The sequence below is a fragment of the Triticum urartu genome, chromosome 1A (assembly GCF_056163025.1).
Source record: "Triticum urartu cultivar PI428250 chromosome 1A, HENAU_Tu73, whole genome shotgun sequence".
Taxonomy (NCBI): Eukaryota; Viridiplantae; Streptophyta; class Magnoliopsida; order Poales; family Poaceae; genus Triticum; species Triticum urartu.
Genome location: NC_141873.1, coordinates 485,283,136 through 485,352,795, shown reverse-complemented (window position 1 = coordinate 485,352,795; position 69,660 = coordinate 485,283,136). Strand labels below are relative to the sequence as shown.

The 69,660-nt window shown below is 47.1% G+C and overlaps 5 protein-coding genes across 10 annotated transcripts; 3 read left to right on the top strand and 2 right to left on the bottom strand.

Annotated features, from left to right (window-relative positions):
• The first annotated feature begins 30,992 nt into the window (after positions 1–30,992).
• Positions 30,993–34,724, top strand: LOC125520997 (nuclear transcription factor Y subunit B). Of its 3 annotated transcripts, XM_087526486.1 has the most exons (7): positions 30,993–31,149; positions 31,274–31,524; positions 31,613–32,504; positions 33,214–33,309; positions 33,380–33,430; positions 34,258–34,323; positions 34,404–34,724. In XM_087526486.1, exons 2-3 carry the CDS (start codon positions 31,286–31,288, stop codon positions 31,779–31,781), a joined length of 408 nt encoding a protein of 135 aa, XP_087382612.1. In that variant the 5' UTR covers positions 30,993–31,149; positions 31,274–31,285; the 3' UTR covers positions 31,782–32,504; positions 33,214–33,309; positions 33,380–33,430; positions 34,258–34,323; positions 34,404–34,724. The 3 variants fall into 3 exon arrangements, with proteins under 3 accessions (XP_087382612.1, XP_087382613.1, XP_087382614.1); XM_087526487.1 differs by lacking the exon at positions 33,380–33,430; XM_087526488.1 differs by lacking the exon at positions 30,993–31,149 and having other exon boundaries at positions 31,278–31,524.
• A 1,931-nt stretch (positions 34,725–36,655) lies between these two features.
• LOC125520987 (uncharacterized) lies at positions 36,656–41,270 on the bottom strand. Of its 2 annotated transcripts, XR_015605243.1 has the most exons (5): positions 41,112–41,270; positions 40,492–40,970; positions 38,418–40,394; positions 37,054–38,322; positions 36,656–36,895 (listed from the first exon to the last, which is right to left on the bottom strand). XR_015605243.1 is itself a non-coding variant. In XM_048686028.2 (4 exons), exons 2-4 carry the CDS (start codon positions 40,922–40,924, stop codon positions 37,133–37,135), a joined length of 3,600 nt encoding a protein of 1,199 aa, XP_048541985.1. In that variant the 5' UTR covers positions 40,925–40,970; positions 41,112–41,270; the 3' UTR covers positions 36,656–37,132. The 2 variants fall into 2 exon arrangements, 1 of the variants encoding a protein (XP_048541985.1); XM_048686028.2 differs by having other exon boundaries at positions 36,656–38,322.
• Positions 41,271–44,329: 3,059 nt separating this feature from the next.
• LOC125535968 (uncharacterized) lies at positions 44,330–49,201 on the top strand. 2 transcript variants are annotated; one of them, XM_048699066.2, is made up of 12 exons: positions 44,330–44,606; positions 44,701–44,943; positions 45,440–45,515; positions 45,841–45,937; positions 46,359–46,461; positions 46,566–46,696; positions 46,926–47,103; positions 47,201–47,358; positions 47,613–47,822; positions 47,975–48,322; positions 48,528–48,654; positions 48,737–49,201. In XM_048699066.2, the coding sequence occupies exons 2-12, from the start codon at positions 44,751–44,753 to the stop codon at positions 48,886–48,888; spliced, it is 1,773 nt and encodes a 590-aa protein (XP_048555023.1). In that variant the 5' UTR covers positions 44,330–44,606; positions 44,701–44,750; the 3' UTR covers positions 48,889–49,201. The 2 variants fall into 2 exon arrangements, with proteins under 2 accessions (XP_048555023.1, XP_048555010.1); XM_048699053.2 differs by having other exon boundaries at positions 44,701–44,955.
• Positions 49,202–50,310: 1,109 nt separating this feature from the next.
• Positions 50,311–53,587, bottom strand: LOC125520979 (PWWP domain-containing protein 5). The gene is made up of 4 exons (XM_048686020.2): positions 53,411–53,587; positions 53,016–53,313; positions 51,345–52,898; positions 50,311–51,147 (listed from the first exon to the last, which is right to left on the bottom strand). Exons 2-4 carry the CDS (start codon positions 53,275–53,277, stop codon positions 50,684–50,686), a joined length of 2,280 nt encoding a protein of 759 aa, XP_048541977.1. The 5' UTR covers positions 53,278–53,313; positions 53,411–53,587; the 3' UTR covers positions 50,311–50,683.
• Positions 53,588–53,705: 118 nt separating this feature from the next.
• On the top strand, positions 53,706–56,343 carry LOC125535959 (protein IQ-DOMAIN 2-like). Of its 2 annotated transcripts, none has more exons than XM_048699042.2 (6): positions 53,706–53,934; positions 54,080–54,187; positions 54,280–54,594; positions 54,671–54,874; positions 55,044–55,163; positions 55,246–56,343. In XM_048699042.2, exons 2-6 carry the CDS (start codon positions 54,101–54,103, stop codon positions 56,080–56,082), a joined length of 1,563 nt encoding a protein of 520 aa, XP_048554999.1. In that variant the 5' UTR covers positions 53,706–53,934; positions 54,080–54,100; the 3' UTR covers positions 56,083–56,343. The 2 variants fall into 2 exon arrangements, with proteins under 2 accessions (XP_048554999.1, XP_087382611.1); XM_087526485.1 differs by having other exon boundaries at positions 54,277–54,594.
• Positions 56,344–69,660: the final 13,317 nt, after the last annotated feature.

Sequence of the window (69,660 nt, the reverse complement as noted above, 5' to 3'; positions counted from 1 at the left end):
GGGGCCATAAGTGGAAACCTTGGCCGGACTCCCTTCGGATGGAACCTGAATAGGCGATAAACCTGGACTAGAGACTTGTGTGGTTAGTCAGGTTGTGGTCTACACCAACGTCGGCTTTCGCTTGAAGTCTGCCGAACACATGTCGTGTGCAGACACTAAGTGGTGGAAACATGTGTGAAGAAGTACACCCATGCAGGGTTATAAATGATCTATTCGAATAGCCGCGTCCGCGGTAAAGGACCTTTGGGTTGCCTATACAGTTCATAGACAAGTGAAAGTGGATACTCTAAAATGCGCAAGATAAGCTGAGTGCTATGGATGGCATTCTCGTAGGGAGATGGGAGCGGATCCATAGTGGTGTATTGATTGGTGAATATGTGGACTCGTGTGCGCCACCTCAAAAGAGTTACTTGCAGTTGTATTTTAGGATAGCCACTAAGTCAAAGCTGGCTTACTACAATTAAACCCCACCATCCTTTCGTTGATACTGATGCATATGTAGATAGTTCTGATGTAAGTCTTGTTGGGTACATCTATACTCACGTTTGCTTAATTTATGTTTTGGAGAGAGACTTCAATCTCGCTAGTAGTCCCGCGTGGACTTCGGCGTTTAGCTTGTTACCTCAGCTACGATCTTGTGCCCTCTGGAGGGTCTTGTAGATAGTCAGGCTTCTCAGCCCTTTTCATTTGTAGTTGTCTATACTCAGACATGTTAAGCTTCCGCATGTGCTTGTTGCTTGTATGACTTGAATGCTGGTTCCTCAGACCCGTGTTTGTAATATTTGGCTCTTTGGAGCCTAATGAATAAATACCTTGAGTTGTAGAGTTTTGTTGTGATGCCATGTTGTATTTACACATATCGGGCATATTGTGTGTACGATTGAAATGCCTGGTATGTGTGGGATCCGACAACCTAGTTGTCTGTCCTTGGTAGCCTCTCTTATGGGGAAATGTAGTCTTGTGCTTCCACTGAGACATGGTAGTCTGCTACAACCCGGTTTACCGGAGTCCTGCTAGCCCAGTTACTACTGCTCCGAAACACTTAGACTGGCCAGCATGTGATCCACTTTGTTCCTATGTCTGTCCCTTTGGGGAAATGTCACGCGGTGACTTCCGGAGTCCTGCTAGCCTGCTATAGCCCGGGTCCCCGGAGTCCTGTTAGCCCAGTTGCTAAAATCCGGATTCACATGCTGATGACCGCACGTTCGATGCTGGTTCATGTATGCCTGTCCCCGTAAGTTAGCGCCACTTTGGGTTCATGACTAGTCATGTTGGCCCGGATTCTCTGTCATATGGATACTAGCGACACTATCATATACATGAGCCAAAAGGCGCAAACGGTCCCGGGCCAGGTAAGGTGGCACCCGTGGGAATACCGTGCGTGAGGCCGCAAAGTGATATGATGTGTTACATGCTAGATCGGTGTGACTTAGAATCGGGGTCCTGACATATCAAAAGGACAACGCAAGATTGAACCCAAAGCTAAGCACTTCTCCCATTGCAAGAAGGATCAATCTAGTAGGCCAAACTAAACTGATAATTCAAAGAGACTTGCAAAGATATCAAATCATGCATATAAGAATTCAGAGAAGAACCAAATATTGTTCATAGATAATCTTGATCATAAACCCACAATTCATCGGATCTCGGCAAACACACCGCAAAAAGTATTACATCGAATAGATCTCCAAGAACATCGAGGAGAACTTTGTATTGAAGATCAAAGAGAGAGAAGAAGCCACCTAGCTAATAACTATGGACCCGAAGGTCTGTGGTAAACTACTCACACATCATCGGAGAGGCTATGGTGTTGATGTAGAAGCCCTCCGTGATCGAATCCCCCTCCGGAAGATCACCGGAAAAGACCCCAGATGGGATCTCACGGGTACAAAAGGTTTCGGCGGTGGAAAAGTGGTTTTGTGGCTCCCCTGGATGTTTTCAGGGTATAGGAGTATATATAGGCAAAAGAAGTAGGTCGGTTGAGCTCTAGGGGGCCCACGAGGGTGGGGGATGCGCCCACCCCCTGGGCACGGCCCCCTGCCTCATGGAAGCTTCACGTACTTCCAGACTTTTACTCCAAGTCTCCTAGGTGACGTTTGTTCCAAGAAAGATCCTCGCGAAGGTTTCGTTCCGTTTGGATTCCGTTTGATATTCCTTTTCCGTGAAACACTGAAATAGGCAAAAAATAGCAATTTGCATTGGGCCTTCGGTTAATAGGTTAGTCCCAAAAATAATATAAAAATGCATATGAAAGCCCATTAAACATCCAAAACAGATAATATAATAGCATGGGACAATCAAAAATTATAGATACGTTGGAGACGTATGGACATGTGTTGTCATTTGATGAACGGGATCACATCATTAGAGAATGATGTGATGGACAAGACCCATCCGTTAGCTTAGCACTATGATCGTTTAGTTTATTGTTATTGCTTTCTTCATAACTTATACATGTTCCTCTGACTATGAGATTATGCAACTCCCGAATACCGGAGGAACACCTTGTGTGCTATCAAACGTCACAACGTAACTGGGTGATTATAAAGATGCTCTATAGGTGTCTCCGAAGGTATTTGTTGAGTTGGCATAGACCGAGATTAGGATTTGTCACTTTGATTGTCGGAGAGGTATCTCTGGGCCCTCTCGGTAATGCACATCACTATAAGCCTTGCAAGCAATGTGACTAATAAGTTAGTTGCGGGATGTTGCATTACAGAACGAGTAAAGAGACTTGCCGGTAACGAGAATGAACTAGGTATGATGATACCGACGATCGAATCTCGGGCAAGTAACATAGCGATGACAAAGGGAACAAAGTATGTTGTTATGCGGTTCGACCGATAAAGATCTTCGTAGAATATGTAGGAGCCAATATGGGCATCCAGGTTCCGCTATTGGTTATTGACCAGAGAGGTGTCTCGGTCATGTCTACATAATTCTCGTTTTTGCTTGTTGGTTAACTTCTTCAATGATATATGGTCCTTCCCATTTGGAAAGAAGTTTTCCTGCAAAAAATCTAAAACAAGAATTGTACAATAGAACATATTCACCAACTTTGAATTCCCGCTTTTGGATTCTTTTGTCATGCCATCTTTTGACTTTTTCTTTGAATAGTTTGGCATTTTCATAAGCTTGGGTTCTCCATTCATCTAGTGAGCTGATATCAAATAACCTCTTTTCATCGGCAAGTTTGAAATCATAGTTGAGTTCTTTGATATCCCAATATGCTTTATGTTCTAACTCAAGAGGCAAATGACAAGCCTTTCCATGAACCATTTTATATGGAGACATACCCATATGATTTTTATAAGCTGGTCTACATGCCCAGAGTGCATCATCTAGTTTCTTAGACCAATTCTTTTGGGACCTATTGACATTTTTTTAATATTAATTTTATTTCTATATTGCTAAGTTTAACTTGGCCACTAGATTGAGGATGATAGGGTGATGCAATTCTATGGTTAACATCATATTTAGCAAGCAATTTACGGAAAGCACCATGAATAAAGTGTGAACCACCGTCAGTCATTAAATATCTAGGGACCCCAAACCTCGGGAAGATAATTTCTTTAAGCATTTTAATGGAGGTGTTACGATCAACACTACTAGTTGGAATAGCTTCTACCCACTTATTGACATAATCAACAGCAACCAAAATATGTGTATACCCATTAGAGGAAGGAAAAGGTCCCATATAATCAAAGCACCAAACATCAAATGGTTCAATGACAAGTGAAGAATTCATAGGCATTTCCTAATGCTTACCAATATTACCAATTCTTTGGCATTCATCACAAGACAAACTTATGAGCATCCTTGAAAAGAGTAGGCCAATAAAAACCAGATTGTAATACCTTGTGTGTAGTTCTATGTCCCGCATGATGCCCTCCATAGGCTTCGGAGTGACATTTTCGTAGGATTTGTTCATGTTCATGCTCAGGTATACAACATCTAATGATACCATATACTCCTTCTTTATAGAGATGTGGGTCATCCCAAAAGTAATGTCTTCAGTTATAGAAGATTTTTTTTCTTTTGTTGGTATGTGAAACTAGGTGGTATAAATTTAGCAACAATATAATTAGCATAGTTAGCATACCAAGGAGTATTATGAGAAGCATTTATGACAACTAGTTGTTCATCTGGAGAGCTATCATCAATAGGTAATGGGTCATCAAGAATATTTTCTAACCTAGACAAGTTATCAGCTACGGAGTTCTCAGCTCCCTTCCTATCAGTAATATGCAAGTCAAATTCTTGGAGCAAGAGAACCCAGCTAATGAGTCTAGGTTTAGCATCTTTCTTTTCCATAAGATATTTTATAGCAACATGATCGGTGTGAAAAATTACTTTGGAATCAACAATGTAAGATCTGAATTTATCACAAGCAAACATAACTACTAAAAATTCTTTCTCAATAGTAGCATAATTTCTTTGGGCACTATCTAGAGTTTTACTAGCATAATGAATAACATTTAATTTCTTACCAACTCTTTTTCCTAGAACAGCACCAACAACATAATCACTAGCATCACACATAATTTCAAAAGGTAAGTTCCAATCAGGTGGTTGAACTATATGTGCAGAAGTTTACGCTTTCTTTAGTGTTTCAAAGGCTTCTACATAATCATCATAAAAACAAATGGAATATCCTTTTGCAAAAGATTAGTAAGAGGCCTAGAAGTTTTAGAGAAATCTTTAATAAACCTCCTATAGAAACCGACATGACCAAGGAAACTATGAATACCTTTAATGTCTTTAGGACATGGCATTTTCTCAATTGCATCAACTTTAGCTTTATCCACCTCAATACCTCGTTTAGAAATTTTATGCCCCAAGACAATACCTTCATTTACCATAAACTGGCACTTCTCCCAGTTCAAGACAAGATTAGTTTGTTCACATCTCTGCAAAACTCAATCAAGGTTGCTTAAGCAATCATCAAAATAAGTTCGATAAACGGAAAAATCATCCATGAAAACCTCAACAATCTTTTCACAAAAATTAGAGAATATAGCAGTCATACATCTTTGAAAGGTAGTAGGTGCATTACATAAACCAAAGGGAATACGCCTGTAAGCATAAGTTTCAAAAGGACAAGTAAAGGTGGTTTTCTCTTGATCGGGTTGTGATACAAGTATTTGAGAGAAACTGGAATATCCATCAAGAAAACAAAAGTGTGTGTGCTTTGACAATCTTTCTAACATTTGATCAATGAAAGGCAGATGGTAATGATATTTTCTAGTAGCTTTATTTAATTTTCTAAAATCAAATACCATTCTATAGCCACTCACTATTCTTTGTGGAATGAGTTCATTTTTATCATTAGGAACAACAGTGATACCTCCTTTCTTAGGGACACAATGAACATGACTTACCCATCTACTATCAGCTATGGGATAGATTATACCTGCTTCCAGAAGCTTTAGTATTTCGGTTCTTACCACTTCTTTCATCTTAGGATTCAACCGCCATTGGTGATCAACAACAGATTTAGCATCAGGTTCCATATTAATCTTGTGCTGACAGAGAGTGGGACTAATGCCCTTAAGATCATCAAGAGTATATCCAATAGCAGCACGGTGCTTCCTCAGAATTTTTAATAACCTATCTTCTTCGTGTTCTGTTAGCACTAATAATAACAGGATATATCTTTTTCTCATCTAGATAATCCTACTTCAGAGTGTCAGGCAATTGCTTTAATTCAAACACAGGATAACCTTTAGGCGGAGGAGGACCTCCTAGAGTTTCAATAGGCAAATTGTGTTTAAGGATAGGTTGTTGTTCAAAGAATATTTTATCTATTTCATTTCTTTCACGCAAGTGCATATCATTTTCATGGTCTAGCAAAAAAATTATAGTGGATCAGTAGGAGGTACAACAATAGAAGCAAGACCAATTATTTCATCCGTGCAGGTAATTCTTTATCATGTGGTTGTCTATGAAACTTAGAGAAAATTAAACTCATGAGACACATCACCAAAATTGACACTGACTGTTTCTTTATGGCAATCTATCTTAGCATTGACAGTGTTCAAGAAAGGTCTACCAAAAATTATGGGACAAAAGTCATCTTGAGAGGATCCAAGAACTAGAAAATTAGTAGGGTATTTCATTTTTCCAGACAAGACTTCAACATCTCTAACAATCCCAAGTAGTGTGATGGTATCTCTATTGGCAAGTTCAATAGTGACATATATGTCTTCTATTTCAATGGGTGCTATGTCATTCATAATTTCTTGGTATAAGGTAAAAGGGATAGCACTCACACTAGCACCTAAATCACATAAACCATGATAGCAATGATCTCCTATTTTAACTAAGACAACAGGCATGCCAAAAACAGGCTTGTTCTTATCTTTAGTATCGGGTTTGGCAATTCTAGCTGCTTCATCACAAAAATAAATAACATGTCCATCAATATTATTGACTAAGAGAACCTTGACCATAGCAACACTAGGTTCTAAATTAATTTGCTCTGAGGGGTTAGGTTCTTCAATATTACTTTTGCGAACCACCCTTGATACCTTAGCATGTTCCTTTATCCTAACAGGGAAAGGTGGTTTTTCAATATAAGCAGTAGACACAACTAGATCAACATTGTAAATGATAGTTTCATCTTTAACTATAACCGGTTCTTTAATTTCTTCTTTAATGGGGGGATGATATTTAAACCACTTCTCCTTAGGGAGATCAACATGAGTAGCAAATGATTCACAAAAAGAGGCTATTATCTCAGAGTCAAGTCCATATTTAGTGCTAAAATTGTGAAAAGCATCGGCACTCATAAAAGATCTAACACAATCAATCTCAAGCTTAATACCTGACTCTTTACCTTCATCGAGTTCCCAATCTTCAGAGTTGTGTTTAATTCTTTCTAAAAGATCCCACCTGAATTCAATAGTCTTCTTCATAAAAGAACCAGCACAAGAAGTATCGAGCATGGATTGATCATTATGAGAAAGCCGAGCATAAAAATTCTGAATGATAATTTATCTTGAGAGCTCATAATTGGGGCATGAATATAACATTGACTTAAGCCTCCCCCAAGATAGAGCGATACTTTCTCCTTCACGAGGCCAAAATTATATATGTAATTCCGAACACAATGAACTAGATGCATATGATAAAACTTTTGGTGAAATTCCAATTTCAGTTGATTCCAATTCCAAGATTCAATATCATCGCATAGCCTATACCATGTAAATGGCCCCCCTGTGATGGCCTGGCTTATTAGGGATGATAGACTACTCATATCAATAAGGAATTCCTTCTTTTCGGGAAGCTCATTCGGACAGAACTCTAAAGTTAAGCATGCTCAGTTTGGAGTAATTTCAGGATGGGTGACCGACCGGGAAGTTGTTCCCGGGTGCGCACGAGTGAGGACAAAGTGCGCAGAAAAGACTAGTATTGATCTGTGGGGCCAGTCTAGATCCCGCCAGGAGTAGCGACCACCGGCGGGTGTGTCCGGGGCGTTACAAGTTGGTATCAGAGCCGACCCTCGCGGTTACACGGATGTTTGCGGACAGGTGCGCGGTCATGTTGTTCATGACGTTTGTGACCCGTCGTGGCACACGGCATGGTACATGTACCTGACTGGATGCACACACGTATGTGCCAAGAGGGAACATTCCTGTGGCCCGATGAGGACATCAGTTCCTCTGAGTGGGGGTGTATGTGATGGCCTGGCTTATTAGGGATGATAGACTACTCATATCAATAAGGAATTCCTTATTTTTCGAAAGCCCATTCGGACAGAACTCCAAAGTTAAGCGTGTTCAGCTTGGAGTAATTTCAGTATGGGTGACCGACCGGGAAGTTGCTCCCGGGTGCGCAGAAAAGACTAGTATTGATCTGTGGGGGCAGTCTAGATCCCGCCAGGAGTAACGACCACCGGCGGGTGTGTCCGGGGCGTTACACCCCCCCCCCCCAAATGAAGGGAAAACCTTCTTCTTAACTTCATCTCCGAGTAAACTTGCAAGCTTAGACAATCCACAAATTTCATCCGAATGTATCAAATGCATATCAGGATGCTTCGTTCCGTCTCCTGCATAAGGATTAGCTAGCAGTTGCTCTATCATACCCGAAGGAATTTCATAACTAATATTTTCAGTAGGTGAAGTAGGTTGAGGGGCAAATCTTTGTGCTTCCGGTCGAGGTGAACATACCTTGAACAAACCCCTCAAAGGATTGTTTTCCATAGTAACAAGTAACAGTAAATTTCAGCATGTCATATAAATTTTTCCTTACCAAGAGCGCTTCACTCCCCGGCAATGGCGCCAAAAAGAGTCTTGATGACCCACAAGTATAGGGGATCAATCGTGGTCCTTTTGATAAGTAAGAGTGCCGAACCCAACGAGGAGCGGAAGGAAATGACAATCGGTTTTCAGCAAGGTAATTTCTGCAAACACCAAAATTGTCGGCAACAGGTAGTTTGATAGCAAGATAATTTGTAATGAGCAAGTAACGGTAATGGTAACAAAAGTGTAGCAAGGTAGGCCAATGCTTTTTATAGCAAAGGATAGGCCGAAACAGTCTCATATAATAAGCAAAGCGTTCTTGAGGGCACACGGGAATTTCATCTAGTCACTTTCATCATGTTGGTTTAATTCGCGTCCGCTACTTTGATAATTTGATATGTGGGTGGACCGGTGCTTGGGTGATGTTCTTACTTGAACAAACCTCCCACTTATGATTAACCCCCTCGCAAGCATCTGCAACTATGAAAGAAGAATTAAGATAACAATCTAACCATAACATTAAACATATGGATCCAAATCACCCCCTACGGAATAGCGCATAAACTAGGGTTTAAGCTTCTGTCACTCTAGAAACCCATCATCTAATAACTACTCCACAATGCATTCCTTTAGGCACAAAGATGGTGAAGTGTCATGTAGTCGACGTTCACATAACACCACTAAGGGAATCACAACATACATATCATCAAAATATTGAACGAATATCAAATTCACATGATTACTTGCAACATGACTTCTCCCGTGGCCTCAAGAGCAAGTGCAACTACTCACAAATAATATTCATGCTCAAGATCAGAGGGATATTAAATAGCATAATGGATCTGAACATATAATCTTCCACCAAATAAACCATATAGCATCAACTATGAGATGTAATCAACACTACTAGTCACCCACACGTACCAACCTGAGGTTTTGATATAAAGATTGAACACAAGAGATGAACTAGGGTTTCATATGAGATGGTGATGTTGAAGATGTTGATGAAGATTGGCCTCCAAGATGAGAGGGTTGTTGGTGATGATGATGGCTTCAGTTTCGCCCTCCCGGAGGGAATCCCCCCCCCCCCCCCCCCCCCCCCCGCGCGCGGAATCGCTCCCCCGGAGGGAAAAAGTGCTCCTTCCCAAGTTCCGCCTTGAGATGGCAGCGCTCCATCCCGAAAGTCCTCTCCTTATTTTTTTCTAGGTCAAAAGACCTTATCTACCAGAAGATGGGCACCCGAGGTGGGCCGAGGAGCCCACTACCCACCAGGGCGCGCTAGGGGGGCTGGCGCACCCTAGTGCCTTGGGCAGCTGGGTGGCCCCCTGTAACGCCCGGGTAATTAAGCTACAGTGAACCTTTGCTAATGATGCCACGTCACCTCGATTACTGTTCCTAGACTCGTGTTAGTTCGAAACTGATTCAAATTAAATTTCAAAATCAACCAAAGAATAAAAGTTTTCAAATATTAAAACAAAAATGTTCGGGGGTTGTCAAATATTACAAGGTTAATTATGGTGGGGTGCACACATTTTTATAAAGTGTCTGAATATTATAAAATGAAATAAAACAGAAGAGAAAATAAATTAAGAAAAGAAAAATAAAACAAAGGAGAAGGAAACCCCCCCTGGCCAAACTGGGCCAAGCCCACCTGGCCCAGCCGGCCAGCCCCTGGCCCGGCCCACCCCCCTCACTCCCATAACCCCCCCCCCCGGTCGGCGGAAACCCTAGCCGACACCCCATTCCCCCCCGATCCCCTTCTCCTCCCTCCCCCGCCGATCTGGATCGGGATCCGCCCGATCCCGTCGCCCCCGACGCCGGCGCCCCACCCCACCGGCGCTCGTCCTCCTCCCCTCCTCCCCGACCGGCCACGCAGGACGCCCGAACCCCCCCTCGTCGCCTCGGGACCGTCCCCGACTCCCACCTCACCGGATCCGCATCGCCGGACGGCCGCCGCCTCGACCTCCTCCCCGCCGGACGCCCCCGACCGCCCCCGAGCCCGCTTCCGAGACCCCACGCGTTCCCCCCCGTGAGCTCTTCCCTCCCCTGCTTCGCTCTGTAGCCGTGGGGGTCGACCCCCGCGCTCGGTCGCCATGGCCGGAGCTCGCTCCGGCGCCGCGCTCGTCGCGCTCCGGCTCGCGCCGGCTCACCGCGCCCCACGTACCCCCCCTCCCCTCGCGCCTCCTCCGCTCGGTCGAGGCCCCCCTCCTCTTCCCCCTCGTTCCCCTCCGTACCCGAGCGCCCCCGTCGCGGATCTCGTCGCCGGCGCCCTTCCGGTGACCAAATGGTCACGGGGCCGAGCCCCTTGTGCTCAGCGCGTCGCGCAGCCCCCCCTGGCCTTCCCGTTAGCCCCGTAGCGCGATCCCGACGCGGTCCCGAATCCCACCGCCGCCTCCGCCGCTCACCGGCGTCGTTTCCGGCCAAGTCCGGTCGTGCCTCTGCCACCGTTGGACGCGGCATCCTCTCCACGTTCGAACGCACCCGCCCGCGGCCATTTTTGCCGCCGGACGGCGAATCCCGGCGAGGTCCGGCGCCCCTCCGCCGCGGGAACGCTCCCCGGAGCTCCCCAACGCCGGCCGCCGACGTGACCGACCTGGGGCCACCCCTGGGTCACTGACCCGTGGGCCCTAGGGGCCCGGCCGGCCTGTTGACCCGGTCAGCCTTGCTGACTGGACCGGCCATGCCACTGACACGGGGGCCCCATGGCCCCAGAACGTTTTATAAAAAAAAAGAGGAATTAAAATAAAAATAAGAATAAAATAAATATAATTAATAGAAATAAAAAAATGATTTAATAAAATTATTCATTAATTAATTAATTAAGAAATTAATTAAGTTAATTAATCCGGTTTAATTAATTTAATTAACTAGTTAAGTTTAATTAAACTGTAATTAGATTAACCTAAACCCTAATTAACCTAATTAGAGGATGACAGGTGGGTCCCCCCCCTGGACCCACATGTCAGGCTGACTAAGTCAACCCTGTTGACTGCTGATGTCAGCATGACATCATGCTGATGTCATTAAATCATTTTCGAATTAATTAAATAATTAATTAAATTTCAGAAATTAATAAAATCTTTAGAAAATCATATCTTTTAATCCGTAACTCGGATTAAAATATTTTCAACATGAAAGTTGCTCAGAACGACGAGACGAATTTGAATACGCAGCCCGTTTATCCGCCACGCATCCCTAGCATAGCGAACACGCAGCTTTCCCCCTCTGTTTCATCTGTCCAAAAACGCGAAACACCGGGGATACTTTCCCGGATGTTTTCCCCCCTTCACCGGTATCACCTCATACCGCGATAGGGCACCCCTAGCACCGATACTTGTCATGTCATGCATCGCTATGCATCTGTTTGCTTAAATATTTATTGTTTCTCCCCCCTCTTCTCTCGCTAGACACCGGGACCGACGCCGCTGCTACCCAGTACGACTACGGAGTTGACGATCCCTCTCTCTTGCCAGAGCAACCAGGCAAGCCCCCCCCCCTTACTTGTGGCGCCCCCGATTTGATCGTACACTAATCATACACGCAAACGTGTACGATCAAGATCAGGGACTCACGGGAAGATATCACAACACAACTCTACAAATAAAATAAGTCATACAAGCATCATATTACAAGCCTGGGGCCTCGAGGGCTCGAATACAAGAGCTCGATCATAGACGAGTCAGCGGAAGCAACAATATCTGAGTACAGACATAAGTTAAACAAGTTTTCCTTAAGAAGGCTAGCACAAACTGGGATACAGATCGAAAGAGGCGCAGGCCTCCTGCCTGGGATCCTCCTAACTACTCCTCGTCGTCAGCGGGCACCACGTAGTAGTAGGCACCTCCGGTGTAGTAGGAGTCGTCGTCGACGGTGGCGTCTGGCTCCTGGACTCCAGCATCTGGTTGCGACAACCAGAATGAAAGGAAAGGGGGAAAAGGGGGAGAAAGCAACCGTGAGTACTCATCCAAAGTACTCGCAAGCAAGGAGCTACACTACATATGCATGGGTATCAAATGGAGTAAGGGTATCATATGTGGACTGAACTGCAGAGAGCCGGAATAAGAGGGGGATAGCTAGTCCTTTCGAAGACTACGCTTCTGGCAGCCTCCGTCTTGCAGCATGTAGAAGAGAGTAGACTGAAGACCTCCAAGTAGCATCGTGTAGCATAATCCTAACCGATGATCCTCCCCTCGTCGCCCTGTGAGAGAGCGATCACCGGTTGTATCTGGCACTTGGAAGGGTGTGTTTTATTAAGTATCCGGTTCTAGTTGTCATAAGGTCAAGATACAACTCCAAGTCGTCCTGTTACCGAAGATCACGGCTATTCGAATAGATTAACTTCCCTGCAGGGGTGCACCACATACCCCAACACGCTCGATCCCATTTGGCCGGACACACTTTCCTGGGTCATGCCCGGCCTCGGAAGATCAACACGTCGCAGCCCCACCTAGACCAACAGAGAGGTCAGCACGCCGGTCTAAACCTAAGCGCCCAGGGGTCTGGGCCCATCGCCCTTAGCACACCTGCACGCTGCGTGGGCGGCCGGAAGCAGACCTAGCCTAGTGGCGTTCCAGTCCAATCCAGCGCGCGCCGCTCCGTCGCTGACGTCAAGAAGGCTTCGGCTGATACCACGACGCTGGGATACCCATAACTACTCCCGCGTAGATGGTTAGTGCATATAGACCAAATGGTCAAACTCAGATCAAATACCCAGATCTCGTTAAGCGTGTTAAGTATCCGCGAACGCCGACCAGGGCCAGGCCCACCTCTCTCCTAGGTGGTCGGAACCTGCCCTGTCGCTCCGCCTCAAAGATCCACACAGAGGGCCGTTGGGACAAAGGTCCTTTCAGCCCCCAATCCGTGAATCACTCGCGGGTGCTCCACAAGCCGACCCGTCTTTAGTCACCACATGTATCATGTATAAAGCATATAGTATATACCCGTGATCACCTCCCGAGTGATCACGGCCCAGTAGTATAGCATGGCAGACGGACAAGAGTGTAGGGCCACTGATGGAACACTAGCATTCTATACTAAGCAGTAGGATAGCAGGTAATGGTAACAACAGTAGTAACAAGGACAGGCTATGCATCCACACGGGTTAGTTCCTAGACTCCACACGGATTTTTGTAACGCCCGGGTAATTAAGCTACAGTGAACCTCTGCTAATGATGCCACGTCACCTCGATTACTGTTCCTAGACTCGTGTTAGTTCGAAACTGATTCAAATTAAATTTCAAAATCAACCAAAGAATAAAAGTTTTCAAATATTAAAACAAAAATGTTCGGGGGTTGTCAAATATTACAAGGTTAATTATGGTGGGGTGCACACATTTTTATAAAGTGTCTGAATATTATAAAATGAAATAAAACAGAAGAGAAAATAAATTAAGAAAAGAAAAATAAAACAAAGGAGAAGGAAACCCCCCCTGGCCAAACTGGGCCAAGCCCACCTGGCCCAGCCGGCCAGCCCCTGGCCCGGCCCACCCCCCTCACTCCCATAACCCCCCCCCCCCCCGGTCGGCGGAAACCCTAGCCGACACCCCATTCCCCCCCGATCCCCTTCTCCTCCCTCCCCCGCCGATCTGGATCGGGATCCGCCCGATCCCGTCGCCCCCGACGCCGGCGCCCCACCGCACCGGCGCTCGTCCTCCTCCCCTCCTCCCCGACCGGCCGTGCAGGACGCCCGAACCCCCCTCGTCGCCTCGGGACCGTCCCCGACTCCCACCTCGCCGGATCCGCATCGCCGGACGGCCGCCGCCTCGACCTCCTCCCCGCCGGACGCCCCCGACCGCCCCCGAGCCCGCTTCCGAGACCCCACGCGTTCCCCCCCGTGAGCTCTTCCCTCCCCTGCTTCGCTCTGTAGCCGTGGGGGTCGACCCCCGCGCTCGGTCGCCATGGCCGGAGCTCGCTCCGGCGGCGCGCTCGTCGCGCTCCGGCTCGCGCCAGCTCACCGCGCCCCACGTACCCCCTCCCCTCGCGCCTCCTCCGCTCGGTCGAGGCCCCCCTCCTCTTCCCCCTCGTTCCCCTCCGTACCCGAGCGCCCCCGTCGCGGATCTCGTCGCCGGCGCCCTTCCGGTGACCAAATGGTCACGGGGCCGAGCCCCTTGTGCTCAGCGCGTCGCGCAGCCCCCCCTGGCCTTCCCGTTAGCCCCGTAGCGCGATCCCGACGCGGTCCCGAATCCCACCGCCGCCTCCGCCGCTCGCCGGCGTCGTTTCCGGCCAAGTCCGGCCGTGCCTCTGCCACCGTTGGACGCGGCATCCTCTCCACGTTCGAACGCACCCGCCCGCGGCCATTTTTGCCGCCGGAAGGCGAATCCCGGCGAGGTCTGGCGCCCCTCCGCCGCGGGAACGCTCCCCGGAGCTCCCCAACGCCGGCCGCCGACGTGACCGACCTGGGGCCACCCCTGGGTCACTGACCCGTGGGCCCTAGGGGCCCGGCCGGCCTGTTGACCCGGTCAGCCTTGCTGACTGGACCGGCCATGCCACTGACACGGGGGCCCCATGGCCCCAGAACGTTTTATAAAAAAAAGAGGAATTAAAATAAAAATAAGAATAAAATAAATATAATTAATAGAAATAAAAAAATGATTTAATAAAATTAATTATTAATTAATTAATTAATTAAGAAATTAATTAAGTTAATTAATCCGGTTTAATTAATTTAATTAACTAGTTAAGTTTAATTAAACTGTAATTAGATTAACCTAAACCCTAATTAACCTAATTAGAGGATGACAGGTGGGTCCCCCCTGGACCCACATGTCAGGCTGACTAAGTCAACCCTGTTGACTGCTGATGTCAGCATGACATCATGCTGATGTCATTAAATCATTTTCGAATTAATTAAATAATTAATTAAATTTCAGAAATTAATAAAATCTTTAGAAAATCATATCTTTTAATCCGTAACTCGGATTAAAATATTTTCAACATGAAAGTTGCTCAGAACGACGAGACGAATTTGAATACGCAGCCCGTTTATCCGCCACGCATCCCTAGCATAGCGAACACGCAGCTTTCCCCCTTTGTTTCATCTGTCCGAAAACGCGAAACACCGGGGATACTTTCCCGGATGTTTTCCCCCCTTCACCGGTATCACCTCATACCGCGATAGGGCACCCCTAGCACCGATACTTGTCATATCATGCATCGCTATGCATCTGTTTGCTTAAATATTTATTGTTTCTCTCCCCTCTTCTCTCGCTAGACACCGGGACCGACGCCGCTGCTACCCAGTACGACTACGGAGTTGACGATCCCTCTCTCTTGCCAGAGCAACCAGGCAAGCCCCCCCCCCTTTGATCACCAGATATCGCCTACTCTTCTCTATACTGCTTGCATTAGAATAGTGTAGCATGTTACTGCTTTCCATTATTCCCATCCTGATGCATAGCCTGTCCTTGTTACTACTGTTGTTACCATTACCTGCTATCCTACTGCTTAGTATAGAATGCTAGAGTTCCATCAGTGGCCCTACACTCTTGTCCGTCTGCCATGCTATACTACTAGGCCGTGATCACTCGGGAGGTGATCACGGGTATATACTATATGCTTTATACATGATACATGTGGTGACTAAAGACGGGTCGGCTTGTGGAGCACCCGCGAGTGATTCACGGATTGGGGGCTGAAAGGACCTTTGTCCCAACGGCCCTCTGTGTGGATCTTTGAGGCGGAGCGACAGGGCAGGTTCCGACCACCTAGGAGAGAGGTGGGCCTGGCCCTGGTCGGCGTTCGCGGATACTTAACACGCTTAACGAGATCTGGGTATTTGATCTGAGTTTGACCATTTGGTCTATACGCACTAACCATCTACGCGGGAGTAGTTATGGGTATCCCGGCGTCGTGGTATCAGCCGAAGCCTTCTTGACGTCAGCGACGGAGCGGCGCGCGCTGGATTGGACTGGAACGCCACTAGGCTAGGTCTGCTTCCGGCCGCCCACGCAACGTGCAGGTGTGCTAAGGGCGATGGGCCCAAACCCCTGGGCGCTTAGGTTTAGACCGGCGTGCTGACCTCTCTGTTGGTCTAGGTGGGGCTACGACGTGTTGATCTTCCGAGGCCGGGCATGACCCAGGAAAGTGTGTCCGGCCAAATGGGATCGAGCGTGTTGGGGTATGTGGTGCACCCCTGCAGGGAAGTTAATCTATTCGAATAGCCGTGATCTTCGGTAACAGGACGACTTGGAGTTGTATCTTGACCTTATGACAACTAGAACCGGATACTTAATAAAACACACCCTTCCAAGTGCCAGATACAACCGGTGATCGCTCTCTCACAGGGCGACGAGGGGAGGATCATCGGTTAGGATTATGCTACACGATGCTACTTGGAGGTCTTCAGTCTACTCTCTTCTACATGCTGCAAGACGGAGGCTGCCAGAAGCATAGTCTTCGAAAGGACTAGCTATCCCCCTCTTATTCCGGCTCTCTGCAGTTCGGTCCACATATGATACCCTTACTCCATTTGATACCCATGCATATGTAGTGTAGCTCCTTGCTTGCGAGTACTTTGGATGAGTACTCACGGTTGCTTTCTCCCCCTTTTCCCCCTTTCCTTTCATTCTGGTTGTCGCAACCAGATGCTGGAGTCCAGGAGCCAGACGCCACCGTCGACGACGACTCCTACTACACCGGAGGTGCCTACTACTACGTGGTGCCCGCTGACGACGACCAGGAGTAGTTAGGAGGATCCCAGGCAGGAGGCCTGCGCCTCTTTCGATCTGTATCCCAGTTTGTGCTAGCCTTCTTAAGGAAAACTTGTTTAACTTATGTCTGTACTCAGATATTGTTGCTTCCGCTGACTCGTCTATGATCGAGCTCTTGTATTCGAGCCCTCGAGGCCCCAGGCTTGTAATATGATGCTTGTATGACTTATTTTATTTGTAGAGTTGTGTTGTGATATCTTCCCGTGAGTCCCTGATCTTGATCGTACACGTTTGCGTGTATGATTAGTGTACGATCAAATCGGGGGCGCCACAAGTTGGTATCAGAGCCGACTGCCTGTAGGAACCCCCCTTCCACACTCCTTGGCCGAAGTCGAGTCTAGACATTGCAAAAACTTTTACTAACTTGGCTGTGTGCCTTACGGGCCCACGTCGCCATCGGGTGGTACTAGGATCTTTTACTCCTCGACCTTTACTCTGGGACTCTGAACTCTCTTCTACTCGGGTTAAACGAATTTACTAACTCTGACACTAGGGTCCCGTTACGACATTCACCCCAAAGTTGGATAAGCCCTAGTTGTTCTTTAGAGTGGTAATTGAACATTATCCACATTGTCATTTGACTCCTGTGAAAACATCTTTGTTTTCAGATGGAACCCACGAGGCAGGTCGTGCGCCACACGACGGCCATTGGTGCCTCAGGATCACCTGCTGTGTTGGTTGAGATGATGACCTATCTGGGTTATCGCTGGCACCCTGAATACACCGTCTATGAGGAGTACCAGGACTTCAACCAGGAGCAGTACTGTGCCATCGTCCACCTCTACTCTCGAGAGTATGACACCACTACCGTGCTGCACACTGCTCATGGTGTTGGAGTGACTATCGATATGGCGGTCCACGATGCTGCTTATGCTGCTCTGACACGTCTCCGTGGAGAGTATCAGGAGTTGGACACCTCCCCCTTCAGGCACATTGCTATTGCATCCGATGTTGGTGTGGAGGGTTACTACACTGCTGCCTACTCCACTGTCACCCGAGAGCCATTCTACCATCAGAACCTGGTTCTGCATGCTGATGGGCTGGATAGAGCTAACCGAGCTCTTCGCCACGAGTTGTACACCACCCGTCAACACCTGTATCGTGCTCTGACGCTGTTACACCCCTCTGTCCACTCTGGTGACCTGTCGCGTTCTGCGATCTACCCTGCCCGGACCGTGATGCCCCAGGGCGTCGGCTGGCCAGATGTGGGAGGCTACTCTCCTGCATTGGGCCCTCTCCTGCCACCTGCGCATCGGGTTCCGCACCAGAGTATCCGCGGACCCCAGGCTACTCGCGTGGAGGTCTTCCCTTCGCGTCACTACCAGCTGTCGGGCTACACCTACCTCCGCAGTACCGCATGGGACTGACGTAGACTTGCGTATTAGTGTTAGATGCATTCGCCGCGAGCCTGTGTGCCGCCTATGATGTCTTAGTATATGTACCGAACTCCGTGTAACGAACTCTGTGCTGATCTCTTTTGTAAGATATGCCGACTACTATGTAGTATCTATCGTGCTGCTTTCGTTGTGCATGTTTCATCATGAGTGATTCTCGTCTTTGCACATTTCTCAATACTGAACTACCCCTGCTATATATTAGCGGGATGGTTAGACCAGGTGGTCGTGGTCGTGGTCGTGGTGGCAACGCCCCACCACCGCCTGAGTACATGGCTGGTATGATCCAACAGCTTGAGATGAATCGCCAGTTCATGGAGAATATGATGGCTTAGTTTCCTCGCCCCAATATGAACCAGCAGCCAACCCAAGTGACTCTGCAGGATTTCATGCGCCTGAACCCAACTGTGTATCGCAGCTCAACTCAGCCTCTGGATGCTGATGACTGGCTCCGTGACATCACCTATGAGATGGAGTCTGCTGATGTAGCCCCTGCCAGCTATGTCACCTTTGCTTCCTTCTTCCTGAAGGGACCCGCAGCTCAATGGTGGGACAGCCACAGGCGTACTCTGCCAGCTGGAACAATCATCACCTGGCCAGACTTCCAAGCTGCCTTCCGTGCTCGCTTCATTCCTCAGGGAGTTATGGACCGGAAGAAGCGTGAGTTCCGCAACCTCACCCAAGGCAACAGAACTGTGGAAGCTTATCAGCGGGAGTTTCTGGACTTGTCCCGCTATGCTGAAGAGGACATTGCAACTGATGCACGCAGACAGGAGAAGTTCCGGGATGGCCTTCAAGCTGACATCAAGCTCGCACTTCTAGTGCATGACTTTGCTGATTTCGCCACTCTGGTGAACAAAGCCATCAATGTCGAAACTGGTCTGCAGGAATACCAGAGCTCTCACAAGCGCAGCCGTGACACGGGCTCATCTTCGGGCCCGTCCTCGCAGAAGCGCAAGATATGGATTCCCAATAGCTTGTACCAGCCGGATGCACCTACCCCAAGGCAGACCTATGCTGCACCTCGTCTGCCTACTCCTCCGACTAGGCGGCCAAGACTCCCAGCTCCACCACCACAAGCTCCTGTTCCCACTCCCAATAATGGATTGTGCTTCAGGTGTGGACAACCAGGGCATCGTGCTAGGGAATGCAACCAGAACCCGAATCAACTGGCCCTTCCAACAACTGGCCGTGGAAGCAACCAGCCCCGCAGCAACAATGCCAAGTCTTATGGTCGTGTTCATGCCAACCACGTTGATTTGAGCGAAGCTCAAGACCAGCCTGCTACTGTGATGGGTACCCTCCTCGTAAATTCAGTACCAGCATCCGTTTTATTTGATACAGGTGCATCGCATTCATTCATGTCAGAAGGTTTTGCATGCTTGCACGACATTAAATGTGAGAACATGGATGCTTCACTATTAGTACACACCCCTGCGGGCCAATGTCGAACCTCCATGATTTGCAACGACGTCCCTGTAGAAATCGAAGGACTGGAATTCCTTGTCTCTCCCATCGTACTGAAGTCCTGTAGCATTGATCTCATTCTGGGAATGAATTGGTTAAAAGCGCATACTGCTTCTATAGTTTGCGCCACTAAGGTCGTCCATCTGCTACACCCTTCTGATGAAATAATAGCTTACCAAGCTCATCTAGTTCAGAACGCCGAGGCACGACTTTATGCCTTGAATGCGCTGAACGCTGCACCACTCGAGGGCATTGAAAACGTTCCCGTCGTTCGTGAATTCCAAGATGTATTCCCAGAAGAACTTCCAGGGATTCCCCCTGCTAGAGCTGTCGAATTCATCATCGACTTGAAACCCGGCACTACCCCTATAGCTAAACGACCCTACAAGATGCCGCCGCATGAACTCCTTGAGCTTAAGGAGGAAATCGACAAATCTCTTGTCAAAGGTTTCATTCGTCCAAGTTGCTCTCCTTGGGGAGCACCTTCTCTCTTTGTTAAGAAGAAGGATGGGACAAACCGATTAGTCCAAGACTACCGTCCTATAAACCAAGCTACCATTCAGAATAAATACCCTCTTCCTCGGATCAATGATCTTTATGATCAACTGGCTGGCTCATCAGTGTTCTCCAAACTCGACTTGAGGTTGGGTTACCACCAGATTCGTGTTCGTGAAGAGGACATCCCAAAAACCGCCTTCGTGACTCGGTATGGGTCATATGAGTACACCGTCATGTCATTCGGCTTAACGAATGCTCCCGCCACCTTCTCTCGTCTGATGAATTATATATTCATGGATTACCTCGACAAGTTCGTCGTGGTTTATCTGGACGATATCCTTGTATTTTCCAAGAACGAGGGAGAACATGCTGGGCATCTGCGTCTTGTGCTAGAGAAGCTTCGAGAACATCAGCTGTATGCTAAGTATTCCAAGTGTGAATTCTGGCTTCCCGAAGTAACCTATCTTGGGCATGTCATCTCCAAAGATGGTATTGCCGTCAACCCTGAACGAGTTCAGGCTATTCTCGATTGGACTCCTCCGAAGAATGTGAAGCAAGTCTGAAGTTTTCTCGGTCTCGCCAGCTATTGCCGTCGATTCGTCGAGAACTTCTCCAAGATTGCCAGGCCTCTGACTAATTTGTTGCATAAGGGTGTCAAGTTCGACTGAACAGACAAGTGTCAGGAAAGTTTCCAGGCGCTCAAAGACAAGTTGACTTCTGCCCCCGTGCTTGCACCACCTGATACTAAGAAGGACTTCGTCATTTACTGCGACGCTTCCCGCCAAGGATTAGGCTGTGTCCTAATGCAGGAGCGCAGAGTGATTGCTTATGCCTCTCATCAATTGCGCCCTCACGAAGAAAACTACCCGGTTCACGACCTCGAGCTTGCTGCTGTCATTCATGCACTGAAGCAGTGGCGACATTACCTTCTCGGTAATCGTTGCGAGATCTTCACCGACCATCAAAGTCTGAAGTATCTGTTTACTCAGCCAGATTTGAATCTACGTCAGCAAAGATGGATGGAGACTGTTGCAGACTTTGACGTGGATATATCATATACCCCCAGCAAGGCTAATGTAATGGCTGATGCCCTGAGCCGCAAGTCTTACTGCAACCACCTCCAGGTCCAGAAAGTTCAGCCCTCGCTTACCGAAGAATTTAGAAGGCTGAACCTTCATATTGTTCCCCCGGGATCACTCGCTCCCCCTCCCGAAGGTTTCCCCAAACAGAACCTCCATGTTGTTTCCAAGGGTTCTCTCAATACCCTGGTTGCGAAACCAGATCTCGTGGACACCATCAAATGGATACAGAAATGTGACGATGAAGTCCTCAAGATTAAGCGCGACCTAAAAAAAAAGAAAGCCCTCATTCTTCACGATCGCCGACGATGGCGCCTTGTATTTCAAAGGCCGCCTAGTGGTACCATGTTCGAAGAAAAACCTGGATAAGACTAAGAGGGTTATGCAAGAAGCTCATGATACGCCTCTGTCCATCCATCCTGGTAGTACAAAGATGTACCAGGATATTCGTCAAAGATTCTGGTGGTCTAATATGAAGCAGGACATTGCTCGTTATGTTGCTGAGTGTGATGTTTGTCGCCGAATCAAAGCAGAGCATCAAAGGCCTGCTGGAACTCTGCAACCTATCTCTATTCCTGAATGGAAATGGGACCATGTTGAAATGGACTTCGTCACTGGATTTCCCAAATCGCAGAAAGGTAATGATGCTATTCTTGTCGTCATTGACCGGCTTTCCAAAGTTGCCCATTTTCTGGCGGTCAAAGAGACAATCACTGCTAGTCAGCTTGCTACTCTCTACATGGCCAGAATTGTTTCACTTCACGGTATCCCACTGGTTATCAGCTCAGACCGTGGCAGCTTATTCACTTCAAGGTTTTGGGCAAGTTTCCAAGAAGCTATGGGAACTCATCTGTCGTTCAGTACTGCGTTTCATCCGCAGTCACAAGGGCAAGTTGAACGTGTCAACCAAGTTCTCGAACACATGCTTCGAGCTTGTGTAATCTCATTCGGCAAGAAATGGGAGGAATCTCTTCCATATGCCGAGTTCTCTTATAATAATAGCTATCAAGCTAGTCTGAAGATGTCCCCCTTCGAAGTGCTATATGGACGAAAGTGTCGAACCCCTCTGAACTGGTCAGAAACTGGGGAACGTCCACTCTTCGGTCCGGATATTATCCAACAGGCCGAAGAACAAGTTCGCATTATTCGCGAGAATCTCAAGACTGCTCAGTCACGTCAGAAAAGTCAGTATGACCGTCATCACCAAGACATGGTCTATCAACCTGGCGAAAAGGCTTATCTTCGAGTTACACCAATGAAGGGTGCTCACCGCTTCGGGATCAAGGGAAAGCTAGCTCCCCGCTATATTGGTCCTTTCACTATTCTCGAAAGGCATGGTAAAGTGGCATATCAACTGGAGCTTCCGCCGAACCTTTCTCAGGTTCACGATGTGTTCCATGTGTCACAACTGCGCCGTTGCTTCAAGGATCCAATCCGAGCGGTGGATCATGAAGTGCTCGAATTGCAACAGGACCTCTCTTATAAAGAACATCCGGTCCGCATTCTTGACCAAGCTGAATGCCGCACACGTTAGAAGGCGATCAAATTCCTCAAAGTCCAGTGGTCGAATCACTCTGAAGACGAAGCCACTTGGGAACGCGAGGATCGCCTGCGTGCTGAATACCCCGCGTTGTTTCCTTCTACCTCCTAAATCTCGGGACGAGATTTCTTGTAGTGGAGGAGTTTTGTAACGCCCGGGTAATTAAGCTACAGTGAACCTCTGCTAATGATGCCACGTCACCTCGATTACTGTTCCTAGACTCGTGTTAGTTCGAAACTGATTCAAATTAAATTTCAAAATCAACCAAAGAATAAAAGTTTTCAAATATTAAAACAAAAATGTTCGGGGGTTGTCAAATATTACAAGGTTAATTATGGTGGGGTGCACACATTTTTATAAAGTGTCTGAATATTATAAAATGAAATAAAACAGAAGAGAAAATAAATTAAGAAAAGAAAAATAAAACAAAGGAGAAGGAAACCCCCCCCTGGCCAAACTGGGCCAAGCCCACCTGGCCCAGCCGGCCAGCCCCTGGCCCGGCCCACCCCCCTCACTCCCATAACCCCCCCCCCCCCCCGGTCGGCGGAAACCCTAGCCGACACCCCATTCCCCCCCCCCCCGATCCCCTTCTCCTCCCTCCCCCGCCGATCTGGATCGGGATCCGCCCGATCCCGTCGCCCCCGACGCCGGCGCCCCACCCCACCGGCGCTCGCCCTCCTCCCCTCCTCCCCGACCGGCCGCGCAGGACGCCCGAACCCCCCCTCGTCGCCTCGGGACCGTCCCCGACTCCCACCTCGCCGGATCCGCATCGCCGGACGGCCGCCGCCTCGACCTCCTCCCCGCCGGACGCCCCCGACCGCCCCCGAGCCCGCTTCCGAGACCCCACGCGTTCCCCCCCGTGAGCTCTTCCCTCCCCTGCTTCGCTCTGTAGCCGTGGGGGTCGACCCCCGCGCTCGGTCGCCATGGCCGGAGCTCGCTCCGGCGCCGCGCTCGTCGCGCTCCGGCTCGCGCCGGCTCACCGCGCCCCACGTACCCCCCCTCCCCTCGCGCCTCCTCCGCTCGGTCGAGGCCCCCCTCCTCTTCCCCCTCGTTCCCCTCCGTACCCGAGCGCCCCCGTCGCGGATCTCGTCGCCGGCGCCCTTCCGGTGACCAAATGGTCACGGGGCCGAGCCCCTTGTGCTCAGCGCGTCGCGCAGCCCCCCTGGCCTTCCCGTTAGCCCCGTAGCGCGATCCCGACGCGGTCCCGAATCCCACCGCCGCCTCCGCCGCTCGCCGGCGTCGTTTCCGGCCAAGTCCGGTCGTGCCTCTGCCACCGTTGGACGCGGCATCCTCTCCACGTTCGAACGCACCCGCCCGCGGCCATTTTTGCCGCCGGACGGCGAATCCCGGCGAGGTCCGGCGCCCCTCCGCCGCGGGAATGCTCCCCGGAGCTCCCCAACGCCGGCCGCCGACGTGACCGACCTGGGGCCACCCCTGGGTCACTGACCCGTGGGCCCTAGGGGCCCGGCCGGCCTGTTGACCCGGTCAGCCTTGCTGACTGGACCGGCCATGCCACTGACACGGGGGCCCCATGGCCCCAGAACGTTTTATAAAAAAAAGAGGAATTAAAATAAAAATAAGAATAAAATAAATATAATTAATAGAAATAAAAAAATGATTTAATAAAATTATTCATTAATTAATTAATTAAGAAATTAATTAAGTTAATTAATCCGGTTTAATTAATTTAATTAACTAGTTAAGTTTAATTAAACTGTAATTAGATTAACCTAAACCCTAATTAACCTAATTAGAGGATGACAGGTGGGTCCCCCCCTGGACCCACATGTCAGGCTGACTAAGTCAACCCTGTTGACTGCTGATGTCAGCATGACATCATGCTGATGTCATTAAATCATTTTCGAATTAATTAAATAATTAATTAAATTTCAGAAATTAATAAAATCTTTAGAAAATCATATCTTTTAATCCGTAACTCGGATTAAAATATTTTCAACATGAAAGTTGCTCAGAACGACGAGACGAATTTGAATACGCAGCCCGTTTATCCGCCACGCATCCCTAGCATAGCGAACACGCAGCTTTCCCCCTCTGTTTCATCTGTCCAAAAACGCGAAACACCGGGGATACTTTCCCGGATGTTTTCCCCCCTTCACCGGTATCACCTCATACCGCGATAGGGCACCCCTAGCACCGATACTTGTCATGTCATGCATCGCTATGCATCTGTTTGCTTAAATATTTATTGTTTCTCCCCCCTCTTCTCTCGCTAGACACCGGGACCGACGCCGCTGCTACCCAGTACGACTACGGAGTTGACGATCCCTCTCTCTTGCCAGAGCAACCAGGCAAGCCCCCCCCCTTTGATCACCAGATATCGCCTACTCTTCTCTATACTGCTTGCATTAGAATAGTGTAGCATGTTACTGCTTTCCATTATTCCCATCCTGATGCATAGCCTGTCCTTGTTACTACTGTTGTTACCATTACCTGCTATCCTACTGCTTAGTATAGAATGCTAGTGTTCCATCAATGGCCCTACACTCTTGTCCGTCTGCCATGCTATACTACTAGGCCGTGATCACTCGGGAGGTGATCACGGGTATATACTATATGCTTTATACATGATACATGTGGTGACTAAAGACGGGTCGGCTTGTGGAGCACCCGCGAGTGATTCATGGATTGGGGGCTGAAAGGACCTTTGTCCCAACGGCCCTCTGTGTGGATCTTTGAGGCGGAGCGACAGGGCAGGTTCCGACCACCTAGGAGAGAGGTGGGCCTGGCCCTGGTCGGCGTTCGCGGATACTTAACACGCTTAACGAGATCTGAGTATTTGATCTGAGTTTGACCATTTGGTCTATACGCACTAACCATCTACGCGGGAGTAGTTATGGGTATCCCGGCGTCGTGGTATCAGCCGAAGCCTTCTTGACGTTAGCGACGGAGCGACGCGCGCTGGATTGGACTGGAACGCCACTAGGCTAGGTCTGCTTCCGGCCGCCCACGCAACGTGCAGGTGTCCTAAGGGCGATGGGCCCAGACCCCTGGGCGCTTAGGTTTAGACCGGCGTGCTGACCTCTCTGTTGGTCTAGGTGGGGCTGCGACGTGTTGATCTTCCGAGGCCGGGCATGACCCAGGAAAGTGTGTCCGGCCAAATGGGATCGAGCGTGTTGGGGTATGTGGTGCACCCCTGCAGGGAAGTTAATCTATTCGAATAGCCGTGATCTTCGGTAACAGGACGACTTGGAGTTGTATCTTGACCTTATGACAACTAGAACCGGATACTTAATAAAACACACCCTTCCAAGTGCCAGATACAACCGGTGATCGCTCTCTCATAGGGCGACGAGGGGAGGATCATCGGTTAGGATTATGCTACACGATGCTACTTGGAGGTCTTCAGTCTACTCTCTTCTACATGCTGCAAGACGGAGGCTTCCAGAAGCGTAGTCTTCGAAAGGACTAGCTATCCCCCTCTTATTCCGGCTCTCTGCAGTTCAGTCCACATATGATACCCTTACTCCATTTGATACCCATGCATATGTAGTGTAGCTCCTTGCTTGCGAGTACTTTGGATGAGTACTCACGGTTGCTTTCTCCCCCTTTTCCCCCTTTCCTTTCATTCTGGTTGTCGCAACCAGATGCTGGAGTCCAGGAGCCAGACGCCACCGTCGACGACGACTCCTACTACACCGGAGGTGCCTACTACTACGTGGTGCCCGCTGACGACGACCAGGAGTAGTTAGGAGGATCCCAGGCAGGAGGCCTGCGCCTCTTTCGATCTGTATCCCAGTTTGTGCTAGCCTTCTTAAGGAAAACTTGTTTAACTTATGTCTGTACTTAGATATTGTTGCTTCCGCTGACTCGTCTATGATCGAGCTCTTGTATTCGAGCCCTCGAGGCCCCAGGCTTGTAATATGATGCTTGTATGACTTATTTTATTTGTAGAGTTGTGTTGTGATATCTTCCCGTGAGTCCCTGATCTTGATCGTACACGTTTGCGTGTATGATTAGTGTACGATCAAATCGGGGGCGCCACACCCCCTCTGGAGTTCTTTTCTCCAATATTTATTATATATTCCAAAATAAATGTCTGTAAAATTTCAGCTCATTTGGAGATGTGTAGAATAGGTATCTCTGACATAGCTTTTTCGGGTCCAGAATTCTAGCTGCCAGTATTCTCCCTCTTTGTATAAACCTTGCATATTATGGGAGAAAAAGCACTAGAATTACTCCATAAATTGTTCTAATGCATAAAAACACTATAATAACAGTAGGAAAACATGATGAAAAATGGATGTATCAGATGCCTCTAGCATAACTAAGGATTCTAGTCCATCCACACCTATTGCTTTGAACCTTGATCAACATACTTTTATTTCATTTAAAATCTAAGTTTTATTTATGTCCCTTGCAATCATTACTTCCAAACACAAGCTTCATTAATACTTGCAATTAGTGACGCTAATAAGACTGACAATCTTACTAGTTTCGTTGGGGCCGAGGCAAATTTTGTAAATGTGTGTGCACGTACTAATCATCGGTAGTTTTGCAACACTCATATTGGTTGGGCATCGCAGGACGAAATTGTTAGTTGCTACAGACCTCTACACTTGGGCCCCCAACACCTTCCTAGATTAGAGGAAGCAGTCACCGCTTGCACGCGATGGCATAGGGTTTGCTACCTTTGCGTTGGATTCTTCGACAACAGGAGGGACAAGGTAACAACCTAGTGGTGGTGTCCGGTTGTCGGGGTCGTAGCAATCTTTGAAAGCGACAGGTCCGCCTTCAAATGGATGCAATCGAACATGGGGTTGAGGCACCTCCAATCCATCGTCGACGGGGACTGGAGACGCCCAAAATGGGCTGAAAACATATTCACTCCCTTTTGGTTTTGGTAATTCACGTCAACATACATATTGTTGGACTAATGTTTTCCTTGCGTATATTTTAGGAGGAGTTCAACTTAGGCAAGTACATGAATGGAGATGTGGACCCCTCAAGCTACTAAGGAACAATGTTAGCAAAGCTTCAAGACTCTACATTTTTGGTTAAGTGATCCCAGATCACATTGAGTCCATAAGAAAGCCAATACTATTAAAAGGGAATGAGGTTTTGATCATAGTCTAAATACTCAAGTGCTTAGAAATATTGCTAAAACTGCTAGTCACACTCTCACATTCATCTATGTCCAAAACCCTAAACTCAATCTCGGTCCCACCGAAACACATACAGCCAGACCTAGTGAGATACACTTGACGTAGCCATTGCCTAAACCATAGCAACTTGGTCTCAACGAGATGACCCTTTGGTCCCACCGAAGAGCAGTTGCCAACCTTCCGTAACCAATTGATTTCATCTCAAAATTTTTGAGTGGTTTCGATCGGTCTCACCAAAGTGTGGAAAGTGATTAGGTCACCACCCATCGGTCTCACCGAGCTATTCCATACGGTCTCACCAAAAAGCGTAAAATTCAAACATTTTGTACAAATCAGTCTCACCGAGTGTTTTCACCTGATCCCACTAAGTAGTGCATAAAGGTGTGCAATGGTTAGATTTTTGGTGTTGCCTATATATACCCACCCATTCCACCAGCTCTCAGAGAGCAACGAGGACGAAGCCACCACTGCCCATATCCAATTTCTGAGAGAGAACCACCTACACTCATGCTGAAATCAAGGGGATTCCTCCCCAACCTTTGATACTTGATTTCTAGCCTCGCCAAATTGTTTTCCACTCAATTCCTCTCCTACCACATAGCCAAAATCTACGAGAGGTAATTTGGGTGTTGAGGAGACTATCTTTTGAAGCACAAGAGCAAGGAGTTCATCATCAACAACAACATCTATTACCTTTTGTAGAGCGGTGTCTCCTAGATTGATATTGTGTCACTTGGGAGCCTCCAATCTTATGGAGTTGAACCGAGGATTTTGTACGAGCAAGGAGATCTCCTACTTCGTGAAGATCTACCCCTAGCGAGGCTAGTCCTTCATGGGCGTAAGCCATGATGGCATAGACAAGGTTGCTTCTTCGCGGACCTTTGTGGGTGGAGACCTTCATAAACTCACGCAGTCGTTACCCTCAGTGGGTTGAAATCAATCTCCATCAACATGGATGTACGATAGCACCACCTATCGGAACCACGCCAAAAATCACCGTGTCTTCATTGCGTTTGATCTTCCCAAAACTCTACCCCTTCACTTTCTTGCACTTGCATGTCATTTACTTTCCGTTGCCCATACTCTAGATATGCATGTGTAGATTGTATTGCTTGCCACCTAACTTGTGCTAAAATCTGCCTAAATACCAAGTAGATTAAAAATTGCATATTTTGCCTTGTTAGTGTCTATTCACCCCCTCTAGACCTATCCTTTCGATACCTCAGGGGTCAAAGGCGGCGCTACAACTAGGGAAGGGAGGCGGTGACATGGTTGGGAAGAGCATCGAGAGGGGAAAATCTCACTCGTGCCAAACCAATTTCCAGATGGAGTGCACTCCAAATATCCTTCACAACCACCAAATATGGAGGCTCACGGGCTCGTTTTGGAGCGCCCTCGAAAAATGGTGATTGAGGGCATGATGACGACTCTCCTAGAACAGCCTTTTCGGTCAAAATCGTCATAATGAAACTATTATGGTGATTGAGCCGATACGATGACTCTGCTAGAGTTGCTATAGTGTATGGTAGTTTAGTTTAGATTGTAGAAAACCAACATGGTGCAAACAATAGTTTTATTTTATTTCAGAAAAAGAGAGTGAAGGTGAAAGGACCACAAATCATTCATAAAGTACCTCTCAAGTCTCAACACATGGGGAACACCATGTGCAAAGTGTAACCCGGCAAATAGGCGCCAAAAACCTGAACATCAACGCCGCAACGACACCATCCTACACTAGGTCATGTTGCGGCGGCCATTCCACACCCTCTTCCCCATGGGCTATTTATATCGCTATGGCTAATGACATGGATAGTGTTTCTCACCGTCAAAGCGTTTTGCACCGTTGCAACATGGACGATGTTGCGGTCACAACAAAAACTCATCTGTTGTTGGTCTGCGTCCAGACAGAGTTGTGCCGAGCATGTTGCAAACGCACCATGGACCATGTTGCGTTCATCTCTAGCTTGGTAACATCCCTCCTGATGTTCACATCGCAGCGTCAATGATGTTTGAGAAACTTTGGCCAAGTCCACACCGCCCATTGGAACTGGCATTAAACGGCGGCTACCCCTTGCAACACCGGCCACAATCCCTTGCATCACTAGTGGTGGGCAACAAAACACTAGCGAGCGCGGGCAAGCAGTCTTGCAGCGTGTGATGTCCCCCGTCTCCCCTTGCAATAGCGATGCCCGGCGGCGTGTCTCCAATTTGGTTCCCCCTATTCACAGCAAGGGCTATGAGATTGGGATGTGGCGACGTGCCCGTGGAGATGGAAGAACGAGGAGAGAGCAAAAGGGAACGAGCAGGGAAACAAGACGCGTGGCCGAGAAATTTCTAGAGGAAAAGAAATGTGCGGGAAGAAGCAATGTGTGGACCCCAAGGATGCGTGGCGTGCGACTCGAGGCGGCGGGCGCGTCACGCGTGACGTGCTTTCCCACAAATCATACATAAACCCTCAACGAAATAAAGAATGACACCACCTCTCAACACGTGGAAAACACCATGTGCCAAGTGCAAACCAGGCACTAGGGCACCGCAGCGGCACCGTCCTAGACCGGGTCCACGGTGCGTCGACGGAGATGGAAGATAGGGGAGAGAGCAAAGGGATCGACCGGGGGAAACAAGACGTGTGGCCGAGAAATTTCTAGAGGATAAGGGAGAAACAAGGGGCGGCGGGTTGAAGCGGTGTGCAGGCCACGAGGGCACGCGCGACACGTTTTCAGCCGGTTGAGTGTACGCGTTTTCTCACAAATCATACATAAACCCTTATAGCAAATAAAGAATCACACCACCTCTCACCACACGGAAAAAACCACGTGCCAAAGTGCAAACCGGGCGCTAGGCGCCAAAAAGGCAGCGCCGCGGGGGCACACCGTCCTGCACCGGGTCCACGGTGCGCCGGCCATTCCGCTCCGGGTGGCTATTTATAGCGCTCCGACGAACGGCCCGGATAGTGGACGCCCCGCCCCCAAACGAATCGCACCCGCCTGCGCCGCCTTCTCTTCTCCAGCGTCGGATCTCCCCCCACTCGCCGCCCTCACCGCACCTCCATTCCCCTCCACCACCTTCCCTCCCTCCACGCGCTCCTCTATATAAGGTACGCCTCCCTCCTTCTCCCCTCTCCTCTCTCCCCCCGCTCCCGCGCTTCCGGCCGACGGGGGGCTAGGGTTTGGTGCGCTGATGGATCTGGTGGGGTCGCCGCCGGGGCTGCTGTGCTGCAGGAGGAGGGCCGGATGTCGGACGCGGCGGCGAGCCCCCCGGGCGGCGGCGGCGGAGGAGGAGGCGGCGGCAGCGACGACGGCGGCGGCGGCGGCGGCTTTGGCGGCGTCAGGGAGCAGGACAGGTTCCTGCCCATCGCCAACATCAGCCGCATCATGAAGAAGGCCATCCCGGCCAACGGCAAGATCGCCAAGGACGCCAAGGAGACCGTGCAGGAGTGCGTCTCCGAGTTCATCTCCTTCATCACCAGCGAGTAGGTGCCCCTCCCCTGTTTTGCCTGCCTTAAAAGTGTGGTCTTGTGCTGACCTGTCGCCGTTTTGTTTTGTCTGTCTGTGCTGCAGGGCGAGCGACAAGTGCCAGAGGGAGAAGCGCAAGACCATCAACGGCGACGACCTGCTCTGGGCGATGGCCACGCTGGGCTTCGAGGAGTACATCGAGCCCCTCAAGGTTTATCTGCAGAAGTACAGAGAGGTGTGTGCCCATTTAGCCATGTGTGACTTTTTTGTCTGAACTAATTGGGGATGGATTAGTGGTTTGGGTTTGGAAGTTAGGTAGGCCCGTCGCTAGTTTAATATTTTGCTGCTGTAGCGTGAATTAGCTCTGTTTGGCACTTTGGTTAGTCCTACTGTCCTGGAGTAGTTGGCAAGTTTAAACACCCCTATTCAGCTTGGTGACTGAGGACACCCCACACTGCCTGGCACCAATCAGCTTATTGTCCTTAGAACAGGTGTTGCTTTATCCTTCCAATTACTGCCATTCAGATCTTAAAAAAATTCTTTTTTGTACTGTTAATTCAGATAAGTGAATGATTCGAAGCACTAAGAATTGTCTGCGGAATCCAACTATTAAAATGAAGTCTTTTATTCAACTGGGACATGCATGCGAACACTACTTTCTCTTGTGCAGGCCCCAGCTATTTGACCCTGGTCAGCAGCAATTTAGTAGATGTAAACTTTATAAGAGAAGTTCAGAATTTGTTAAAGAAGTTACTGAAAGTTCCTTGCTTAAAGCTATGCATCATACTTACAAGTCAATAAGTCATACATAATCTAGCTTAAAGAATAAAGATCTGATGTCCATTCAATACTTCTTAACACAGCTTAGATTTTATGCATGGCCATTGGTCACTGTATGCTTTTTATCCTCCCCTGTTTAATCCAGTTTATCCATCTGACATGACTTATCTTGGTTTTCTTCTGTTTGGCGGATGGCTGTTTCTGATTGCAGACGGAGGTATGTGTATATCAAATTTGTTGTATAAGTTAAAAATGTGTTCCCTCCTTGCATGGATTCCTCCTATATCTTTTCATGTGTTCTTTGCCATTTACCCACAAAGTTTTCTGACTATTAAGTCTTAATGGAAGTTGGAATCACTGGAAATTGATCATTTGAGACTTTGAGCTATCCCATCCTGTTCATATCGTACTTGTATCATTTGTGCAATTTCAACTGACCATGTTAATTATTGATGTACTAGGATATTTGTATAACCTAGATAGGCTGGTTTATTTATGAATTTTGTAATTACATGACCTGTATGCATTGTTTCTAGGTTACCAACTGAACAAAAAAGCTGCATATATAACACAGACTAATTAAGGAGAATTTCACAAGCTTCCCCACTGTGTTGACCATTTTATGGTTGTTCTGTTGGCTTCTCTGACTGCTTGGTTCTTTTGTTCCCCATGATGCTTCTTTAACAAGTACTCCCTCCGTTCGGAATTACTTGTCGCAGAAATGGATGTATCTAGATGTATTTTAGTTTTAGATACATCCATATCCAAGACAAGTAATTCCGAACGGAGGGAGTAGATACTTCTTACTAGGGGTAGGATATTGATATGATTCATGATTTATTGATTGTACTATAATGTCTATACAAATGAGAGGGGTGACAAATATGACTCATCTAGTCATCTCTTCTTCTGTCAATACTTGACAGGGTGATAGTAAGCTAGCTGGGAAGTCTGGTGATGTCTCTGTTAAAAAGGATGCACTGGGTCCTCATGGAGGAGCAAGTGGCACAAGTGCGCAAGGGGTTAGTATGCCTGTTTTCTTATTTATTTTGTAATATTGCTGAAAAACTGAGCTATGTGCGTTCTTTATAGATGGGCCAACAAGTAGCATACAATCCAGGAATGGTTTATATGCAACCTCAGGTGATTATCTTAAATATGCTTGACAATGTTTTAGTCGGTTGCATAATATGGCCTGGACTTGATGTTTAGCACGAGTCTAGCAGAAAATAGTCATGGTTGATGCATGTGAGACGTCTCTTGTGGTTAGGTTGTAGTTAGACTCAGCAGCTCGAGAAACTTTGTAGTTTTTCTAGATTCAGCAGCTCGAGAAACTTCTGTTAAGCTGCTAGGCGTGCAAATGTCAGTTCCACTGATAGTATCTAGTGATAACTGTACCATCTAGCTGCCGTGTCCAGCTGTCCATGTTCCCATACAACTAAGTAATGACACCCTGTTCTCTGCAGTCTGCAGCACTATTAGAGAGAAACACTGCCATACAAAAGCAGTACTCTTTATTTGTTTCTCCAGTTAATCAAATCTAGTGGGTTGCAAAATCTTGCACGACATGGAACTTTATGAGCAAGTAGGATTGGCTCACGCATCCTCCATGTTCATGTGTTCCTTTTTTGGGTTGGTTTATACTTATAATCTGGGCATGTCGTAGTGTAGAGGCACTCTTATCTTGGCTGGGAAACCTAGATGTGTTGACAATGCACAAAAACAGGTTTATTTGATGAGGACGCAAATATGACGTGCCCAACTAAGTTTTATCTGTGCTATTAGAAATGCAAACCTTTTGGATATGTTTCATTATTCTGTTTGACAACATGTTTGTATGCGACGGAGTATCTAAGACTACAATTTTTGTAATGTGTTTTTCTTTGGTACGGTGAACTTGTTCATTCGTCAACAGTCGAAATAGTTTAATGTAGTTGTGTTTTCTGACAATTCTCTTTTCCCTTGTACAGTACCATAATGGGGACATCTCAAACTGAAGATATGGACCATCTCTGAGACTGCTGCTACTCTGCTAGGTATGTCCCCTACATACACGTCACTGAATCATATAATATTGTGATCATTATGAAATGTCTGATGCATTTCTAATATATAGGCGGGTTTTCGTCATGTGGAGAGCACTAAGCAGTTAAGGAAAACTCTTAATACCCCCATTAGTCTCGTGTTATTGGGTCTGCCAGAACTGATGCTCCAAGGCTGCTTCCCAGATGTAAATTGCTTTTTCCTGAGAATAGATTCAGTTGTGGTTTAGCATGGTTGTTGTTGTTGTCTGTATATTTATGATGATTAGCCTCGTCGTGGCTGTCATTCGGTTCCATATAATCTGGGTATTTGGGGGAGACATAACTCCTCCAGGTGTAGTTTGTCCTGAACTAGCTGTATCAGACTCTTGAGAAGAGTTGCTTTTAGTCCTTCACCGACTCCCATGTGCTAAGATCGCTCTTGAGACGAATGCATTTTGCCCCTCCTGCTGCCTGCATGCCACAGCGCTTTTCTTATAGGCATCTGGTTCACCCATGCGGATGATACTAACCAACTTCATGTCACTTACCCATACAAATTTTGATTCAACACAACATCGCGGACTCCTTTGATTCAAAGGAGTTGCGTAGGATTTTTGAAGGATTTGGATCCTTAGGGTTTTTTTTCTATGGTGACTATTTGATTCGCAGGATTGGAATCCGTACTAATTTATTTCATACGACTCATTTGTACTATGTTTTGGAGGAAAATTTCATCCACCCAAACCTCTTGATATTTTTTTTTTGGTTTTTCCTGTGCTATCAAACGCACTTTCATCCAAAATCGAGTTCTTGTAGGATACAAGAAAACATGATGTTCTATTCCTCTGTGAATCAAAGAGGCCCTTACCAGAGGCAAACCAGGCCAATTACAGCAGAATTAGAGCTTTACATGCCAGCAGAAGGTCCAAACCGCTTTTCGGGCCTAGATTCCAAAAACATACGGATAGCACAAAAATAGGATTCCTTATAAGAGATTTGAGAGAATGCTAAAATTTTATATACACTCTTTTGATTCAAAGGAATTTCATACGATTTTTGGAGGATTGGAGTCTTGGAAAACTTGGGCAGGTGATCCGACATGATTCACACTGAGCAAGTTGAGGTAAAGTCGGGTGAAGATCAGTCTCTTACATTGGTTGAAGCATGTGCCCATGGATGTTGTGACCTTCTTGAAGGCGTCGACAGGGTGCTCTTTCTTCCTCATCTTGAGACAACTCCAAGGGAATCCCTAGATCCACCTGTTCCCCTTTTGAGGGCATCAATTTTGGAGTTCAATCCGGCTGAAGGGACCAGTAAATGTGTTGGGAGGATGGGTCTGGCATGATGTCTCATATAGCAACGACTGACTACATTGAGCTGTTGTGGCGGGGTACGAGCAACGACGATAACATGCGATGGGCATCTGGTTGAGGGAATCCTCTGCGGCACAGTCCTTACACATCTCTCATTTGCGCGTTTTCAAAATGGGAGTGGCCTTGCCACTTGCGAGTTTTTATTTTTTTAGGCAATCTCGCTAAGTTTTTATTCAACCGTCACCATTGTTGCAGAGACGAACGGAAGACCATGTGGCTGTCCTAACCAAGCACAGCGGCCAGGCCCAATGATAAAGCGAACTTCGCTAAATTGGGCAGCTATTTGTGAGTGTGGCCGGTTGTTTGGCATAGGCCGACGTGGGCTTTGGGCAGCTATTTCAGTGGCGACCTGGTGGCTCGTTGGTGCTTCAATGTGACGAAGTCGGTGTTGTTTGGTCAGGAAAAAGCGATGAATATAGCTCTTGCGGACAACCTCGACGGTGGCCTTCCTCTCGATAGTGCATGTGGGTAGACAGGCCGGCCAATTGTGTCTGGTGTAACGGATTTCACCCGGTTTTCAACAGGCCAATTGTGCCTTGTGTTTCGAGGCATGTTGTAACTGGTTTCGCTACCAACAAAAAAAAACGATTAACGTATGAAAACTTCATAAGGATTTCAATCCTTCAAAATTGCTACTGAAAATTCTATGAATCAAAGAGGTCCTTCATATCTTCAAACTCAGCCATTACTATCCAACAACCTGACCAATTGGCCACAATCATGAAGTCCAGTCATAGATTCCGAAAGGACAGAAAACAATCTAAATTCACCGTCTTGTCTCTTATTTTCTGATCTACTTAGAATTCTATCATACGAGTACATCCGTTAGAAAGTATGTGAGCGCATTGCTCAAACCAAAAGCACAGCAAACCATCAGGAATAAACATGGCGCGAGTCAAAACAAGCAAAAAATGTTGGCCACAAATCAACACGCAAGCAGAATCTGTTAGAAAAATACAGGAGTCACGATGGAAAAAAAGAGGGGAGAAACGAGCTCCAGAACACAACCAGTTTACAAATGACAATCCATACAAGAATCATATGATGTCCCAGCAGATTCAACCGACGGGGCTGCTGACAACCCGACACTAAAATGTGCATACGAAAGAACATGGCTTTGCCTACCTGATTCAGGATGCTAATTAACCAGATGGAAAAGCCGCACCAACCGAAGTTCCGCAACAGCTCCGCTTTATGGTTACACCAATACCCTAGATGATTGATGAAGCTTATGTGAAAGGGCCCAAATATATGCTACAGCCTTAGCTAACCTAACAGCGGTGCGATGCTAGGGTCAGACAGACTCCCGCCTTTTCCTATACAAAACATGGCATCCTGATGGGGAGAACCGGTTGGGCAGATAGATTACCTTGATACCGACAGAAACAAGAATTCGCCGTGAGCTAGCTAGCCTTTCTGTTCAGTTGCACCACCTGCCCATCAGCCGCCTATGCCATGGCGTCCTCCTCGGCTGTCATAGCTTTCTCCTCTGGCGCTTCGACCATGGCACCCTCTGCGTTTTTCTTGGCTGTCGCAGCTTTCTCATCCCGCGCTTCGACCATGGCATCCTCCACTGGTTTCTTGGCTGTTGTAGCCTTCTTACCTGGTGCTTCAGCCGTGGCACTCTCTACAGGTTTCTTGGCTGTTGTAGCCTTCTTACTTCGTGTTTTAACACCGACACCCTCTGCAGTTTTTCCAGTTGTTGTAATTTCAGCATCAGCTGCTTCGGCAGTCGTTTCACCTTGTGTGGACATACCAGCAAGTGCTTCAACAGCAACTCTCTCATCTGGTGAATCGCCTGTGGCTTCACCTACACCAACCTCCCCACGCGGTGATTCAGCAGCATCCCTGTTTTCCATTTCATCCCCTGGTGCCCTCCCAAGTGTCCCTGCAGTAGCTTTATCTTCTACAGTTTCCTCAACTGGTGCTACAGCTTCTGACTCCACAGCTCCCTCAAACACGACTTCAGTCATAGTTATCTCTTCTGCAGTTTTTCTGTCCACATTGGTGTGTCCACCTGATGCATCGATTACATCTTCCACTTGAACAGTTTGCTCGGGACAGCTGACTTGTTCCGGTTCTATTTCAGCAGTTTTGGGTTCCACGATTTGCTTTTTCAACCCAGCTTCTTGGACTGACACTTCAGTTAGGTCTTGAGCAGTGTCCCCTTCTGCTGCTGTACCCACGTGTTCGACTGGTGTTTCTGGTTGAACTTTTGAAGTGTCGGGTACAGCATCTGATGGAACTTTGACTTGCTCAGTTACAACTTGATCTACAGATTCTTCAGTCAATGCTTCATCCTCCAGCTTCACATCACAAGGAATTTTAACTGCATCTTTTGGAGCTTGATTTTCCATTGTTTGCTCAGTTACATCAGCTGTTGCAATTTGGTCAGATGGCCCAGTTAGCTCAGCAGCAATTTTTCCTGCTTTCTTAACAGCGTCAGCTTCAGGTTGGCATGCTTGCTGGACGGTCTCAACTTGTGCACCTGATGATTGCTTTACAGGTTCAGCTTGGCATGCTTTCTTGACAGTCTCAACTTGTTCACCTGATGATGGCTGTACAGCTTCAGCTTTCTCAGTTTTGTCGACCTGGTTATCTTTCACAGCATCCAGTGAAACTTTGGGCTCACTTGGACCTAGAGAAAAGACATCATCACATGGTTTAAGCATGCAACATTGTTTTAGTTGTGAACTAGTAACTTTTTCTTAAGATAAAAATAGGAGTGTTTACCAGGAAGCTTTGGGCCATGATCTCCAGGGCATGCCTCAGATTTATTCGGTTCTGACTCTCCTAGAGAAAACGGCATATTCACTAGACGAAAACTACGAAGCGAGGGACCAACAGTGCCATACTTCCCAGCAGCGTTGAAAGCCTTTTCAGCATCAGCACGCTTCTTGAACACAATTTTAATAGTATTTGTGCTCTTTTGCACTTCACTTTCAGATTCTTTTAGTGGGCCATAGCGACCGAATTTCTTGATCAGATCATTTCCTGAGAGAAGATCAGTTGACCTGCCAAAGCTTAAAACAAGTGCAGTGGGCTTCCACTCGTCGACTATCTTTTCGTCAACATGGATAATTGATCTTTCTATCACTTGTATCTGCTTCTTAGGAGCCACTTGTATCTGTTTCTTAGGAGCCACTTGTATCTCTTTCTTAGGAGCCATCTGCTGATCCTGTACAGAGGACAAATCTGTTTCATGTGATGACTTGCGCCTACGCCTTGGCCTCGTGTTGGTAGAAGCTCTTTTGAGGCTATGAATCGGGTGATTAAGCAAACTCAAACCAGACCAGTAGGAGTCCTGCATATGATCAGTAGTCTCTAGCTCAGGAGAAGGCAAAACCCTCTTCTTTCTCCTCCTCTTTGCTGTACTTTTTTCGATAATGCTTGCTTCAGTAGCAACAGAGACAACGTAATTCCTGAAATCACTGAAGTAACTGATTGTCAGTGCCGAGAAGTTGTATCCATCCGTTGGCTCTATGGCAACCGAGCAAAGCTGAGAGAATAACTCCTTGGGGTCCGCAAGGTGATGGCTATGCAAGCGTCTCCTCTTTGCGCACTTTTCCACAGTAAGTTCATTCGCAGCATCATCACTAGAGACATCAAATTCTGCATTCTCTGCTTCAGCGGTATTTTCATTCTGGGACTTTGCAATGGGCGAAGGCCCGGTCAGCTGGCTTGCAGCTCGCCGAATGCACTCTCCAATCTTGAAAGAACCACCAGTTGGTGACTTTGCATCCAAATCTTCAAACGAGTCAAGACTTCTTTTCTTATCATCGAAGTCCTTGATCATTTGTCTTTCCGCTGCAACTGCAGGCTTCTGTTTCCCTGGCAACTCCAGTTTATCCTCAGGCTTGTGTTTACGAGGTCTCCCCCTGCCTCTTTTGGGCTTGACCTCTGGAGGAGGCACTTCACTGACGACAACTTCCTCAACCACTACATCCTCGATGGGAGAAATATCTGTATCATCCTCGACCCATGCACTACCGGTCTGGAAGGATGCAAGTTCAGGGCATCCCTTAGATCGATAGAAAGATGTAAGTTGAGAACAGGCTATCACTAACTCTAGGAGATCACCACCTTGGCCAGGGAACAGAGCTAGCGACCTAATATAACGAAGAAGGCTTTCTGGACTAAAAGATGCCAAGATCTCAGACCGGTTGACTGTTGAGCAAGTAACTCCATCCTTGAGCCCAGCATTCTCAACCATATATGACATTCCACTGTCAGAGAGTTCTTCTGGCAGACAAGCACAGCTCATCCCTGACAAAATCCGCCTTGAAAGTTCTTCAAGTGCATAATTGACAGAACCGACAAAGGAATCCAAACTACTCTGTTTCTCCATCTGTGAATAGTCTGTTACAAAAGGCTTCAACTGGGATTCGTCGCACCATGCAAAAGTGTTGTCACCAAAATATGCAACCAAATGACTATCCTTTCTCTGGTGCTTCAATGCCAGCTCAGATGCATTCGAAGGATCAAAGATCTCACCGGGCCACCAAGGGTGACCTTTCACTTTACCCCAGACAAGATCAGAGACTCGAAAGCCTTCTTTGTCAAGAGGAGGAATGCTGTATCTGGCGCACTGAGCAGAAATTGCCAAGCCATTCTGTATCTCCTCCTCGAAATGTGCCACACCATTATCCTGTCCTTCATTTCCGGCCACAGGGGTTGCGTTGACATGATATTCTCCGAGTTCACCAGAATCTGAAACGAAGTGCGAAAATATTATTCAACGCTGCAGGCTAGAAGCGGTGGCATCTACTATAAGCAGTACACGAAAAAGTGACCGGAGCCTCCTTACCGGCTTCGGCTTGCTCAGATGTAGCAGAAGCACCAGCAACATCCTCTGCTGTGACCAGCTCCCACTCAGGCTCGCCAGTCAAAGCTCCAGCCTTGATGTCGCTGCTGCCGCTTCCAAGCCCAAGCCCGTTGATGGAATCACCATCGACACATCCTTCTGTGACAACCATGCCAGCTGCCTCCGTGGCGTACAACGGATCAACCGCCGCAGCCGCATCTGCCTCTTCGCGGCCGGCATCTGGCGCACCTCGAATAGCATCCCGGGCCAGGGCAGCCCCCTCATCCTTGACCTCAGCGGCAGCAGCCACCTCCTCGGAGGCCTCCGCCATGGTCACATCGGAGTCTCCCGCCGGCCCCACGGCACCAGAATCCTGCTTGGGGCCGGCGTCCGCCCCCGGATCCGGGGACGCGACGGCCGCGGGGCTCGAGCCCATCGGAGCAAAATCACCCTGCCGAGCAAGGGCGCCGGGGCGGGGGAACCTGGAGGATTTGCGGCGCAGAGGAGAGAAGAGATCAGCCACGGAGCTCGGAAATTCCCCGCCCGCTCTCGATCTGGAGAGCCGCGGGCGGGGGGAAACCCTAGTTTCCAGGCGGATCGGCGACGGGGGCTCGGGAATTTACCTGGCGCGCGCGGGGGCGCGGTGCAGCCGGCGGGGGGTCGGGGTCGGAGGCGGGGGAGGGGGGGAGGGAGGCGGAGGCGGAGGAGGAGGCGGGGGAGGGGGAGGGAGTGTGCGCTGCGCCCTAGCGAGCTGGTCGCGTGCTCCAGCAGCAGCGTGTGCGTCACTGCGCTCGGGGTCGAAAGGGCCGCCGGGGGATGATGGGTGGGGGAAACAGAGTTGTTGGGCGAGCGGCTAAATGGAAAACAGTTGTTTCTTGTGGGCCGGCGCGGCGCGGCCTGCCAGTGAAAAGGCCTGGCAAGGCACGGCCGGTGTGATCGGCCGGCCCGCGTTCATATTGGGCCTTCCAGGCCTTCTGCGTTTTAAAAAATCTTAAAATAAAAGAGGCAAAGTGCCATATGGCCCAGCACCATTTTTTGACTTTGTATCGAGCATTTGAGCTATGCTAGACAAATTCTTGGCGAAGAATTTGAGCAGCTCTCATATTATTTGACGTATTTAGACGAACCTCGGCACCAAAGGCACGGGTCAAGGTTAAGGCGAAGCCTTTACACCGCAAGTTTACCTCCGAGGGAAGTAAGAAACTATGATGATTAACCCATGTCTAATTTAGTTGCCCATGTTTATGATGGGGGTGTCGTCCCGAGGGGATTTATGGCTCCTTTGACAAAGGACTCGCGCTTCTCCAGGAAGGGCGTCAATGGCCGCCAAAAGTACCACACGTTAAATGAGCACATATGTATATGCAAACCCAAGGAATGGGTGGGGGGAGGGAAGGGTCTTGGCATTCTCGATTCTCGTTGTATGAAAGGGGAAATGGGGTGGAGAATCCTATGGGATTGGAAGGGGGCTTTGGTCGTCCTCCCCGTACGCGTAGCCCCCACGCGCCCATAATGCCCGGAGATGCTCGTTGGGTACTGCAAAAAAACTGTTTGATGGAATGTATAAGAGAAATGCAGATGGAGGAAGATGCATTTTTTTATGAGAGGAGAGTGATCATAATGGCATGCGAGCCCATGTATATTTCGTCAATCAACCAAACTCCAGTCAAATGTTGTTAGTTTTGGTTGCCACATCATCGTTTATAGTGGGACCTATCTATCAGCTTTAGAGACAGCAAGTGTTTGTCTGAGCGATCAATGTTTTTATGAAAACTGCCAACACAATGACGACGTTTAAACAAAAAGGTGATGGTTTTTTAAATTAGAGTCCCCACCTGTGGTGTTTTTTTTCAATTTACTCCCCTCGTGATGTTGGTCCGGGCACAAACACTGATGCACATGCGGGTCTCTTTTTGGGTTGTGGCGTGCGACCATCGTGAAGAACGACCCGCCGCCATGGCAACGGCCTGCACACTCCAAGGCTGTAGGGTTTGGAGAACAAAAATGTGCCCTGTCTGTCGGGCCAGTGACACGCCTTTTGTATGCACTATTTTTTGCCTTCGAATCGACTATGCAAAACGAGGCTAAGCCACTAAGGTACAACTCAGCCTTTCTAATGACAAGTATGAAAGTTTTTTTTTTTGCGAGTGACATATATCAAAGTTTCAAATGGACTATTTTTAATGTTTTTATTAGTGACATTTTGTTGTTTCAAAAGAAGTTACAAAAATTCGATTTAAGTAGTCAAACAATTATTTTGGTCATTTGTAGATATTTTTCAATTATTTCCATCATATCTGGTCAAATTCAGAATATTTCAAACAGGTACCGACATTTCATTGTTTACAAAAATCCGTACTCAATCTTTTCAAATTTGTATTAAATATTACCAATTTTTGATATACTGGGTGCATGTATGCAAACTATAATTGATTATGACTAAAGTACATAAAAATTGTGTGAAATATATGTGAATAGTTCTTGAAATTGTTTGTATGACTCGACGATTGAAATATGTGTGAATTTTCATAAATGTATATAAACATTTTTAAGTAGAGAATATTGATGAAAATAAAAAAAACATTTCACAAAAATGTGGCAAAGAATCCATTAAATGTCTTTTTTGAAATGCCCCCAAGAGAATTGAACAAATTTGAATGAAACTAACAAGAAACCAACATCGAAATCTTTTTGAAACAATTGTGAAACATGCATTTTTTCCAGAAATTGAAACATTGTTAGGACCCACCAAGTATATCTAATAAATTAGATGAGGAGTGTTTTTTTAGGCTACCATATTGTTGTTTTAACACAGCGCAATTGCAGATGCCCACATATATGCATATGTGCACACCCTTCCCTTATGAGTACTTCCAAAATACTAAGCCCACATCACATCTTGAGATTGACAAAGTTATTGCAGGCGTCTCGTAGTCGACGAAAACATCTTCTTTTACTTAACGAACATCGCTGAAAAGACTGAAATAATCTAAAAAAATACGAGCATTACTGCCAAGTTTAGGACTTAAAGCCTGGTGAGTTGGTTCCACAAGAAACCTAACCAATTGAACTCATTTCACGACCTATTCTATTATTGCCTCTCGTGCTTGACTACGAAATAAAACAATAAAATGGTATGAAATTACCATCCCGACATCTTTGTCCCTAAATGTAATTATGAGGTTTTCAATTGGCAGCTGAAAGTCCAGTTCATCAATCTTAAGATGTGATGTCGGCTCAATTTCCTAGTGAACCGCGTATGTGCATTCATATGGATGAGTTTACGTGCGTATTCTTGTTAAACATGTGCGTGGATGTAAGCATCTACGATTGTTCCGTATAGGTGCTCTTAGAGGTAGGGTCTGTGTATGTGCATTCATAGAGCGTGTATGTTTTTTTAGAAACATGTGCACATATATGAGCAACTACAATTGCCCCGTGTTAAGAGAAAGTTCCAGCTATTGAAAATTTGCGAACCAACATGTGGTTGGATGGTTAGAGGTACAGTGATATCCCTAGCCCATCGGGATTCAAGCCATGGTATTTGCACTATTCTTGGATTTATTTTAGGATTTTCGACGATGCACTTTCAGTGAGAGGGGACGTTCCCGTCGACGATGAGGCGCCTAAGGCGACTTCAAAAATTTTAAAATGATATGCGGGCCCAGTCTCTCAAAGGTGCTCATAGAGATAGGATGTGCGTGCGCGTGCTTATAGCGGTGAGTGTTTACGTGTATATATGAGCGCATGTTTAAAAAAAAGTTACCGAAAATTTGAGGAAAACTAGCGTATAGGGTGTAGGCCCATTAATAGTCGTGGGCCAAGGCCTGTTGTGCGATGCCTCCGGCCACCAACAGCCGAACCGCCCGCCGCCAGCCCGCCACCCCCGCACGCCGCCAGCGCTAGGGCCACAGCTGAGCGACGGCCGGCAGAGGGACCCCTACTCGCCGGCTCACCGCGACGCCTCCGCTCCGCACCACCAGGCCTCGCTAGCGTGCCGCCGTCGGTGCTGACCCTCCTCGTCCGCTGCCCACTCCTCGTCCGTTCCTTCCCCTCGTCTCCGCCGGCGGCGCCAGCCGACCCCGAGGCCCGACAGCAGCTCGGCAGCGACCGGCCAAGTATGTCTTTTTAGTTGACTATATCAGTTTACCGTTTTTTAGTGCAGAAGAATCCGGTTTTCAGTTATCACTGACCGTGCCTCCTTCTCCCCAGGCCGCCCAGTCCTCCTGTCCCGCCTTCCGCGCCGCCAGCCACCAGCGCGCATGGTTTGCGCCGCCATCTCAGTAGCCGGCGGACCTGCCACGTCCCTCTCCCGTCGTCCAGCACTCGGCCTCCACAGCCGTCGCCTGCTCTGGGCTCGCGCGACGAGTCAATATACAATGAGCCGGGTTGCGCCGCGGCTGAGCTCCACCATGGTTGGGGCCCCCACCCCCGACCATGACGAAGCACGCGCAGGTGCGCAGGGAGGTGATGGGATTGGCTTTGATATGATTATCAGTAGGAATTTGGAATAGTCACATTGGATATTACTACTTATCAGATTCGTAGTAGCTTATTCCTCCTACCAGCGGTTTCAATGTAAAATAGGTTGTTGAACTGATGAATGAATATATATGCCAATAATCCATCACTTGATTCTCCTTCCTGCCTGCGTTTTGATATGACAGTAGACTAGTGTAAAAAACGCTCTTATATTATGGGACGGAGGGAGTACTTGCAACCAGCCACTTGGTCTAATTCTTGAGAACGTTTTGTATTGGTTGTTTAGTTCTATCCGGAAATCATCTGTTGTTATGTGCTAATCGATTAATCTTGTTAGAACTCATGTGTTTAAGTATTCAAGTAACATGGGTCCTAAGAGCCGTATATTCTCTTCATTTAACTTTTTCTCGTGCATAACATATAGAAATGCTTGAAGCAATGAACTAATGACAAGTTCCTACATCAACAGGAGTGAAGCAAGCACTCATATCACTGTCGGATAAAACAGACTTGGCCAGTCTTGGAAACGGTCTTCAGAGCTTGGGGTAACTCTTTCGTGCTGTGGGATCCCCATGCATCACCATGGAGAATTATGTCGTACATCAATGCCTACTTCAGGTAGTGCTGATTTATCATATATATTGTCTTTCCCAAATTATGCATTGCTCACAGTAGCCTTCTCGTTAGCAAGTTAATCTCTCCTGGCTGCATGCTTTTATAGGCTGACTGTTGGTGCGAGGGTTAGTGTTAATATTTATGAAGCTTAATATTGTACAGGAAGAAGCATTCTCCAGCTTAGATTTACCAATGCTATTTTTTTTCTCCGTTCTAGTTATGTAGGGTCTTACGAAGATTTTTTTGCGCCTGTAGGTTTTCTATCATCTCCACTGGCGGTACAGCGTCAAGCCTGGAAGCAGCTGGAGTGAATGTTACAAAAGTTGAACAGATTACACATTTTCCTGAAATGGTATAGCTTAATTTATTGTTTAGCTGCTGCTTTCTTGAAATGGTTTTATCCAGGCATGATTTACCATAGTCAATAAAGTAGTTCCTGAATCAAATTTGTTGCAAGTGCTGTAAAATTTCATTTAATGAAATGTTTCTGTAGCACGCTATAGTTGATATAGTTGGCAAGTGTGATGTCCATTTGTGTAAAAGGTGCATGTGGGTCTGATATAATCATCATTCTTTATTTCCAGATCTCTTCTCTTTGAAGTCTCTTGAATCCTCACAATAATTGTTGAATAATCGACATACAACCAAATTATTTTTCTCTTGTCATCCCACTTTAGCCTACCTTCTGCTTTGCCTCTGGCTAGTCATTTAGAGGATATTGAGTATATATTTTTCTTTTCATCTCCATTTACATTTCTGTTTTGTGATTGCAGCTTGATGGAAGGGTAAAAACATTGCACCCCAGTATACATGGTGGTATTCTTGCACGAAGAGACCAGGAGCATCATCTTAAAGCATTGAATGAGCATGGCATCGGTGAGAGTCCATTTTTTTAATCTTATATTAGTTGGCCGTTCATGCCATTAAAGAAAAATCTTGTCTTACATTGTCATTTAACTAGGACATTTGTTTGGGCACAGGGACATTTGATGTGGTTGTAGTGAATTTGTATCCATTCTATGATAAGGTCACCTCTGGTGCAATTTCTTTTGAGGATGGCATTGAAAATATTGATATTGGTGGGCCTACATTGATCCGGGCTGCAGCGAAGGTAACTGTGTTTATCATTTGAAAGTACATACTTAGAGGTTGGTTGAAGTTATAAGATGTTTTGGTAGGCTAAAATAGCCTTAAAACGTCTTATAATTTGGGACGGAGGTAGTGTCTGCTTGCTGTTTATTGAAAAACTGTTTTATGTTCATTTATACTCGTGGGGTCAATGTAATAGTTCTGTACAACTGATGTACGGCTTAATATTGATATCTTTGTTAACCTGACAGAATCATAAGGATGTTCTTGTTGTTGTGGATCATCATGATTACCCTGCTCTATTGAAATATCTACAAGAAAAGCAAGCGGACCCGCAGTTCCGCAAGATGCTAGCATGGAAAGCTTTCCAGCATGTTGCTTCTTACGATTCAGCTGTCTCAGAGTGGTTGTGGAAGCAAACGAACAGTGGTATGATCATTCTTTTGGTGAATGGTCCAATACCTATCTGATAGTTTCATCTGCTATTTTTATTGGATATCACATTGTCATGGTCGTATGTATGTAGGAGATACATTTCCCCCAAGTTTTACTGTTCCCCTCTCGATGAAGTCTACACTTCGGTATGGTGAAAATCCTCATCAAAAGGCAGCATTTTACGGTGACAGGAGTCTTTCTCTAGTCAATGCCGGTGGTATTGCAACAGCAGTTCAGCACCATGGAAAGGTTAGGACATCATGCATTTATTTTCCAGTTCGTGCTCCAAGTAAGTGGCCCAAAAATTATTCAAAAATATTCAAAGATCAATCTCTTCTGAGATGGTGCCACGAATTCCATGTCTCTCAAATTTAGTATTTAGTTTGTTCGGTACACATACAACTTGTTTCTGGATATTCCTGCTCCTTGTGAACTCATGCTGTTGAAAAGTTCAGCGATGCTTCTTTAGGGGTTTTCATAACTGGCATCCTTGCTCTTTGCAGGAAATGTCCTATAACAACTACTTGGATGCTGATGCTGCATGGAATTGTGTGTCAGAGTTTGAGAACCCTACTTGTGTTGTGGTTAAGCACACCAATCCGTGTGGCGTTGCATCCCGCCAGGATGTTCTTGAGGCATATAGATTAGCTGTAAAGGCAGATCCTGTGAGTGCATTTGGGGGAATCGTTGCATTCAACACCACAATTGACGAGGTATGCACTAGACTCTGATCTTATGTTTCGCAAGCTCTAACATTTTTGTAGTTGTGTTGCTCTGCCCATGATATGTTCCTGCATGCTCATTTGAAAATTCCCAATTAGTCGTGAATTGCGAGAGGGGCAACTAATAAATCTACCTTGTGTAGGATCTTGCAAAGGAGATCCGTGAGTTTAGAAGTCCTACAGATGGCGAGACACGGATGTTCTATGAGATCGTGGTGGCACCAGGATACACAGAGAAGGGCCTCGAGGTCCTCAAAAGGAAATCGAAGACGCTGAGGATCCTTGAGGCGAAGAGAAGTGGGAAAAACATGTTGTCGCTCAGGCAGGTCAGTGGTGGTTGGCTAGCTCAAGAGTCGGACGATCTAGCCCCAGAAGACATCACCTTCACGACAGGTTCTGAGAGAGCTCCGACAGACAGCGAGCTCTCGGATGCCAAGTTTGCCTGGCTCTGTGTGAAGCACGTGAAGAGCAATGCCATTGTGATTGCCAAGGTTAGTCTGCATTTCTCAGTGTGCCAAGGAAAAAATAGGGCTGAGTAAATTTCAGTTTGCAACACAACTGTCGCAAGCAAAAAAAATACACCTGCTGCTGTCAGTGTTTGTATTCCACAACTCACAAATCACTGACCTGCCAAGTTTGGTTCGGTGAATGGTTTTGCTGAGTGAATTGACTTGACTGATCCTCTTGTGAGTGCAGGACAATTGCATGCTGGGCATGGGAAGCGGGCAGCCAAACAGGGTGGACAGCCTGAGGATCGCCTTCAGGAAAGCAGGGGAAGCTGCCAAGGGAGCCGCTCTGGCCAGCGACGCCTTCTTCCCATTCGGTGAGAACAAAACAACCCCATTCGATTCGACCAAGTGAGATCTTACAGGCTGTTAAACTGACTTGTGTGAGTGAAACTGCAGCCTGGAAGGACGCCGTGGAGGAGGCGTGCGAGAACGGCATCGGAACGATTGCGCAGCCCGGTGGCAGCATGAGGGACAAGGACGCCGTCGACTGCTGCAACAAGTATGGCGTCTCCCTCCTCTTCACCGGCGTCCGCCACTTCAGGCACTAAGCCTAACTTTGAGTGCTGAAGGTCATCGCCGCTCTACTGTCGGTCCGTCCGCCGTGGAAACTCGCGGATATTTTTCGCAATAAGGCGGACGCAGGTGGGTTTGCGTCCAACTAGGAATAATTGTATGACAGGGGAGAAATCGTTTTGCTATGTTGTATCACATTGCTGAGCCAACAGAGAGTGGGTAATAACTAAGGTCAGAAAACCAGGGCCAACTAAGCAGAAACTGTGTTTGTATTCAGACCTCGACATGAATCAAACTTGTGAGGCCATTCTGACCTTATCAGATGCCAGCACGTGATCTCTGCTTGAAGATTTGTGATCACCAGCGACCTTCAGATGCTGGTTTGTAGAAATATGATAATTCTGTGGATGGTTAAAGGGTGTCAGATGAGGCTGCCTGAGTGTAGCTTCCGGAGAAAGAAGATTTGATCGTTTTTGTCCTTCTGGAATTCAGATGCATATGTTGAAATATAGAAGCATTCTACAGAGAGGAGCACCGCGAAGCAGAATGAGACCTCAATCTACTTGAGGTGCATTTGCAACTGTACAATGTCCTGCTTGTTGTTGTTTGTTTACAACTTGAGCAGTGTCCACATCGCTGGTGCTGAATTTGTGCAACTTGCATGCTGACAGCCTCCCAAAGAGTTGTATCGCATGCTGTTTGTCTAGACCATTTGGCTATGTTAGCTTCTCGGACTCCGGCAGCGGGCTCGGCGGTGCGGCCACGAGCACCCAGCGCCGGCCTGGAGGAGCAGGTCCTGGGCGCCATACCGGTCGCCCTGCGCCCCTGCCACCTGACCGGGGCCAGCACGGAGCTGCAGCTGCCCACCCGAGCCCCCGGCGACGCCATCGAGGAGGAGCTCCCGCCCCTGTCCATCTGCGAGCGGCGGAGGGCAATGTTGAGCGTGAACTCCTCGTCCGACGCGGACGAGCTCGAGCCCTCCCTGGCGAGCGCCGTCCAGTCAATGTCGGACTCGCTGCCGGATCCGACCATGGCGGAGGGGTGGGTAGAGGGCCGGGAGAGGAAGGGGAGGAGGCAATGGTGCCGAGAGGTCGAGAGAGTGAGGTTTCACCAAGGTTTTTTTCTTACAAAAGTTGGATATGCCTTTATTACTGTTTTTTCCCTTAATCTCTTCCCGCCTAAAAACAATTATATAATTTTATTACCAATAACCGATCACAATGGTGTTCTCACTACTATTGGAGGAACAATTGCACCCAAAGAATTTAGAATAGACGGATGAGAATTCCGAGTCCACTCCGTTTGAGATGCAACTCATACCTCTAAACAATAAACAAACAGAAGCAAACAATATATATTGTATTTCCTATTCTCTCACCAGGCAGAAATTCATGATCATTTTTCACTATCTTGGTGATGGGTAAACACTACATGGCAGTCAAATGACAAGAGAAACATCAGTTAAAATCATGGTTTCCATATGATGTTCGAGTAATCAGTTGTGCACGCTAGACACTTAGATCTAGATGAAATTTATACAAATGAACACGAAGGTGTCAATGCTGTTGTTGCCACAAAAATGACAGTATGGTACTATAAGAGTCTACCACTATTCTCTATACAGAACGCATCATACAGATGAGAGAACACATTGACATTGACTAGACGACATGAATGTCAACACAGTTCAATATAAGCTGGTTCGGTACCCACTTGTCCATCAAATGCAACAGTTGGGCCGCCGCCCAGAGTCTTGTCAGCTTCTTTAGTTTCCTATAATCCGCTGGTTTGGCTGCAATCGCACCTTCCGCGGTTTCCTCAGCTAATGGTTCAGCAGCAGCTAAATTTTCTAGCCTCCCCAACAGGCATTTCAACTGTTGACCCCTCGATTCCCTGGAGCGTGTACTCATCCCCCACAGACTGTTTTGGTACATATCGAGTAAAAGCTTGAGCTCTCAGGTCCTTAGGCATGCTAGTTTCTTCTCGAGACTCATCCGTATTATCAACTTCCATGGTATCTTCCGAGGCCTCGACAACACCATGTACACACACAAGTTTGTGTTTTAGGGTGTCATCTACAATTCCAGTTTGCATGGTATCTGAGAGAACATCAGGTGACTCTTCATTTCTGCCTCCGGCATGTAAAGCACGCTCGGTATTGCCTTCATCTTGTCCTGCAAGCTTGACCATCTCAGTGTGTTCAACTGATGGATTCCTTACAGTTTCACCTTTGTCAGCTTTGTCGACGATGTCAATTTGCGCAGAATCCAGTGCAACTCCAGACACCCTACAAGCTATAATAAGAAAACACATACAAAAGGTACTGTAAGCAACTAAGCATATTAGCTCACTGGATTTTACTCCTTCCGTTCGGAATTACTTGTCGCAGAAATGAATGTATCTAGACGTATTTTAGTTCTAGATACATCCATTTCCGAGACAAGTAATTCCGAACGGAGGGAGTACAAATTTAAGAGAAAGAAATGTTTACCAGGAGTCTCCATGCCTTCAGGGCGTAACTTGGGATAATTCAATTCAGTCGTTCTTAGAGAAAATGGCATATTCGCAAGACGAAAACTTCGAAGTGAAGGTCCAAAAGAGCCAAAGTTGCCAGCAACACTGAAAGCCCTTTCAGCATCGACACGTTTCCTGAAGACAACTTTAGCAGTATTTGTGTTCTTGTGCACTTCAGTCTCGGTTTCTTTTAGTGGTCCATAGCGACTGAACATCCTAATAAAATCCATTTCTGAAGGAAGAGCAATTGACTTGCCAAAGCACAAAACAAGTGCAGTGGGGTTTACATCGTGGACCATCTTCTCGTCAACGTGGATAATTGATCTTTTTATCACTTCTACCTTTCTGTTAACACCCAACGTTTCAGGCTGCATATCACATACAGGGGAAGAACGATCTGATGAAGGTGCACATGTTCGTCGCGTCTGTCTCCGCCTACGTATCGGCCTTGTTTTTCCACTTGCCCCTTTGAGGCTATGAGTCGAGACAGTATGTAAACTCAGTCCAGACCAGTAGGCGTCCTGCATATGGTCCGTTGTTTCTTCCTTAGGGCAAGGCAAAAATTTCCACTCTTCACTCCTGTCCCCTTCAGTTTTTCCAATCATGCTCATTTCAGTAGAAGCTGCCATCCCAGATAATAAGTCCTTGGTGTCCACACCATGGCGCCTCTGCACACGCCTTCTTTTTGCCGGCTTCTTCACAGAGATGTCAACTTCACCACACTCTGTTTCACCAATGTTGTTATGAACTATCGGTTCATTCTGAGGCTTCACAATGGGCCTTCCCTCTGTCAACTCTATGTCATCGTCAGGCTTTCGCTTACGAGGTCTTCCCCTACCTCTTTTGGGCTTCACACTAGGCTGCACTTCATTGGTAACAGTTGTGTCGATGCCATCCTCTGCCCATGCACTGCCAGATTGAAATGATGCAATTTCACCGTATCCCTTAGACCGATAGAAAGACATAAGTTGAGAGCAAGCAATCACTAAATCCTGCAGAACACCTCCTTGGCAAGGGGACAGAGCCAGCGACTTCATATAATGAAGAAGGTGTTCTGGACTGAAATATTGCAATATCTCAGCCTGGCTAACCTTAGAGCAAGCAACTCCAGCCTTGAGCCCAGAATTCCCACGCAGATAACACATGCCATTCTCAGAGAGGTATTCTGGGAGACAAGAGCAACTCGCGGCCGTCAATATCCGCGTTGAGAGTTCTTGAAGCGCATAATTAACTGCATTGGTGAAGGCATCAGAATTGCCTTGTTTCTCCATCTCTAGACAGTTGTCCATGAAAGGCTTCAACTGGGATTCCAGACACCACGCAAAAGAGCCGTCACCAAAAAATGCTACCAGATGGTGGCCCTCTTTCTGATGCTTCAATGCCAGCTCAGATGCATCCGAAGGATCAAAAATTGCACCAGGCCACCAGGGACGACCTTGCAATTTAGCCCAGACAAGATCAGAAACTCGAAACCCATCTTTATCAAGGGGAGGAAGACGGTATCTAACACGCTGACCATCTTCGTTCGATCCTGCAAGATCACAAAAACTGATTAGTCAGTGATGACATACAAGTCGAAGGATGAAGGGCGCGGAACCAACACGCAGTAGATCAAGCTAACCAGAGTCTGGTGTCAGAGTATGCTTACCGGCTTCAGCATCGTGTGGAGGTACGGCAGGATCAGAAATCTCCGCCGTGTCGGCGGCAATATTCTGTGTCTGCGCCAGGCTACTCCCCTCCTCCTCCTCCTCGCCCTGCAACCCACCAGATTCCGCCATCATGGCGTCAAAATCTGCCTCGCCGAAACTCCCCTGCGCCATCGCCTCCCCGTCCGTGGCGGCATCCACCGGCGGCAGCTCGTCCCGCCCCTCCGGGTTCACCCCTCCCTCCACCCCCGAAAGCCAGATCATCGCGGCGAACCAACCGCCGGCGCCACCTACTCGAATCTGTGGAATTGGGGCGGAGATGTCAGTTGGCGCACATTAATTAAAGCCTCGAAATCCCCAATCGATCTCGCCGCCGCGGGAGGGGAGGGCGAGGTACCTCAGGCACCGGCCGGCGGGAGCGGGGGGCCGGGGGAGGGAGCGAGCGCGAGCTCCTGCGCGTCGGCCGGGCGGGCGGAGACGGAGGCTCTAGGGTTTGGCCTCCGGGTGGCTTCGGCCTCTGAGGCTGCGCGCGCGCGGGCGATTTGGGTGGTGATATCGGCGAGCTCGGGTAGGGACCGATTGGGAGGAGGAGACGGGGTGGGAAGTGGCCGAAAGGCCGGGCTATATGGGCTGGACTAACGGGCCTGCCGAGGGGTGGGCCGTGAGGTTGGTTCGTGGGCTGGTTTTGCTTAACTGGGCCGTGGGGCGTGTGCGCGTTTATCACGGCGGAGCGTGAGGCGCGGTGGGACTGAAATGTAGGGACAGGAACAGACGCCAGCCAGCCAGTGGGTCCGCGACGGCCTGACGGGGAGTGGACGTGCGTCAAGGCGGTTCGCCGTCGTTGACGAGGTTGCAGGCGGACGTGTCCGACTCCGGCGCTATCGACGGCATAGAAGGCGAGCCGGCAGAAGACAGAAGAAGGTGATCTCTTTCTCTTGTGTTGACATTTTTGTTTTGCTTGATCTGTGGCAATGTAGATTGGAATGATGCTAGCTTTGCTGCCGTAAACATCATTCGATTTCCACTTGTTCTTGATGATTTTTGCATCTTGTCATCTCATCGATAGGTGAAGAACGCAGAGGGGGCAATGGGGAAGAAGGTGAGGTGGTTCGACGCCGTGCACAGGATCCTGAGCCCGTCGGAACCTGATCGCGACGAGAAGGAAGACAAGCAGGTAACTGAAACCGTGCAATTCTCCCGTCTTCATCGAATTCCAGTCGACGCAAATGACCGATCCGCATCGATCGATGTTCTCGATCCAAGAAGCCGGCCGAGAGACCGACGAGCAAATCGAGCTTCAAGAAGCTATGGCAGTTCGGCAAGTCCAGCACGTCCACTTCTTCTTCCTCCGCGGCGCATCAGCAGCCTCCTCCGCAGCCCGATCAGCAGGATGCTGCGGAGGCCAAATCCACCGGAACGACGAGCGAGCAGAACAATGGTGGGTTCCAAGTCGCAGCGCTCGCCGCACCGGTGGCGCAGCAGCCGGCAGAGGCTACGGCCGTCGTCACGCCAAGAGCGCCCGCGCGGTCAAGGGAGGAGCTTGCCGCCGTCAGGATTCAGACGGCTTGCAGGGGCTACCTGGTAATTGCATGATCACATTTCGATCTAGCATATGTCTAACATGTTGAAAACTTGGGAACATTTTATTCACGTTCAGGTAAGGAAGGGGTACAAGGCGAGAGCACAGGCTCGGCTGATGTCGCTGCTGGAGGGGGTCGCCGTGAAGCGCCAGACGGAGGATGCGCTGTACAGCATGCAGATGATGACGAGGGTTCAGACCCAGATATACGCCAGGAGGGTCAACAAGGACAAGGCTCTCAAGAGTCAGGTCCAGCCCAAGCAAGGGCCTGACAAAACCAAGGTGCGAAGCATCATCTCATCTGCTCCGATCATCTATCGTACTAGTTCGTAACGATTCTTGTTCATATGGTACGACGATCACGACTTGCCGATCGATCGATCGATGTCTGAAAATTCTCCGGTATGCTAGCTGAACCTGACCGGTGTGCTGCTGACATTATTGAGCGCAGACTGGTGAAGTCTGGGATCACACTCACCAGTCCAAGGAGCAGATCGAGGCCACGCTCGCGACGAAGCAGGAGGCTGCGTCGAGGCGGCAGAAGGCCCTGTCATACGCTTTCTCTCACCAGGTAGCCATCGGGTCTACGTTGTGGATGGCACTGTCGCTCGACGTGTTCATGTCCTCTGCTGAACTCACTCTGTCTGGCGCAGTGGAGGAACAAGAGCCCCTCTTCTTCATCTTCCTCTGGGAGAGGGAGAGTGACACCCACGCTGTCGCACCCTCCGACGTTCATGGACCCCGGCTGCCCCAACTGGGGCTGGAGCTGGGCGGAGCGCTGTCTGGCGGCGTCCAGGCCGTGGGAGAGCCAGACCGCGCCGCCGGACGTCAAGGACCGCGCTGCTCCGGCCAAGAGCGTCGGCCGGGCCGCCAGCCCGAGGGTGTCCATCTCGGTTCATATTCCCACCACGCCGACGGGCAGGTCCGCTCGGCCGGCCGGCCGGTCGTCGCCGTCGACCCCGACGCAGCCGCGGTCACCCTCGGTGCCGGGAAAGACGATCGCGTCGCCCCGGCGGGCTCCGAGCCCGAGGGGTAGCCCGTTCAACAAGTCGGGAAGCACGCTATCGGAACGCCCGCGGAGCAGCCAGGAGCACGTGGGGGCAAGCAGTGGCGGCGGTGGCGACGAGAAGGAGACCTCGCTGCGGCGGACGACGAGCTTGCGGTCGGGGGAGCAGCCGAGGAAGCTGAGCCTGGGAACGAGAGAGGTGGACGCAGGCGAGACGGGCGACGCGCCGGTGACGCCCAGCTACATGCAGGCGACCAAGTCCGTGAAGGCCAAGGCCCGGTGCGCGAGCCCCGCGGCGGCTGACAAGGCCGAGCTCCCCGAAAGGGTGCCTCTCGTGTCCTCGCCGTCGATGAAGAGGCGCCCGTCGCCGGAGTTCCCGGAGAAACAAGGGGTGTCGTCGCCGAGGACGCCAAGGACGCCGAGCACGCCGGGCAAGGCGAAGCCGGAGATCAGGACGAAGCGGCCTCCCAGCCCCAGGCTCTAGCTCGCTGGGCTTGCGTATATCCACAGTGGCAGCACGATAACTGTATGAGGTTTTCTTATTTTTGTTGCCTAGTTTCGAATTTGTAATCTAGCATTTTTGGTCATTTTTGTTTTTGAATTTGTAAATTAGCGCGGTACAAATTTATCTTCTTGAGTTGGCTAACGCTGGTCTAAAGACTCTTTCCACCTTTGTGAATGTATTATTTAAAATGCATGATTTTTTAGATGATGATTTTAAATGCAAGCTCGTGAGTGGATTTTGTACCAAACGTGCATGGATCCGCTGTCCGCATTAGACGTTGGTGCCGAGTTTTCTTGATTAATCGAAGCATATTATTATACTACTACTATATTTCGCCATATTTTCTCTCAATGGATAGTTATTGTAATGTTTCATTGTACCAACAAAAGTGCAACGTTGAAACATGTTTTGAGGTGGCATGAACCTATAGATTACACACTCGACAGGTTGAAACATGTTTTGGATTTGGATGTGAATCTTTACTAGGCATCATACCCTAACGGGCCTACATAGTACTAAAGTTCCGTCAGTTAATTTGAATCGGAGAGAGTACAATAATTAGGGTTTTTGGACACAATAAACACTACTCTTAAGACTTTACACATAAAAAAACACACTGTCAAATTTATCAGTTGAGTGTGCAAAACCTCATGCGTGTGATCTTGAGTAACGAGAAGGTAGCACGACTACAACTCCAACGTGCCACGTCGACTAAGTAATTACCAAATTTTATCGAGACCCATTTGTTTAGGGTTTAGGGCTTAAGGTTTCATATTTGGAGTTTAGGGTTCATGATTTATGTTTCAGGGTTTAAGTTTTAGTATTTGAAACTTGTTATCACTCGTTTGATCATGTTTTAATAGTTGAAACTTGTTATCACTCGTTTGATCATTTGTTCGGTGGGATGTACAAGTGATTGACAATTTAGGGTTTGAGTTTTGGTAGGATGAGCACGATCTTGAGTATTGTGGCATTGAGAAGGGGGTTCTTTGTATTCATCTGATTGCCCCAGTTCGTCGTGTTTGCACCGATGTAGAGGACGCTTGCAGGCGGTTCTTAGGTTGTGCGTACGAGGTAAGTGTTGTCGCAGTCAGTTTCAGAATTAGATTAGTTGGCTTTGTTATATGTTTCAGAATTTTGTTACATGTAAAAATGTGTGCGTATGAATTTTGCAGGGCCCTCTTGCTTGCGACTATGTTAAGTGGGTTGACAAAAGGTGGGAAGACAGGGCAAAGACAGTGATTATGGATCTGTCTTCGAAGAACATAAACCTGGAGAGCAGAATTAAAGCTTGTGAGAGAGAAATGGAAAAGAACAAGCTTGAAAAGAGGGCAAATGGAAGGATCCACAAGGAAAGGCTGTTGTTTAGGGATAGGATCATAACATTTGGTGGTCTTTTGTATCTTGGCATGTTTGCCATTATGTTTGCTGTTATTGTTAGCAAGTAGAAGTGGTGGATTACTAGTGATGTTAAGACAACTCCGTAGCATTTCTTCACTTTTGTTTTTAGTAGTTGATGTTGGCATTGCTGTCATTTTGAAAAGATCCGGGATTTTGCAGTGCAATAAAGTTCAGACATTGTTCATCACAACATAGTTCTTGACTACAAACATGGATACATTGTTACGAACATGGACTAAAATTTGATACAAAGATGCTAAACATACGGAGCACGAACTGAAACCTGACAGAATAGTAGTGAACAAGCTAAACTGAAAATAGAATGCATGGGTAGATAATATCGAAATGCAGGTGCTTCTTCTACTCATCGTCGTCGGATGAGAGGACAATTGGGTTCTTGTTGTTGCCCTGTTGAGCGGCAGACGTCGATGCACCGGCATATGCTGCTCTTGCTCGCTCCCTGGCTGCGCGCTCTACTTCTGTAGCCTGATGGCGGACGGCATCTACCTGCGCCATGGACCAGGACGCAGCTATGACGGCATCCGAGCTGCTGCTTGGGTGCGCTCAGAGCCTCATCGGCTTGCGTGGTGAGCAAGGATGCCTCATACGCCGGAGATGGTAGCCCGAAGACCACTTGGTCGGGTGGCAGGTATTCGTCGCGACCAGCCTCCCTCCGCTAGGCGCGCAGTCTCTCTTGCACCTCCTCAAACTCCGCCTCCTCCCGTGCATCCTCCTCCTCGTGCTCCCGACGGACAGCAGAGAGCTCTGAAGCCGTTGGCTCGATGTCAGAGTCTGCGGTGTAGCGGCTCGAATAGCTTCGCTCGCCCGATGTTGAGGAGCGGTGCGCGCCCGACGAAGAGGAGCCAGACGCGGTGGGAGGGGGGCCGCCCGCGCCTGGTCGAGGTGCTGGGCCCCTGTCGGCCCTGCAAGGACCGGTGGACATCCAGGCGGTCCACCGCTTGCACCCCAAGGAGCTAGAATGGGCAAGGTAGTGACTGTGGTGACTGCGACCACCGGCAGTACCTTGTGATTGTTGGGGAACGTAGTAATTCAAATTTTTTCCTACGCACACGCAAGATCATGGTGATGCATAGCAACGAGAGGGGAGAGTGTCGTCTACATACCCTCGTAGACCGTTAAGCGAAAGCGTTATGACAACGCGGTTGATGTAGTCGTACGTCTTCATGATCGACCGATCCTCAGTACCGAACGTACGACACCTCCGCGTTCAGCACACGTTCAGCTCGGCGACGTCCCGCGAACTCACGATCCAGTAGAGCTCGAGGGAGAGTTTCATCAGCACGATGGCGTGGTGACGATGTTGATGAAGCTACCGATGCAGGGCTTCACCTAAGCACCGCTACGATATGACCGAGGTGGATTATGGTGGAGGGGGGCACCGCACACGGCTGGGAGAGATCAATGATCAACTTGTGTGTTCTAGGGTGCCCCATGCCCCCGTATATAAAGGAGCAAGGGGGGAAGACCGGCCGGCCCTGTAGGGCACGCCAGGAGGAGGAGTCCTCCTCCTAGTAGGAGTAGGACTCCCCTCTTTCCTACTCCTACTAGGAGGGGGAAAGGAAGGGGGAGAAGGAGAAGAAAACGGGGGCACCACCCCCCTTCCTAGTCCAATTCGGACTAGAGGGGGAGGGGGCATGCGGCCTGCCCTGGCCGGCCCCTCTCTCTCTCCACTAGGGCCCAACAAGGCCCATTAACCCCCGGGGGGTTCCGGTAACCCCTCCGGCACTCCAGTAAAATCCCGATTTCACCCGGAACTCTTCCGATGTCCAAATGTAGGCTTCCAATATATCAATCTTTATGTCTCGACCATTTCGAGAATCCTCGTCATGTCCGTGATCATATCTGGGTCTCCGAACTACCTTCAGTACATCAAAACATATAAACTCATAATACCGATCGTCACAGAACTTTAAGCATGCGGACCCTGCGGGTTCGAGAACTATGTAGACATGACTGAGACTTGTCTTCGGTCAATAACCAATAGTGGAACCTGGATGCTCATATTGGTTCCTACATATTCTACGAAGATCTTTATCGTTCAAACCGCATAACAACATACGTTATTCCCTTTGTCATCAGTATGTTACTTGCTCGAGATTGGATCGTTAGTATTTCAATACCTAGCTCAATCTCGTTACCGGCAAGTCTCTTTACTCGTTCTGTAATGCATCATCCTGCAACTAACTAATTAGTCACATTGCTTTCAAGGCTTATAGTGATGTGCATTACCGAGAGGGCCCAGAGATACCTCTCCGACAATCGGAGTGACAATTCCTATTCTTGATCTATGCCAACTCCATGAACACCGTCGGAGACACCTGTAGAGCACCTTTATGATCACCCATTACATTGTGACGTTTGGTAGCACACTAAGTGTACCTCCAGTATTCGGGAGTTGCATAATCTCATAGTCATAGGAACATGTATAAGTCATGAAGAAAGCAATAGCAGTAAACTAAATGATCAAGTGCTAAGCTAACAGAATGGGTCAAGTCAATCACATCATTCTCCTAATGATGTGATACCGTTAATCAAATGACAACTCATGTCTATGGTTAGGAAACTCAACCATCTTTGATCAATGAGCTAGTTAAGTAGAGGCATACTAGTGACACTATGTTTGTTTATGTATTCACACATGTATTATGTTTTCGGTTAATACAATTCTAGCATGAATAATAAACATTTATCATGATATGAGGAAATAAATAATAACTTTATTATTGCCTCTAGGGCATATTTCCTTCAGTCTCCCACTTGCACTAGAGTCAATAATCTAGATTACACAGTAATGATTCTAACACCTCATGGAGTCTTGGTGCTGATCATGTTTTTCTCGTGGAAGAGGTTTAGTCAATGGGTCTGCAACATTCAGATCCGTATGTATCTTGCAAATCTCTATGTCTCCCACCTGTACTTGATCCCGGATGGAATTGAAGCATCTCTTGATGTGCTTGGTTCTCTTGTGAAATCTGGATTCCTTTGCCAAGGCAATTGCACTAGTATTGTCACAAAAGATTTTCATTGGTCCCGATGCACTAGGTATGACACCTAGATCGGATATGAACTCCTTCATCCAGACTCCTTCATTTGCTGCTTCCGAAGCAGCTATGTACTCCGCTTCACACGTAGATCCCGCCACGACGATTTGTTTATAACTGCACCAACTGTCAGCTCCACCGTTCAATGTAAACACATATCCGGTTTGCGATTTAGAATTGTCCGGATCAGTGTCAAAGCTTGCATCGACGTAACCATTTACGATGAGCTCTTTGTCACCTCCATAAATGAGAAACATATCCTTAGTCTTTTTCAGGTATTTCAGGATGTTCTTGACCGCTGTCTAGTGATCCACTCCTGGATTACTTTGGTACCTCCCTGCTAAACTAATAGCAAGGCACACATCAGGTCTGGTACACAGCATGGCATACATGATAGAGCCTATGGCTGAAGCATAGGGAACATTTTTCATTTTCTCTCTATCTTCTGCAGTGGTCGGGCATTGAGTCTGACTCAACTTCACACCTTGTAACACAGGCAAGAATCCTTTCTTTGCTTGATCCATTTTGAACTTCTTCAAAACTTTATCAAGGTATGTGCTTTGTGAAAGTCCAATTAAGCGTCTTGATCTATCTCTATAGATCTTGATGCCCAATATATAAGCAGCTTCACCGAGGTCTTTCATTGAAAAACTCTTATTCAAGTATCCTTTTATGCTATCCAGAAATTCTATATCATTTCCAATCAGCAATATGTCATCCACATATAATATTAGAAATGCTACAGAGCTCCCACTCACTTTCTTGTAAATACAGGCTTCTCCAAAAGTCTGTATAAAACCATATGCTTTGATCACACTATCAGAATGTTTATTCCAACTCCGAGAGGCTTGCACCAGTCCATAAATGGATCGCTGGAGCTTGCACACTTTGTTAGCTCCCTTTGGATCGACAAAACCTTCTGGTTGCATCATATACAACTCTTCTTCCAGAAATCCATTCAGGAATGCAGTTTTGACATCCATTTGCCAAATTTCATAATCATAAAATGCGGCAATTGCTAACATGATTTGGACAGACTTAAGCATCGCTACGGGTGAGAAAGTCTCATCGTAGTCAACTCCTTGAACTTGTCGGAAACCTTTCACAACAAGTCGAGCTTTGTAGACAGTAACATTATCGTCAGCGACAGTCTTCTTCCTGAAGATCCATTTATTCTCTATGGCTTGCCGATCATCAGGCAAGTCAATCAAAGTCTATACTTTGTTCTCATACATGGATCCCATCTCAGATTTCATGGCCTCAAGCCATTTTGCGGAATCTGGGCTCACCATCGCTTCTTCATAGTTCGTAGGTTCGCTTTGGTCAAGTAGCATGACCTCTAGAATAGGATTACCGTACCACTGATGACCCACAAGTGTAGGGGATCTATCGTAGCATTTTCGATAAGTAAGAGTGTCGAACCCAACGAGGAGCAGAAGGAAATGATCAGCAGTTTTCAGTAAGGTATTCTCTGCAAGCACTGAAATTATCGGTAACAGATAGTTTTGTGATAAGGTAATTTATAACGAGTAGTAAGTAATAAAAATAAATAAGGTGCAGCAAGATGGCCCAATCCTTTTTGTAGCAAAGGACAAGCCTGGACAAACTCTTATATGAAGGAAAGCGCTCCCGAGGACACATGGGAATTATCGTCAAGCTAGTTTTCATCACGTTCATATGATTCGCGTTCGGTACTTTGATAATTTGATATGTGGGTGGACCGGTGCTTGGGTACTGTCCTTACTTGGACAAGCATCCCACTTATGATTAACCCTATTGCAAGCATCCACAACTACAACAGAAGTATTAAGGTAAACCTAACCATAGCATGAAACATATGGATCCAAATCAGCCCCTTACGAAGCAACGCATAAACTAGGGTTTAAGCTTCTGTCACTCTAGCAACCCATCATCTACTTATTACTTCCCAATACCTCCCTCTAGGCCCAAACAATGGTGAAGTGTCATGTAGTCGACGTTCACATGACACCACTAGAGGGATGACAACATACATCTCATCAAAATATCGAACGAATACCAAATTCACATGACTACTAATAGCAAGACTTCTCCCATGTCCTCAGGAACAAACGTAACTACTCACAAAGCATATTCATGTTCATAATCAAATGGGTATTAATATGCATAATGGATCTGAACATATGATATTCCACCAAGTAAACTAACTAGCATCAACTACAAGGAGTAATCAACACTACTAGCAACCCACAGGTACCAATCTGAGGTTTGGATACAAAGATTGGATACAAGAGATGAAATAGGGTTTGAGATGAGATGGTGCTGGTGAAGATGTTGATGGAGATTGACCCCCCTCCCAATGAGAGGATCGTTGGTGATGACGATGGTGATGATTTCCCCCTCCCGGAGGGAAGTTTCCCCGGCAGAACAGCTCCGCCGGAGCCCTAGATTGGTTCCGCCAAGGTTCCGCCTCGTGGCGGCGGAGTTTCGTCCTGTAAGCTTGCTTATGATTTTTTTCTCGGACGAAAGACCTCATATAGCAGAAGATGGGCATCGGAGGGCCACTAGGGGGGCCACGAGGCAGGGGGGCGCGCCCCCCACCCTCGTGGCTAGTGGGTGGCCCCCCTTTGGTACTTCTTGCGCCCAATATTTTTTATATATTCTGAAAAGTGCTCTCGTGGAGTTTCAGGACTTTTGGAGATGTGAAGAATAGGTCTCTAATATTTGCTCCTTTTCCAGCCCAGAATTCCAGCTGTCGGCATTCCCCCTCTTCATGTAAACCTTGTAAAATAAGAGAGAAAAGGCATAAGTATTGTGACATAATGTGTAATAACAGTCCATAATGCAATAAATATCAATATAAAAGCATGATGCAAAATGGACGTATCAACTGAAGGAAATATTCCCTAGAGGCAATAATAAAGTTATTATTTATTTCCTTATTTCATGATAAATGTTTATTATTCATGCTAGAATTGTATTAACCGGAAACATAATACATGTGTGAATGCATAGACAAACAGAGTGTCACTAGTATGCCTCTACTTGACTAGCTCATTAATCAAAGATGGTTATGTTTCCTAACCATAGACAAAGAGTTGTTATTTGATTAATGGGATCACATCATTAGATGAATGATCTGATTGACATGACCCATTTCATTAGCTTAGCACCCGATCGTTTAGTATGTTGCTATTGCTTTCTTCATGACTTATACATGTTCCTATGACTATGAGATTATGCAACTCCCGTGTGCCGGAGGAACACTTTGTGTGCTACCAAACGTCACAACGTAACTGGGTGATTATAAAGGTGCTCTACAGGTGTCTCCAAAGGTACATGTTGGGTTGGCGTATTTCGAGATTAGGATTTGTCACTCCGATCGTCGGAGAGGTATCTCTGGGCCCTCTCGGCAATGCACATCACTTAAGCCTTGCAAGCATTGCAACTAATGAGTTAGTTGCGGGATGATGTATTATGGAACGAGTAAAGAGACTTGCCAGTAACGAGATTGAACTAGGTATTGGATACCGACGATCGAATCTCGGGCAAGTAACATACCGATGACAAAGGGAACAACGTATGTTGTTATGCGGTCTGACCGATAAAGATCTTCGTAGAATATGTAGGAGCCAATATGGGCATCCAGGTCCCGCTATTGGTTATTGACCGGAGACGTGTCTCGGTTATGTCTACATTGTTCTCGAACCCGTAGGGTCCGCACGCTTAAGGTTTCGATGACAGTTATATTATGAGTTTATACGTTTTGATGTACCGAAGGTTGTTCGGAGTCCCGGATGAGATCACGGACATGACGAGGAGTCTCGAAATGGTTGAGACATAAAGATTGATATACTGGAAGCCTATGTTTGGATATCGGAAGTGTTCCGGGTGAAATCGGGATTTTACCAGAGTACCGGGAGGTTACCGGAACCCCCCAGGAGCTATATGGGCCTTAGTGGGCCTTAGTGGAAGAAGAGGAGAGGCGGCCAGAGCTGGGCCGCGCGCCCCTCCCCCCTAGTCCGAATAGGACAAGGAGAGAGGGGGCCGGCGCCCCCCTCCTTCTCTCTCTCTCTTTTCCACCTCGTGAATCCTATTCCAACTAGGATGGGGGGAGAAGTCCTACTCCCGGAGGGAGTAGGACTCCTCCTGGCGCGCCCTATGATGGCCGGCCGGCCTCCCCCTCTTGAACCTTTATATACGGAGGTAGGGGCACCCCAGAGACACACAAGTTGATCCACGTGATCATATTCTTAGCCGTGTGCGGCGCCCCCTTCCACCATAGTCCTCGATAATATTGTAGCGGTGCTTAGGCGAAGCCCTGCGACGGTAGTACATCAAGATCGTCACCACGCCGTCGTGCTGACGGAACTCTTCCCCGACACTTTGCTGGATCGGAGTCCGGGGATCGTCATCGAGCTGAACGTGTGCTAGAACTCGGAGGTGCCGTAGTTTCGGTGCTTGATCGGTCGGGCCGTGGAGACGTACGACTACATCAACCAAACGCTTCCGTTGTCGATCTACAAGGGTACGTAGATCACACTCTCCCCTCTCGTTGCTATGCATCACCATGACCTTGCGTGTGCGTAGGAAAATTTTGAAATTACTACGTTCCCCAACATCAACTCCCCCAAGCTTAGACCTCGCTTGTCCTCAAGCGAAAGCCGAAATCGAAAAATATGTCCACATGTTTAGAGATAGAGGTGTCGATAAAAATAAAATACGGGCATGAGGGCATCATGATCATTCTTAGAACAACAATATATATATATATATTGTCATATGATCTCTTATGCTAAAGTAACAATTCAATCACAATTTCAAGTATGAATCATAAACTTTATTGAGAACCAACAAACTCTAATCTCAGTCATTGAAGCAATTGCAATTTATCATAACATAGGAAAGAGTAAATATAAGAGCTTTTCAGCAAGTCCACATACTCAACCATCTTTTAGTCTTTCACAATTGCTAACACTGACGCAATATTTATGGGTATGGAGTTTTAATCGGACACAGAGAAAGATAGGGGCTTATAGTTTTGCCTCCCAACGTTTTACCTCTAGGGTAATGTCAACCATAATAGTTCATGAAAACTCACATCCAATTAGCTATATATATATCTAGATCTTTCCAACACATTGTGCTTGCCAAAGGATAAAATGTAAAAGGAAAGGTGAAGATCACCATGACTCTTATATAAGGTAGAAGATAAAAGTAAAAGATAGGCCCTTCGCAGAGGGAAGCAGAGGTTGTCATGCGCTTTTATGGTTGGATGCACGAAATCTTAATGCAAAAGAACGACACTTTATATTGCCACTTGTGATATGGACCTTTATTATGCAGTCCGTCGCTTTTATTTCTTCCATATCACAAGATCATATAAAGCTTATTTTCTCCACATTAATAAGTCATACATATTTCGAGAGCAATTTTTATTGCTTGCATCGATGACAATTCACTTGAAGGATCTTACTCAATCCATAGGTAGATATGGTGGACTCTCATGGCAAAAACGGGTTTAGGGATATTTGGAAGCACACGTAGTATCTCTACTTGGTGCAAAGAAATTGGCTAGCTATGAGAGGGAAAGGCAAGCTCGACATGTTGGATGATCCATGACAATATAATTTATCTAAGATGTAAGAAAACATAACACATTACGTTGTCTTCCTTGTCCAACATCAACTCTTTAGCATATCATACTTTAATGAGTGCTCACAATCATAAAAGATGTCCAAGATAGTATATTTATATGTGAAGACCTCTCTTTCTTTATTACTTCCTATTAATTGCAACGATGATCAAAACTATGTTTGTCAACTCTCAACAACTTTTATTCATCATATTCTTTATATGTGAGCTCATTACTCTCCATAAGATCCATATGATCTCTTTATTTATTTTATTCTTTCTCTTTTATTTTATTCCCTCAAGATCATAGCAAGGTAATCAAGCCCTTGACTCAACACTAATCTTTATTATATATAGCTCACAGGCTCGTACATAGAAGGATCATAAAGCAAAACTCACAACTAGATCATACGAAAACTTTATTCTACTAGATCAAGATATTATCAAAAGGATCGAACTAAGAAAAATGGTGAAGATAAAAGTGATGGTGATACAATACCAGGGCACTCCCCCAAGCTTGGAAGTTGCCAAGGGGAGTGCCCATACCCGATGCTCAGTTCTTCTGTTGGTGAAGAAGAAGATGGTTTTGTTGATGGCGTAAGCTTCTTCCTTAATTTGCGCTTGAGGACAGAGTTTTGATCCCTCAGGTCATCGATTTCCTGCTCCAGGCTAAGTATCTTTTTGCATAATTCCTGCTTGTTTTCCTGCAAGAGGCGAAAAGGGGTAAACTCGATCTTAGGTTTCTTTGCTCTATCCGGGAGGCTTGACTTTTTGAACTCCACATGCATGTCCCCAGGTTGAGGTAGTGGGACTTCATCTTCATCTGAGCTCGTCTCCTCCTTTCCCTTAGGTTCATAGTCCTCTTCTTCTTCCGTAGTCCAACCACAATGTTCTGCATCCCCATAGACCTTGGGATCTGCAAGGTAATCAGCCACATAGCTTTCTCCTTCTGAATCCTAGGATGACATGTTGCTCAAATCTGCAGCAAAACAGCTCGAAACAAAGACAGGAGATTTTTGCGTGATACGGTGGTCAAAACCTTCGGGAGGTTGTATAATGAATTTTTAGCGACCAAAAGAAGTATCATGCAAGAAAATGGAGTCCGGAGAGCGCACGAGGTGCCCACGAGGCAGGGGGCGCGCCCAGGGGGTAGGGCGCGCCCTCCACCCTCGTGGAAGCCCCGTGTCCTTTCCGGTCTGCTTCTTATTTTCCTAATTTTTTATATATATTCCAAAACGGAGAAATATTGCCATTAGAACTGTTGTGGAGTCGGTTTACCTACCGTACCACGTACCTATTCCTTTTCGGAGTCTGAAACGTTCCGGAAAGTGTTCCTTATGTATTCCTCCGGGGTTATGGTTTCAATAATATTAGTTTCAACACTTATAGGATTACCTGAGATATAATGTTTGATTCTTTGGCTATTCACCACCCTCGGATTTGTGCCTTCGAAGTTGTTGATTTTTATGGCACCGGAACGATAGACCTCCTCGATAACGTAAGGAACTTCCCATTTAGAGAGAAGTTTGCCTGCAAAAAATCTTAAAATGAGAGTTGTATAGCAATACATAATCACCTACATTGAACTCACGCTTTTGTATCCTTTTGTCATGCCATCTTTTAACTTTTTCTTTGAACAGTTTGGCATTCTCATAGGCCTGGGTTCTCCATTCATCCAGTGAGCTAATGTCAAATAACCTCTTCTCACCGGCAAGTTTGAAATCATAATTGAGCTCTTTAATGGCCCAATATGCCTTATGTTCTAGCTCAAGAGGTAAGTGACATGCTTTGACATAAACCATTTTATACGGGGACATACCCATATGATTTTTGTATGCAGTTCTATAATCCCATAATGCATCATCAAGTTTCTTGGACCAATTCTTTCTAGATCTATTAACAGTCTTTTGCAAAATTAATTTGAGCTCTCTATTACTTAATTCTACTTGACCACTAGACTGTGGGTGATATGGAGATGCAATTCCATGATTAACATCATACTTAGCAAGCATTTTACGAAAGGCACCATGAATAAAATGTGAACCACCACTAGTCATTAAATATCTAGGGACTCCAAACCTCGGAAAAATAACTTCTTTAAGAATCTTAGTAGAGGTGTTATGATCAGCACTACTAGTTGGAATAGCTTCTACCCACTTAGTAACATAATCAACAACAACTAAAATATGTGTATACCCATTAGAGGAAGGAAACGGTCCCATATAATCAAAGCCCCAAACATCAAATGGTCCAATAACAAGTGAATAATTCATAGGCATTTCTTGACATCTACTAATATTACCAATTCTTTGACATTCATCACAAGACAAGACAAACTTGCGAGCATCCTTGAAGAGAGTAGGCCAATAAAAACCGGATTGCAATACCTTATGTGTAGTTCTATCTCCAGCATGGTGTCCTCCATAGGCTTCAGAGTGACACTTGTGTAGGATATGTTCCTGTTCATGCTCAGGTACACAACGTCTAATAACACCATCTACTCCTTCTTTATAAAGATGTGGGTCATCCTAGAAGTAATGCCTTAAATCATAAAAGAACTTTTTCTTTTGCTGGTATGTGAAACTAGGTGGTATAAATTTAGCAACAATATAATTAGCATAATCAGCATACCATGGAGCAGTACGAGAAGTATTTATGACATTTAATTGTTCATCAGGAAAGCTATCATAGATGACCCACAAGTATAGGGGATCTATCATAGTCCTTTCGATAAGTAAGAGTGTCGAACCCAACGAGGAGCAGAAGGAAATGATAAACGGTTTTCAGCAAGGTATTCTCTGCAAGTACTGAAATAAGTGGTAACAGATAGTTTTGTGATAAGATAATTTGTAACGAGCAACAAGTAACAAAAGTAAATAAAGTGCAGCAAGGTGGCCCGATCCTTTCGGTAGCAAAGGACAAGCCTGGACAAACTCTTATATAAGGAAAAGCGCTCCCGAGGACACATGGGAATATCGTCAAGCTAGTTTTCATCACGTTCATATGATTCGCGTTCGGTACTTTGATAATTTGACATGTAGGTGGACCGGTGCTTGGGTGCTATTCTTACTTGAACAAGCATCCCTCTTATGATTAACCTCTATTGCAAGCATCCGCAACTACAACAAAAGTATTAAGGTAAACCTAACCATAGCATGAAATATATGGATCCAAATCAGCCCCTTACGAAGCAACGCATAAACTAGGATTTAAGCTTCTGTCACTCTAGCAACCCACCATCTACTTATTACCTCCCAATGCCTTCCTCTAGACCCAAATAATGGTGAAGTGTTATGTAGTCGGTGTTCACATAACACCACTAGAGGCTAGACAACATGCATCTCATTAAAATATCGAACGAATACCAAATTCACATGACTACTAATAGCAAGACTTCTCCCTTGTCCTCAGGAACAAACGTAACTACTCACAAAGCATAAACATGTTCATAATCAGAGGGGTATTAATATGCATATAGGAT

Excerpts from the sequence above, each read along its gene's own strand:
- LOC125520997 (XM_087526487.1), top strand. The coding sequence starts at position 31,286 with ATGTCGGACGCGGCGGCGAGCCCCCCGGGCGGCGGCGGCGGAGGAGGA. Across the intron at positions 31,525-31,612 it reads ATCTCCTTCATCACCAGCGA|GGCGAGCGACAAGTGCCAGA; the intron begins GTAGGTGCCCCT and ends TCTGTGCTGCAG.
- LOC125520987 (XM_048686028.2), bottom strand. The coding sequence starts at position 40,924 with ATGGGCTCGAGCCCCGCGGCCGTCGCGTCCCCGGATCCGGGGGCGGAC. Across the intron at positions 40,395-40,491 it reads ATCTGAGCAAGCCGAAGCCG|ATTCTGGTGAACTCGGAGAA; the intron begins GTAAGGAGGCTC and ends ACTTCGTTTCAG. Across the intron at positions 38,323-38,417 it reads TCATGGCCCAAAGCTTCCTG|GTCCAAGTGAGCCCAAAGTT; the intron begins GTAAACACTCCT and ends TCTTTTCTCTAG.
- LOC125535968 (XM_048699053.2), top strand. The coding sequence starts at position 44,751 with ATGGTTTGCGCCGCCATCTCAGTAGCCGGCGGACCTGCCACGTCCCTC. Across the intron at positions 45,938-46,358 it reads TTACACATTTTCCTGAAATG|CTTGATGGAAGGGTAAAAAC; the intron begins GTATAGCTTAAT and ends TTGTGATTGCAG. Across the intron at positions 48,655-48,736 it reads CGACGCCTTCTTCCCATTCG|CCTGGAAGGACGCCGTGGAG; the intron begins GTGAGAACAAAA and ends GTGAAACTGCAG.
- LOC125520979 (XM_048686020.2), bottom strand. The coding sequence starts at position 53,277 with ATGATCTGGCTTTCGGGGGTGGAGGGAGGGGTGAACCCGGAGGGGCGG. Across the intron at positions 52,899-53,015 it reads TCCACACGATGCTGAAGCCG|GATCGAACGAAGATGGTCAG; the intron begins GTAAGCATACTC and ends GTGATCTTGCAG. Across the intron at positions 51,148-51,344 it reads TGAAGGCATGGAGACTCCTG|CTTGTAGGGTGTCTGGAGTT; the intron begins GTAAACATTTCT and ends TTCTTATTATAG.
- LOC125535959 (XM_087526485.1), top strand. The coding sequence starts at position 54,101 with ATGGGGAAGAAGGTGAGGTGGTTCGACGCCGTGCACAGGATCCTGAGC. Across the intron at positions 54,188-54,276 it reads ACGAGAAGGAAGACAAGCAG|AAGCCGGCCGAGAGACCGAC; the intron begins GTAACTGAAACC and ends TCTCGATCCAAG. Across the intron at positions 54,875-55,043 it reads AAGGGCCTGACAAAACCAAG|ACTGGTGAAGTCTGGGATCA; the intron begins GTGCGAAGCATC and ends TATTGAGCGCAG.